Source organism: Marmota monax, unplaced genomic scaffold (assembly GCF_021218885.2).
Source record: "Marmota monax isolate L192 unplaced genomic scaffold, Marmota_monax_Labrador192_F-V1.1 WCK01_AAM20220418_F8-fsc00038, whole genome shotgun sequence".
Taxonomy (NCBI): Eukaryota; Metazoa; Chordata; class Mammalia; order Rodentia; family Sciuridae; genus Marmota; species Marmota monax.
The window spans coordinates 7,337,315-7,408,220 of NW_026692498.1; the positions used below are offsets into that span (position 1 = coordinate 7,337,315).

At 47.2% G+C, this 70,906-nt stretch overlaps 2 protein-coding genes and 1 long non-coding RNA gene across 3 annotated transcripts in view; 1 reads left to right on the plus strand and 2 right to left on the minus strand.

Moving 5' to 3' along the window:
* Window positions 1-2,598: 2,598 nt before the first annotated feature.
* On the minus strand, window positions 2,599-29,757 carry Pola2 (DNA polymerase alpha 2, accessory subunit). The gene is made up of 18 exons (XM_046445274.2): window positions 29,339-29,757; window positions 25,016-25,140; window positions 24,548-24,639; window positions 24,311-24,368; window positions 19,753-19,859; window positions 17,284-17,477; window positions 16,648-16,736; window positions 14,774-14,929; window positions 14,097-14,159; window positions 13,334-13,376; window positions 9,542-9,666; window positions 8,908-8,946; window positions 8,152-8,225; window positions 5,154-5,262; window positions 4,830-4,936; window positions 4,097-4,156; window positions 3,713-3,839; window positions 2,599-3,001 (listed from the first exon to the last, which is right to left on the minus strand). The coding sequence occupies exons 1-18, from the start codon at window positions 29,415-29,417 to the stop codon at window positions 2,852-2,854; spliced, it is 1,797 nt and encodes a 598-aa protein (XP_046301230.1). The 5' UTR covers window positions 29,418-29,757; the 3' UTR covers window positions 2,599-2,851.
* A 28,870-nt stretch (window positions 29,758-58,627) lies between these two features.
* LOC124092646 (solute carrier family 22 member 20) overlaps window positions 58,628-70,906 on the minus strand; it is a 17,081-nt gene continuing 4,802 nt past the window's right edge. The window contains exons 4-10 of the mRNA XM_046444473.1: window positions 70,356-70,524; window positions 69,431-69,554; window positions 67,635-67,750; window positions 65,929-66,143; window positions 64,021-64,129; window positions 63,713-63,919; window positions 58,628-58,973 (exon numbers count right to left, since the gene is read on the minus strand). Coding sequence (XP_046300429.1) covers window positions 58,877-58,973; window positions 63,713-63,919; window positions 64,021-64,129; window positions 65,929-66,143; window positions 67,635-67,750; window positions 69,431-69,554; window positions 70,356-70,524 — 1,037 coding nt within the window. The 3' untranslated portion in view covers window positions 58,628-58,876. The remainder of the gene's footprint in view (window positions 58,974-63,712; window positions 63,920-64,020; window positions 64,130-65,928; window positions 66,144-67,634; window positions 67,751-69,430; window positions 69,555-70,355; window positions 70,525-70,906) is intronic.
* LOC124092647 (uncharacterized) lies at window positions 67,514-69,742 on the plus strand. The gene is made up of 3 exons (XR_009226858.1): window positions 67,514-67,706; window positions 69,228-69,395; window positions 69,491-69,742. It is a non-coding gene; the product is annotated as an uncharacterized LOC124092647 (long non-coding RNA).

Sequence of the window (70,906 nt, forward strand, 5' to 3'; positions counted from 1 at the left end):
GGAAAACAGGTGTTCACACAAAAACATATACAGAGGTGTCTGATATTCACAACAGCCAGCAAGTGGAAACAACCTCAGGGTCTGTCCATGGATGAATGAAAGAGTGAATGAAATACAGTTTGGCCAACAGTAAAGTATCATACAGCCCTGAAAAATGAAAAAAAGTACTATCACATGTTACTTCAAGAATGGACCTTGAAAATATGCTAAATGAAAGAAATCAGAAAGGACCCTGTTTGAGTGATTCCATTTAGATTAAATGCCTGGAGTAGGTGAATCGTTAAAGAAAGTAGATTAGTAGTTGCCAGGGCCTGGGGCAAGGGGAGTGAGGAGTGACTGCTATTGGGTATGGGTTTCTTCTTGGAGTGAGAAAAACATTCTTGAAGAATGTAGTAGAGATATTTGCACAACATTGTGGATAAAGTGAAAAATCACGGAAGTGTACGGTTCTTGTTGTACCTCAATAAAATACCTTTAACTATCAAACCTCCCTCCCCCGCAGTCAGTCAAGTTTTGTGCCAAGTTTGAGGCTCCGGTTGAGAAGGAGGCCACATGTGCACAGGCAGGACTGGCTGTCAGGTGGCTCCGTTGTGAACCAGGCCAAGGGTCAGGCAGAGGAAACAAAGAAGTAAGGAATCAGCCCAAATAGCCACTCCAGCACCAGAGGCAGCTGAGCAGGGCTGGTGACCCTTAGGTCAAGAGAAAGACAACAGCAGGCTGAGTGGCGCAGAAGGCTGGGCAGGATGGAGAGGTCCGAGGACCGCGTCCCGGCCTGGCTGGCCCACCCACCCAGAGCGCCCCTCGGGTGAATTCTCCAGCCTTGTTCCTGGCGCCCAGTTCCCACACACAGGAGCTGGGGGGGCCTTTAGTTCCTTGCCAGAGCCGGGGCCTGACTCCTGAGGGCCGCCCAGGCTCCCTGTGGGAGCGAGGAGGAGACCCCGGGTGGAATGCCAGACATTGCTCTTCAGAGCTATCTACCTTGTCCTGGGCTCGTGTGCCAAGGGCCTGGGGCATGAGCAGACACGGGGAGCTGCCACCAAGGAGGGGTGGAGGCGCAGGGGACCCAGTCAGCCTCCACCCTCCACCACCAATGCCTCCCTCCCAGAGCCTCTGTTCCAAGATCGTGTGCCCCACCACAGGATGGCATGAGCCCTGGGGATGACAGATGCTGCAAGAAACTGGGCACAGCTGGGGTCTAGGGACAGTCAGCTGGCAGACGCCTGGCACTGACTTCCTGATGAGCAAAAAGGAACTGTCTGGTAGCAGAGAGGCCGGAGAGACGCATCTGCGGGGCCTGCCGGCTTCTGGGCCACGTCCTGCCTTCTTTCTGTAGAATCTTACTTGCCTGCTCGGCCCTCCCTCCAACAGCCACGCGACCTGTCTCCAGGCAACGGCTCCCAGCTCTCATTCATGCCTGCGACAGGGAGTTCCAGCTTTCTCTCTCCGTGGCCTCTGGCCCCTCCCTGCCCTGGCCTCCCTCTCTGCCAGCGCCCCAATCCTACCCAGCCTGACTCCCCCTGAGTCTGGAAGAAGTTGGGGGTGCGAGATGTTACCATTCCCCAGAGGCTTCTTCAGGATCAACAGGACAATTGCCAAGTGCTGTGGCCTCTGGTGATAAGGGCCCACCCTCCTTTATCATGGCCAGAGGCTCCCGGTTAATCTTCCCAGGCCTGGTTTCCCCAGGCGGGGAGGGCCGGTTTCTCCCTGGTATTTGGCTTGGTAGAAACCCAAAGGCTCTTGAACTGGGGTAACTGAGTCAGGCTGTGGGGGGAGGGGCCTCGCCTCCTCCAAGGCCACGGGGTGCTCCTGTGTGGGGAGCTGGGGGGGGACTCAGCTCCCCAATTTGGGGCCTATCTCTAAAACCAAGGTGGCTAAAAGACTAGTGAAACGAAGCAGCAGCTCTTCGTGCTGAAAGAGAGCCGTACTGCCCAGGCCCAGCCCATCTGCCTCCAGATTCCCGTCTCCTTCAGGGGAGGCGGGGGCAAGGCTGGCCACTGTTAAGTCACCGATTACCTCTGAGTCAGGGGACCGGCAGCCGCTGCTCCCTCACACACCCCCGGCCCGCCCGCCAGGGGTTTTCCGGACTTGGCTCTGGCAGGCGGAGCAGGACAGCTTCCCGCTCAGGTGGACTTAACCCGTGGCAGGCAGCCTTTCCCCAGAGTAAGGACATGTGGGCAGGGGACGTGTGGGGACCCGGAAGGCCTGCCCTGGCCCGAGGGCTCTGGGTTACAGGCAAGCCCCACGCCCCTTTGGGACTGGGTCGAGTGGCTACCACAAGGGACTTGGGCTTTTGGCTCAGGGAAGCCGCCTCCTGCAGCTAGAGAGGTCAGGATGGGACCCCAGCACGTCCATGTGGGGAGGGCTGGGCCCGCTGCCAGCGCTGGCTCCGCAGCCCAGCTCCAGGGCCAAGCCCAGTGCCCCTCCTCAGCTCGGCAGCCAAGGGGGCCTGGGGAGGATGAGGGTGGGGCCAGAGTCCCAAGGAGCTGGCAGAAACCCAGTGTGACCAGCACTCTGCCTTCCCCGGACACGGGTCAAATAGGCAACATTCTTTGGCTACTACCAGGAAAAAGAAAGTGGAAGAAAGATTAAACGCAGAAGTTACATTCACAATTTATTTTTATTTCTCCAAAAGTTGTTTGTGGGTTTGATTCACGTAGAAAAATCCCAAAGCCTTCCCGCCCTTCCAGAGCACTGTTTCCAGCTGGCTCCCCTCGGACACTGGTGTCCATTCCGGGGTGAGAGCTTCCTTCCAGGGAAGCCTGACCCAGAGCCAGGGCCCCACCACACCCAGGTCCTCAGAGCCCGCTGCTCCCCTGGGTGCTGCACAAGGAGGGTGGCGAGGCCCGAAGACTCAGATCCTGACCACCTGGGCAGCAATACATGGGCTCTGCCTCATCTCTCCGGCCACCAGCAGCCTCCTGAGGTACAGGCGGCCAAAGGTGCCGCCCACCTGCCCTTTGGTGAGGCGCCCGGGATTCACGCAGACGCAGCCGAGGATGTCCTGGGGAAGGAAGGGAGAAGACCGGCTTTAGAGGCCCTCAACTGGGGACTGATGTGGCAGAGTAGCCGGATGCTCAGACCCCAAAGAAGGTTTTGTAAAATGGAAACGGAGGCCATCACATGGTCACTCTGAACTGCTCCTGCATCTCTGAGACTGAACAAAGGAGAGGTGCCCTGGAGGAAGACAGTCGGGGCTCATACTCGGAGACAAACCGATCCAGCTGTTTCTTGTTTTCTGGATGAGAAACAACTTGCCTCCCGAGGCTGGACCGGCTCTGGTCTGGAAAACGGGGACTGCCTGGGGGGTTCCCTGTGACGGACTCAGCCCAGCAGGCAGGGCTCGCGGTACAGGGACCACAGTGGCTCCTGAGCTGCTTCCAAGTGTCCTCAGTGGATCCCGCGGGAAGTCACCAGAGCACCGAGGGGCAAGGCAGGGCCCGTGTGCCGCGCTCCAGGCCACCCTGACACGCCTGGTGGGAGCCACTGTGCCAGGCCTTCCCACTCACCGGTGGCTCCTGCTCCATTCCAGCTACACTTCACCCACGGATTTGTCATGTTGTCCCACCTTCTCCCCCAAAACCACGAGGCCCAGGGCTAGGTCACAGAGGCCACCATGCCCTTCAGCAGACCTACAAAGGGTGAGTGCTGGGTGGCCCGGGGGGGAAAGGCAGAGACCAGCTCTGGAGGTCCAGGAAAGCCAGCGCAGACCTACCTTCACGAAGTACCTCAGCTCCGAGGGGACTATGAGGACGTCTGGGGTGACCGGCAGCTGTGCGTAGGCATAGAAGTTCTCATAGTCGATGGCCATGTCCTCCTGGGGAGGGTACAGTGGGTAGTAGCTGCAGAGATGAGAGAGAGGGTCAGCAGCAGCGGGGACCAGGGACTCTGCCCCAGGCCCCTGCGCTGACTTCCGCGCACTTGTCTTCACCGACCGGCTCTTTCTTTTGTTTGGGGAGACAGAATGCAGGCTTTTGGTGACAGGGTGACGTCCCCTGGTAGTGAGTGGCCTGGTGGAGGCTCTGACAGTCAGAGCTGTCACTGCTCCATGACCCCAAAGTACTCTCTTTGCAGCCAGCTGGCGGCAGCGAGCGCTCACCTCCTCTGGGTCAGGATGTGCTTGAGAATGCGGCTGAGTCGGTCTGAGGTTCCAGAGGAGCTGGGAGCAAGCACAGAAGAGGAGCGACCCAGCTGAGTGGCCAAGACGCAGCAGCAGGACACCTCTGGGGAAGCCTAGCCCTGCCAGGCGCAGAGCACACTGTCCCCACAGGAGGGAGGCAGCACCAGGGGTGAGGGAGAGCAGGGACCCTGGTGATCAAGGCCAACACATGGCCTGGCCAAGAGGACCCAAGGTCTGCACCCCACTGGCAGCCACCAGGAGCACCCACCCACCTTCCCGAACCACCTCATTCCCCCGTCTCCTCCCTGTCGAGGAGGGCGGGAGAGCCAACCGCCAAACCAAAAGGGCAGACTTGGCTGCATCTACCCCTCACCCTGTTCCACCGGGAGAAGACCCTGGAGGGCAAACCCACGGCCCGCCCTCCACAAAGAGGACACCCTCGCCTGCCCAGGTCACAAGCCAGGAGGTGGAGGGAGGGAGGAGTGGGGAAGACCCAGCTAAATGCTGGAGTAGACGGGGCCCCCAGGACTCTCACAGGCTGTTTAGATGAGTGAGGGCAACAGATGTGTCCACTGCTCTCGGCTACGGGGACATGGCACATGGCCAAAGGGCTTGGCATGAAGTGCGGTCCTCAGGACACGCTGGTGAGGACTGTCCAGCACCGCACGGCTCGCCGGCTGCCGCACTTGGCGGCCTGGAGTGTACCTCTTACCTGCTGATCTCCTCGGCCCCCATGTGGAACAGCAGATCCGTGGACGTCAGGCCAAAGACCACCCCGTTTACAGAGAGGCTGCAGGGCTCCGACACAAACTGCACTCGCTGAATCAGAAGGTGGGACACACACATGGCATAGGGCAGCAGGAAACACTTGCCCACGACGGAGACACTGGAGGGGACCCACCCACGTGCAGCACACTCACAACCGTCTTTGCTTGTCACAGAATGTCTAAGAGCCAGGCTGCGTGGGGACCCCAAACAGGCTTCTCCTCCCCCAAGAGCTGCCCCTGTGCCTCGCTGTCATAGGGGGGGCTGGCACCTTTTTGTCCTCCCGAGACAGATCGGAGTAGCTAAAAGGCGGCTGTGGGTACACAGGCTCGTGGTGCACGTCTCTCAAGGACGGGACGAAGACCAGGTGGGAGCCGGAGCTGCTTTGTCAAAACATAAGAAAAGAGAGACAGTGAGAGCCGCTGGGTCCAGGCAGTGGGCCACATGGCCTAGGAGTGAGGGCTGGACACCGCAGACCCTCGGCAGGGTGGCCGTGGAAGGCGCTCTGCCCCAGAGAGGCTGCCACCCTGGACACGCAAGGGAAGTGCCATTTGCCCTCATGTACACACATCCATTTTGACCAGCTTCTGTGGCCCAGGACACACCATCCCTTCCTCTGTGTGGCATCCCACTGGGGGGCAGAGGAAAACTATTATTTGGTAGAAAAAGGAAAAGAAATTGAGATCTAGAAAATCTAGACCGACGAGGATTTGGCCAAAGAATCCCGGGCTCAGAGCAGGCACTGGGCCTGTAGTTCAACCCCTGATCCCTGGACACACACAGCAGAGGCACTGAACTGTCCCCCAGACGCCTGGCCAGGTTCTGCCACAGAAGCTGGGGACTCCTGTCCAGGGAGAAATCAGGCACGCTGGGCAGATCGGAGGCTGCCTTAGTACTTTCAAGATCAAGCTGAAACCCCTCGAGTAGCCACAGGCTGGGCCCTGATAGGACAGTGAAGACGCGCAGGACACGTGCTGGCTTCTCTGTGCCAGCGCCCGGGTTTCAACCTCGGACCGACTGGCTCGCAGGAGTGGAAGACATACTTAACAGCAACAGCAGAAGCAGAGACGGCAGCAGATGTCTGCTCTAACAGAGGCAGAAGGAGAATCTCTAGGGCCACAACATGAGGGAAAGCTGCTAACTCTCTAGGCCAACTGTTTATTTTCCCCGGCTGCACAAAAGAGGAAAGGGGGCAAAGCCGTTTTCCTTGGCTCCTCAGCTTGGTTGGCAGAGGGGCCTTTTGTAAACCAAACAGGCGTAAAGCATTACTTTGGGGCATGTTTAAAACCTGCCAACAGCTCTTGCTTCCAGCTCCTTTTCTTGCTGACAGTGCTATGGCCCTGCAGGCATAGGCACAGGGATTTTCAAGTGTGATCTCAGTGTTGACTGCTATCACCCTATCACTTGTCCGTCATGCCTACTCCCAAGAGTGAACCCAGACTGCGGGCGGCAAAGGAAACCAGGATGTTGAGACCAAGGGCACTCTGCGTATTAATTACAATCCCTTTGGCACTGAAGCCTCATTATATTATTCAAGTCCCCCTCTGGTGCTGGAATCTGGCAAACAGGCCAGTGGGGAGGGGACTGGGGACATCTTGGCTCTAGGTTCCAAGGACTCATAATCTGTGATGCATGCAAAGAATGAGGCACAGCTGGCTGCTGTCAGAGGCTGGAGTTGCTGTCTCAGGGTCGAATTTGGAAGTGAGCTTGTTGAGGAGGAAACAACTTCCTGGCTTTGGGGGAGGGATCAGGAAGAAAATTCCAACTGTCTCAGTATCACACAACCTCACACATCACATTGAGGGGGGGTCTCACAGCCGCTCCCTCACATGGACAGCACAGGAGCTGGTCCTTCCTTGCTGGCTGTCCTCTACTGACAAATGAGCGCAGTGCTTGGCATTCCTGACCTCTGGAATAGAAAGAAGTCCTCGGCCAAGGACCACTTATATACTGTTTCTGGAAGGGTGGGGCAGCTCCCGCCCCGTGGCACACACTGGCTGCAGATGAAAGTGCCTGGTAGTGCTGGGTGCCCGCCTCAGGGTGACAATGCCTGGGCTGTTCCTTGTTTGTATCATTGCTGTCAATACCACATGGGGTGAGGAACCCAAATCAGAACCCAGCCTCAAACTGCAAGTACCAGCCACGCTGGGCCCTGCTGCAGCCCCTATGGATTCCCATGGCTGACAACAGGGACATGTGGCCCCGATCCTGCTGCTGCTTTTTATTTTTGGTGTGGGGGTGGGGGAGGGTGTCTCCTGAGCTCTAAGCATTCTCCAGATCTGATGAACCTGGCTGGCATCATGACAGATCTGAGGAAGTGGGAAGGCACTTGTGTCACTGTCACTGAGGGAGGGAGTGGGGAGGACTTTCAGATGACAGGCCCAGCCTGTCTTCTGGCTCCGGGGTGAATTACTGGGGTGCTCACTCTCAGGTCTGCTGCCCCCTGCACTGGCCCACACTGCCGGTAGGAGAAGGAAGTGTTATGACTAATCACTTTGGGGATCTGTTTTCATGCCCAAAGGTGGAAGATTATGCACCTTGTTTTGAAAACCACCTTTGTTACAGGCTTGTTTTTAAAAGCTCAGCACAGCAATATTTGTTTTTTTTATGAGCTCAGCTACGGGCAGGCAGATCCCACGAGAAGCTCTGTTACTACACCAACTTCTTCAGCCCCTGGCACCTGGGAAAAGGGACAGGACTGGAGAATCAGCTTCCCGCATCATGTCCTGCTTCTAGCATTAGACTCTTCCTGGGACCAACTCTCCTTTCAAATTAGAAACGCACAGCTCTTCCATCACTGCTGTGACTTCTGCAGTCCCTTAAGATCCCCATCCTCGGCAGGTCCCACTGAACACGGGAAGCACCAGCTCAGGGAAGGAACTGGCTCACCCCAAAATGGTCGCCCAAGGAGAAGCCTAGGCCTCATGGGCTCTGCTGCCAGTCATAAGGACCTCTCAAAGCCATCCCAGAACATCCCCATGGACACCAGGGTGCATACAGAATGAGAAATAGAAAGAGAGGAGAAAGAGCAAGGGAAGAGCGAGGGCTGGTGCAGCTTTTCCTTTCAAGTTGGTTTATCTCAGCGCTTCACAAAGCCACCGCATCACTTGGCGCCTGTACACTTGAAGTTCAAGGGTTCTATCTGATCTCATAGTTCAAAAGGACGAAAAGGATGGGAACTAACATTAAGGTTTAAATAGTTCCGGTTTCTTAGTGGGAAGCCCTAGAAGAGGAAGCTTTGGGTTCTGTCCAGCATCTGGAGTGCTGACCTTCTCGTCCCTTCGATGATGGTTCGCAGACACTGCCTAAAGACATCTTCAAATGGGCTTGTCAGCAGACAGTTCTGCAAGGGAAAGGATGGGGATTTAGAGGTGGTCTCTGGTGTCATTCACTTGTCATACTTGCTAGGTGACCCTTGAGTGATGGCTGTCGGGCTTGGAGCTGAAGGATGAAAAGGACGCGCTCTCTGTCCACCGGGAGCTGGATACAGGTGGGTGGGGAGTACGTGAGGAAGAAACAATCTGCTGAACATAGGCTGAGAGAGACTAGCAGGAAGAGGAGGGCTTTGAAATCTTGTCAATGGAAGGTGAAGTAGCCTGAGTCAAGGGCAGGAGGCCCTGGCCTTGGCCACAAGGATGTCCTAGGAAGGGCCATTTGTGTTTTATGGATCTAAGGATAGCCAGATGGTCACCAGCTCAGGGCAGTGGCCGTGTCAGATATGGTCAGAGCACAGCTCCCACCTCAGGGGTGCCTGCACTTCAGCCGCTGCTCTTGTGCCTTAGCACCAAGTGCCACAAAGAAACCAGTGCACTTCACCCCCACCCCGCCAGTTTCCAGATGGCCTTATATCCTAGTGAAATGAGTACCTCAAATTCAAGATATTTATTAATGCCTGGCTACAATATTTTTTGATTAGCCACAGGTTTAATTTAGGTTTGTTATAGATGTGGAAAGTGGAAATAAAAGCAAGGCCTGGACCGAAGGGAAGTGCCCGGTCCCCCTCCTCACCATCCCGAGGCACTTACCTCCACCTGTTCGTGCTTAGCATCCAGGAAAGGACCAAACTGCCCCGAAAGGGAGAAACAAAGACACCAAAAGAACAAGTCAGGACCGCACAAGTCTGCAAACACCTACAGGTGACTTCTTGCCATTCTCTGCCCAGGGTCCCCTGTCCTGCCAAGGCTGCCTGGAGAACTTGGGGACATTCGGCAGGGGGCGCCCTGCTAACTCCACAGGCAGAGACACCTGAGGCCTGTGGAGAGGGCTCCCAGGGCCCACAACCTGTACTGCTGCCCCTCCCCAGGGCACTGGGCTATTTTCTTTCTATATCTAGCAAGGACAACTGACCACCATGCTAACAGCAGGACTTTAGACACAAAAAGATTTGGTTCAAAAGCTGGAAAAAGGAAACAGAGGCAAGAATATTGTAAAATCAATGAAGAGAGGGAAAAAAAAGCTGGGCATTTAGACTTAGCAAAGGCCTCTAGATCACATTCACCTCTCCAAAGATGCAGACGGAGAACTAAAAAGGGTTTAAAAACAACAAGAACTGACGTGTTTCTGAAAGACTTGGAACAGCAGCAAGACCCCTTTCTGAGACCGACTCTGCTGTTCTCCCCCAACCGCCTCCCTGCACAGAGCCATCCTGGGGGCTCCTACCAGGACGCAGACATCCGGCCGGTCGCGGTTGATGACAGTGATCAGGTCCAGCAGGGGCTCGTAGGTGATGCTGTCAGACGTGGTGTAGGGCCCACAGGCAACCATGACCATGGTCTGCTCAAAATCTAAGACAGAAAGGACTGTCAGGTCTTGAGTAGAGGACGGGCACTGGGGTGGTGGGAGCAGGAAGGGCCTCTGGAGGAAAATGCCCTGGGAGTCCCCACACTGCGTTTCCATATGTGTGTGGCCTGGGGACCCAAGAGGAGGAAGACCTCGTCCTTCCTCCAAGGGCACCCCACCAGGTGGAGGACACAGGCAGGTCTGCAAACAACCACAGCCACAGCAGTGCTTCCCAGGAGTGTACCTGAGGGACATGAAGACACGGCCATCAGGAAAGACCTCACCCTCACTGAGACTCAATCGTGCTCAGCATTGGGACCATGCGGGTTCAGAGGGGCTGGAGAGTCCAGAGGCAGGTGGGCTGAAGGCCTGGAAGGGGAGCTGCAGGTGCTGTTTCCTGTCAGACTTTCTAACAGCAGATGCTTTGCTTTTGGAGAGTTGGCCCTCTCCCCACAGGGCAGGCAAGTGGGACTGGAAGTCAGGTGCTCTGTCCTCGGCAAGCCCAGGGCCAGGCACATGACCCAGCTCAGGCCATTCACACCTTCCTGCTGGGGTCTGGAATCTGGAGAGGGCCTGTCCCAGGACAGGAGGAAGGCTGGAGCCCTACTCCAGTCAGGTGTTTGGGTGACAGAGCCGGGGGGTTCCTGTTACCTGGACACAAGAGCTGCTGGGCCTGTGTCCTGGTCCCAAGCCTGGGTCTCCAGCCCCTGTCCAGTCTGTAAGCTGCCTGGATTTCCCTGAACAAATTCTGATATTGATCTGGGTCAGTTTTTGTAGCTTACAATGACAACAAAATCCTAAGAACTTTGACTTTTAAAAAAAAATTTTGGCAGTCCTAGGGATTGAACCCGGAACCTAGCGCAGTCTAGGCAAGTGCTCCACCACTGACCACCCAGAGCCCAGAACTCTGGCTTCCTAACATGCAGTTGTATAGCTTCCGAGCATTGCTGCAACAATTTACCTCAAACTTAGTGGCTTAAAACAAATCTTTCATCTTACATTTCTGGAGATTTAAAAGTTCTAAAATCAAGGTACTGGCAGGGCAGGTGGGCTAGGGGAGAACCCATTTTCCTCGTCTTTTCTAGCTTTCAGAGGCCACCTGGGTTCCCTGGTGAATGGCTCTGCCTTCCATCTTGGAAGCCGGCAGCTTCACATTTCTGACTCTGATCATCCTGCCATCCTCTTTCATAAGGACCAATGTGATGACAGGCAGCCCCCTGGGTAATCCAGTACAATCTCCCCATCTCAGGGTCTTTAACTTAATAACACAGTTCCTTTTGCCATAAAAGGCAACATCTTCACAGGTTCCAGGGACAGGAAGGGCATCACTCAGTCCACCACTGTCACAGCGGCCCCACAAACAAAGACAAAGCATTCCGTTCAATGGGAAAGCAGTTTGTGTGGTGGTGGGCAGGGGACAAAGTCGGGTTGGTTCTGTGTGCCTACCAGAGACGTAAAGGTACCAGAGGACACAGTGAGTGCTGAGAGGGCGAGGTCCACGTCTCATTTGTATCTCTACAACTGTCTGTTTAATTCCTCATCCAAAAGCTCCTGGCCCATGGCTCGGGCTCCTGGTACCTAAGCCATGTTGATTCATCCCTTGAAGTTGATCTGATACCACCATGCCACCCTTTACACACATATTTTCTGATAAACCGTGCAATGTCATAAATTACTAAATTTTGTTCCTGATTCTAGGTCATCTCCAAGAATGACCTCACACGCTGCTGACTGGCACAGGGTAGTGACAATACGCTAGTCTGCCATCCACTACTCATCTTTTTTGGGGGGTGGGTGTGTACTGGGGACTGAATCCAGGAGTGCTCTACCACTGAGCCCACATTCCCAGTTTTTAAATTTTTAAAAATCTGAGTCAGGGTCTTGCTGAGTTGTCCAGGCTGGCCTTGAACTTGTATTCCTCCTGAATAGCTAGGCCTGAGTCTACTCCTTTTTTTTTTTTTTTTTTTAAATCTAGTGGAATATTTTGTATTATTTTCATACTAAGTTGTTTTTTTAGTTCATCTCAATTCTGATACTACACATTTATTGGAAATACCTGACAGTTATTTAGATTTTATGAGATTTACAGTTGAAAAAAAGAAATTGAGCTGGGCATGGTGGCGCACGCCTGTAATTCCAGCGGCTGGGGAGGCTGAGACAGGAGGATCATGAGTTAAAAGTCAGCCTCAGCAACAGTGAGTGCTAAGCAACTGAGGGAGACCCTATCTCTAATAAAAATACAAAATTGGGCTGGGAATGTGGCTCAGTGTTTGAGTGCCCCCTGAGTTCAATAAACAAACAAACAAATAAATAAATTCACGTGTCCAAGTTATCTCCAAGCTAATTACACATTTTCCAATATCTGAACTGAGTATCTTTTAAAATTAAGAATCCAGTTCCTTAGTAGTAGCTTTAGCTATATCTCAGGTGCTCAGCTGACACCTGTGGACAGCACAGGGCCAACACATCTTGGCTCCCACCGTCACAAGAATAACTTCTTATTCCAGCTCCTGGTGGGGCATAAGTCAGGCAGTAAGATGAAGTCATCCCACGGGAGAGCCTGGCGCTGCTTTTCATCTCTAATGGTGTTCCACTTTGCTTAGAAAAATGCCTAGATGTTTTGTCTATTTTTCTACTGGTAAATTATATTTGTGTGCAATGGTAGGATTTGTTGGTATCTATTTGTACATGCACACAATATAAGTATAATCTGGTCAATATCACTCCCCCAGTTCCCCTTTCCGTCCCCTCCTCCCTCCCCATTCCCTTTCCTCTACTCCACTGATCTCTCTCTGATTTTCATGAGATCCTCCCTTTCTCTTCCTCTTTCCTCTTAGTTTCCACATGAGCAACACATAACCCTTGACTTCCTGGATTTGGCTTATTTTGCTTAATATAATGTTCTCAAGTTTGCCTACAAATATTTTGAGGCAAAGTTTGCCTAAGTTTCTTTTTGCATTTCCTTATCTAGATTAGTTCCAAATCAACAACAGGCTTTCTTAGATTTTTTTTTTTAAATATTTATTTTTTAGTTCTCGGCGGACACAACATCTTTGTTTGTATGTGGTGCTGAGGATCGAACCCAGGCCGCACACATGCCAGGCGAGCGCGCTACCTCTTAAGCCACATCCCCAGCCCCTAGATTTTTTTTTTTTAACATAATCTTTTAATTTTGGAATACCTTTAGAAGATAGAGATGGCGCAGGACTCCTGCCTGCCTCTCACCCAGCGCACCCTAACATTTCTGCCTTAGGTAACTATGGCATAAGGAACCTTGGTATGTTAATTACAGTTAACTCTTGGCTTTATCCTGAGCTCCCTAGTTTTCTCACCAGTGCTCTTTTCTCTTCTAGGATCCGATCCAGGATGCCAATAAGTTATTTTTAAAAAATGCACATCTTTTTCCTTTTCAAAGTAACTTCCAAATGCCTGTCAGTGTGGTCTTTAAAGGATGTGCTTCCTGTAGTCAGAAGTGATAACACTACCAGGTCATGAGGCTTGGACCTGGGGCTCCTGGACAAAGGGCCGGGCGTCCACAGATGGGCTATGTCCTCACTGCGCAGCTACATCACCCCTAGAAGCCCTCGGAGCTTCCTGGGCCTGTGCAACGCCCTCCCAAAGCCTGTCTGCCACCCTCACTGTTGGAAAACTGGCTTTTGAACCCAAACTTACCTCCGTCCTCTTCAGTGGGCTGATAAAACGGAAGCGGCACACCCTTAAAACAGGAGAAAAGCTCAGCTGAGGTCTCGCTCCACCCTCACTCTGGTAAGGAAGGTGAGTGGGCTGTCTGTGGGTGTGTCGTGGGAGAACAGAGGGCGGTGTGAGGGGAGGGCCCACCTCTCTCTGTTGCTCCTTGGAGCTAACAGCCCAGGGGCAAGAGGACCTGTCATTTTTCTAAATGGCTCTGAGTGCAAAGCAGCCCAGGCAATGGGAGGTCACTGATAAAACTCTCACAAAATGCCTGGCAGCCAGTGGCAGCAAAGCAGGTGCCTGGAACATCAGTCTACTTCCAGGCAAGGATGGGAGAGAGGGGTCCTGTGCTTTCCCTGGCATCCTATGAGAGTCTCTGGAGGGCTGTCACCTGGAGCAGTGACAGGTGAACTGTAGCCTGGAGCCAAATCTGGGGGCTTCCCATTTTTATAAATAAAGTTTTATTAGAACTCAGCCACATTCATTGGTGGGTTGTCTGGGGTTGTTTCTATCCTTAATGGCAGAGCTGAGTGACTGACAGGAGCCTATGGCCCGCCCAGCCTGAAATATTTGCTATCCGGTCCTTTACAGAATGGCTTGCTGACCTGTGGCCTAGAGGTGGGTCCACTCTATAGAAAGAACTGACTGTTAAGCAGGTTGTTAAGAAGGACCCTTTCCTAGGACCCAGGACTGCATGTCCTGTGCCTGGAGCCGACAGAGAGGGAGGAGGGGCGCTACCCTGTACCTCGTAGAGTTTGGTGGCAATAAGTTTTCTGCCAGTGGTGTTAATTCCTTCCATAATCACAACCTGAAAGAGAAACAACACAGGACTGCTAAACAGTTAGACAAATAGGAGGTTTGAATAGATTACTTTAAAAAGTATTTTGCAACTGTAAACTTAGCAGATTCTTTTTCTTTTTGTGGTATTGAGGATTGAACCAAGGAGTGCTCTACATTGAGCCACAACTCTGGCCCTTTTAATTTTTATTTTGAGGCAGGGTCTTGCTGAGTTGCTAAGGCTAGTCTTGAACTGTAATCCTCCGGTCCCAGCCTCCCAAATTGCTGGGATTACAGGGGTGCACCACCATGCCTGGCTCTTGAAAACAAATCAAGGGGGCTTTAGAGTAATAATAATTATGCTCCACATAAATGACCTAATTCTCACAACCATCCCATGGGTAAGAATTATCATTACCACTTTTCAGATGAAGACACTGTGGGCTCAGAAAGGTAAGTGCCCTACCCACAGTCACACACCTTGGGTTCTCCCATCAGGGAGAACCGAATCCTTACAATGGTGCCTCAGGCCCAGCAGCCACATCTCACAGCATCGGAGACAGAAATCCAGAAGCAGCTGCCCAAGATGCAGCACTCATATGTGCAAGTGGCCTCTTGCACCCCAGGCAGGCCCTCCTATCTCACCTGTCCAGGAAACAGAGAGTACTCTTTGAGCTCAGTCAAGTCCACTGGAATCTGAGCACCTGAGGAGTGCTCCCGGTCTCCCTCCAGAATCACTGACTTGCTGTTCAGTTTCCCGTTGCTGTCACAGCCTATCTGGCCCAGCAGGGTGACAGGCTCCTAGGGAAAAAATGGAATAATGTAAGTATGACAGTCTTTGGGACAGCAGCGCCACATCCAAAGGCAACAGGGCAAAGGCAAAACAAACCCCACACAACACTCGCTTTTCTGGCTGAGTATCCCCTTGACTCTGAATTGACCACATCACCACCAGAGGTGGGGCACCGAGTCCACCCACCATGTGAGCCCCTCCAAGAGGCTGCCTGAATCTCCAGTGAAGGGGCGCTTGTCCACACCCATCATAACCTTGGCATCCACGAGTAGTGGGCTTCGTAATAGCTCCCACCTATGGAGCCTGGTTCCCAGGCTCTGTTCTCAGGGCTGACGTGTATTAACTCATTTAATTCTCACAACATGTCCATTTTAAGACGAGGAAAACAAGAGCAGAGAGTTAGATAACTCGGTCAAGGTCAAACCCAGGTGAAGCCTAGGTTTCAAGTGCAGGACTCTGGCTCCAGAGCCACATCCCTAGTCACACACCATGCTGCTTCTGAACAGGAAGTTCTTCGTTAGATTGAACAAAATCTTTCCCCCAATGGCTTCCTCTGTCATGTTCCCACTCTTAAGAACAAACGGAGGAAGTCTAATCTTTCCTCCATGATTGTGCATCCCTGCCCCTACCCATACTTCCTCCTGATTCCTCCAAAACTCCTGAGTAGGGCAGTTTTGCATATCTTTTTCCTAACGGATCATTCCTCCCTGGATGCAAACACATGACAAAGACACTGTAGACTCTTGCATGCTAGGTATGGTGGCACAGGTACTTCTTGGGAGACTGAGGCTGGAGGATTACAAGTTTGAGGCCAGCCTTACTTAGCAACTTAGTGAGATCATACCTTAAAAAAGGGTTGTGGGGGCTGAGGGTGTGGCTCAGCGATAAAGCACTCGCCTAGCACGTGCAAGGTGCAGGGTTCGATCCTCAGCACCACATAAAAATAAAAATAAAGGTATTGTGTCCAGCTACAACTAAAACAGTTTTTTTTTTTTTTTTTTTTTTAAAGGGCTGTGAGTGCCAGGCATGTGGGTGTGGTGGTACGCGCCTGAAATCCCAGCAGCATGGGGGGATGAGGAAGGAGGATCATGAGTTCAAAGCTAGCTTTAGCAAAGGTGAGGCACTAAGTAACTCGGTGAGACCCTGTCTCTAAATAAAATACAAAATAGGCCTGAGGATGGGGCTCAGTGGTTGAGTGCCCCTGAGTTCAATCCACGGTACCCAAAATTAAAAAAAAAATGGGCTGGGGGTGTAGCTCAGTTGTACAATGCCCGAATGAAATCCCCAGCATCGCACTCACACAAAGAGAATCTTGCAGGAGGTCTCTCCTTAGATGAAGAGAGAAAGCACCAGCACATATGCCAGATTTTAACCCTGATGCAAAGATACTACCGGCTGTCACTGGACCAAAACAGGGGAGTCACTGCAAATACAGAGGCGGAACCAGGGGAGTCACACCATTGAGGTAATGAGACTCTGGAAATCCCATTCTCGCTGCCACCTTATCCTGGACTCCTGAATGCTTCTACCTGTGGAACTCTCCTGGGCTTTCTGCCTCACCTCCAAGGGGAACAAAGCCTTCAGCCTTTGCTTAGGGCAAGACCCCGATCCAAGTGGGAACACTCATAAGGCTTCTTCGGAAGGACCCATTCTGCCCAATTTAACCAAGACAGAAGTCTGTCTGCCACCGTGAGACTAATTAGCGAGAACTCTCAGAACAACTTACTTGGGCTGGGACCAGAAGAGGAGTAAAGGCCTCGATCCTGTAGTGTTCCTTGAGTTCACTGCCAAGTTCTTCTATCTTACAGGTCAGAACTGTAACCCCAGAGGTCAAAACGCGTTATGCTTAAGACATTTCACTTGCCAAGAAAAGAAAACACGGCACATTGTGAAATATTAGTCAGTCATTTTACAGAGGCAGGGAGGTGCCTGGACATCCAAAGCCCCAGCCCATTGGTTGCTGAATATAGGGGTCACATGGCCCAGTCCCAGGGAGTTAGTGTGAATCACCACCCTTCCTCAGGTTCTACTGAAGTTTTGGGCAAGTCGAGGCAACCTGGAGAGGGCTCCCAAGGAAGAAGCCATAAACGTCCTTAACTTTAAACGGAATTTCTTTCGTAGCTCCTGTTTTCAATACTGGATGTGGGTATGTTTCTTCCTTGGCAAAGTGATGGACTTGGGAGAGTTACTGACAGTACCGCCAGCACCCCTCCTCTAACAGGCACCCGAGGACTCTGCCAGCTTGGGTATTCAAAGGCTGCCTTGGAGCTTATTCTGCAGCCCAGCCCAGCCTTTGTTACTTCTCTAAACCCCTCCTGGGGGTTTTACACCCATCAGAATTTCAAAGGGAAACACCGATCACCTTCTCGAATGTCTGGGAGCTTCTGGAACATGGATTTGTAGCTCCCAGTCAGTGGCTCTGGATACCCCAGGACCTTCAGGCTGATGCTTCCAGCTCCTCCTCTCCCAGACCACGACACGCCCTGTGCAGAGCCAAAGGTGGTGACCACTTCTCCTCGGTTATTTCTTGAGTTGTATTTCTGGGAGGGAGTAGCACTAAGGGGAACAAAACAGACAGTGTTCACAGCTAACAGGAGGGAGGAATAAACAGGGTTACATTTGGGAAATGGGCACTAGAGAAAAACCAAGATGGTCTTTAATCAGCGTAATGGGATTGGACATACTGGGACCTTTCAGGAATCTCAGGAATGAGAGGCTGAGGAATACCAGATCGAGGAGGAATACCAAACGTGTTTAGAGAAGTTTAAAGACAGAAACATCATTTTAAAAGGTTGTCATCCTGGTATTAACTAAACAAAGACACAACTCAAACTCTGAATCGAATGAAAAGCAAGTTTCAGGTATCATTTTTCTTTCTTCTTATGAATTGTCAGGATTTATCAGGACATTCTGAGCCTGGAACTGTGCATAAGCCAAAAGTTGTCGAGAATATATAAAAATTCACAATGCAGTCCAAGGTAGGGGGAAAAAAAAACAATAAAATGAAGTTAGCAAAATTACCAATTTCCCTGGTGTCTAAGGAGGTGCAGAGGTCATGAATTAACAGTCACTGGTGAGCAAACATTCCCATGCTCCAAGGCCAACTGCTAAGCTCTCATATTTCTACTCCCTGGCTGGAGAATCACACCAGAACACACAGACACTGCTGATCTGCTCTAATCCTTCAGTTGTGAACATCACGTACCTCCAGACGGGTCTACTTAAAACAGACTTCATTTACTGCACCAAAACTCTTCAGGAACTAATCTTACATGGGGCACTACTGCCTCTGGGGCCACCGTTCCTTCTCTCCAGATGGACGCTATAGAAAATGAGCTCAACTAATTATCTCCATCTCCAATGCTGCCTCTACCTGAATAATTTACAAGTTACTTTCATAAATTACAAAGCCAGCTTCTGATGTCAGCTTTATTAGCGTGTATTAAAAACTGACGAGGCAGGGGCTGGGGATGTGGCTCAAGTGGTAGCGCGCTCGCCTGGCGTGCGTGCGGCCCGGGTTCGATCCTCAGCACCACATACAAACAAAGATGTTGTGCCTGCCGATAACTAAAAAATAAATATTAAAAAAAATTAAAAAAAAAAAAAAAACTGACGAGGCAGCACATCCCTGACTTCTCTGAGTTCCTCCCTATGAGACTCCACGGCCCTTTCATGCAACCAGGTGCGCGGGTTTCAAAGGACTGCAGCTTGGAGAACTAAGCTCCCGTAAGGGGCTGGGACATCCACGAGAACCATTGCCACACACTGGGTTTCAAAGATGTTCTTAGTTAAGCTTGTTTTCAAAAGCAGTCTGAGGCAGGCATGGTAGTGTATGCCTGTAATCCCAGCAGCTTGGGAGTTCAAAGCCAGCCTCAGCAATTTAGAAAGGCACTTAGCAAATCAGTGAGAGCTTGTCTCTAAATAAAATATAAAAAAAGGCCAAGGATGTGGCTCACTGGTTAAGCACCCGTAGGTTCAATCCTCAGTAAAAAGAATAAAAAATAAAAAGCAGTCTAAGATCTCTCCCAAGCTGTACTGGACCACGGTGAAATCAAATTGTCCTTCAAAGTTCGTGACCATTAATCCTGAAAGCCTGCAGAGCTTCTGTCTCTGCCTTTCCAAGGTATTCTGGATGGTCTAAAAGTATGCATCTGGGGTGGTGACTCTTGGTGGTTGGGATTTCCCTAAATGGTTAACGTCACGGTTCCCAAGCGTCCTCTAAAGTACCTGTAAACACTTCTACTCAGCAAAGCACGTACCTATAGGATTCCCTAACATAAGACATATCATTTACGGATTTCAAAAAGTCACATATGATCTCTGTGGGTTTAGGTGCAGTGGTGGCAGCAGGGAAAAAATATCAATTAAGTCCGTGTAGAGTCTCGGTGACAAGGAAACTCTCAGAAACTAGTTGTAACCTGAGTGAGGAACAACAAACAGGTTATGCAACATTATGAACAAAGATGTGTGTTATGCTTTTTAGAAAATAAACACTTTAGATTACAAAAAGAAGAAACAAACTGACAAAAGCAGGCAAAAATGTTTGTTTCTACTGGCAAGACTCTGGGCTTCTGAGCAGATGGGCTGCCTCCAATCAGGCCTCAGTTCCTGACCTAGGAAACAAGCCCTGGAGACGTGGGCGGAAAGTGGGTCTCCTCGGCTACTATAAGACACGGGAATTTTCCACCAGGGAAGAGAGAGCCGGGCGGCCGAGCCAGAGCTGCACACCCATCCACGGCGAATAAGCTACTCTGCAGTCAGCCTCTGCCAGGCAGCCAGAGAAAGGGGAGGAGGGCTTCCTTCCGGGCACCTGAATTAGTAGGATCCATACCTTGGAGAGAAACTCGATGGAGAGAGGAGCTGATGTGGGCTACGAGTAGACACGCTCCTTTTTGTTATGGGGGTTTCTGGCATGGTGATAGCTCGCTTCTGAGGACCCTGGAAACAAACAAGATCCTAGTCACCCTGGACCCAAGTTGCTGATTATGTGTAGAACTCCTGAGGAAGAAAAGGGCCACCAGTGCCCTAATGAAGGGCACAGGATAGGACACAAACGGTTGGTCCCTCAAGGTCCCATCTTCCAAGTATAATTCCAGAAAGAAATCTTCAACAACATTGGCCCCATTTTGAAGGAAATTACAGAAAACACAAGCAATGTTTTCTTTTTTAAAAAAAAACAACAAAACAAAAAAAAAACTTTTTTTTTTTTGGTCCTGGCAATCTAATCCAAAGGTGCTCTACCACTGAGTTATATCCCCAACCCCTTTCAAAATTTTATTGAGACAGGGTCTAATTTGCCCAGTCTGGCCTCTAAGTAGTGATTCTCCTGCCTCAGCCTCCTGAGTTGCTGGGATTCCAGGCATGCACCATCCCACCCACCATAAAAAGGATCACCAGGAGGGCAATCTGTCCTGTCAAATCTTTGGTGTGTTCACTTTCTGTCCCTGTCTCTTTGCTTTAGAACAGATCTGAGTTTGGCAATGCAATTTTTTTTAAAATTGAGATTAATTTTATTTCATTTGTAGATGGACACAATACCTTTATTTTATTTATTTATTTTTATGTGGTGCTGAGGATTGAACCCAGTGCCTCAAATGTGCCAGGCAAACACTCTACCACCGAGCCACAACCCCAGCCTGGCAATGCAGTTTTTTTTTTTTTTTTTTTTTTTAATTTTTTATTGTGGGTTGTTCAAAACATTACAAATTTCTTGACATATCATATTCCACACTTTGATTCTAGTGGGTTATGAACTCCCACCTGGCAATGCAGTTTTGATGTGCCTGCACACATTTTCCTGAGAAGGGGTGGAACCGTGTTACACTCACTCTGGCCAAATATACCACACATTTTCCAAATTAAAGATGGGACTGACTCCAGCAGATAACGTGGCTGAGCTCATACTTGGAGAATAGTTAACAAACACCTCATCCATGGTCACTTCTGGGTTTGGTGCTTTTTTTTTTTTCTTTTTCTTTTGGCTCATCAACAAGAATCCAAAGATAAGCTCAGAATGGAGGATAAAATCCAGCCAGAGACCCAGAGCTCCTATAATAACTAGAATAACTTGAATTCAACAGGAAAGACAAATCTTTGCCCAGCCCACAACCAGAAGGCTGCCTCATCTGCAGCTTTTCCTGCCCAAGAGCTCCTCCTGCTGGTGTATTTAAGTCATGCCACCCAGCTGTGGTTCCATGGTGGCTGCAAGAGATAGAAGCCAAGAACAGATTCAAAATCATTAAGTAGCTGCATGGTAACCAGATCAACAAACCCTCCACGCTACTTTCCTCATACAAGAACAATGTCTGAATATGCCTTGATACTTAATACTTTTCCAGTTTTAGATATATGAAAATTAGGACTGGAGATGTAGCTCAGAGGTAGAGTAGTTGCCTAGAATGTGCAAGGCCCTGGATTCACTCCCCAGTACTGGGGGGAATATAAACACACACACAGACACACACACACACTTATAATCTTAGTCTAAATGTAAACTTTAAGTACCTACACTGATTTTTTAAAAACAATTTATTTGTTTATTTTTGGTGGTGCTGGGGATTGAACCCAGGGCCTCGTGCATGCAAGGCAAGCACTCTTCCAACAGAGCTATGCCCCCAGCCCCTACAATGTTTATTTATTTATTTATTTATTTTTAGTTGTAGACACAATACCTTTATTTTATTTATCTTTTTTTTTTTTTTTAAATGTGGTGCTGAGGATCAAACCCAGGGCCTCACATGTGCTAGGCAAGCACTCTACCACTGAGCCACAACCCCAGTCCCTCATTACAATCTTTATCCTTTTGAGTAGCTGTGCTATTTGAATTTCTGTATGAAAATTTACACAACTAACTGTCTTTTGTTGAATGATGGGTTGTTTCTAATTTCTGGTGATTACAAATAATGCTGAGAGGCATATCTTCATGGATACAGATTTTTGCATATTTGGATTATTTCCTCAGGAGATATACCTTTGGTGCTGGGGATGGAACCCAGGGCCTTGAACATGCCAAGCAAGCGCTAACCACCGAGCCCTACGCACCCCCGCAGCCTACCTCGGAAGATTTTTTTGCAAGAAAGAAATACTGAGACGGGGTAAAAAAGATTTAATGGAGGCTGGGACTGTAGCTCATTGGTAGAGCATGTGTGAGGCACTGGGTTCCATCCTCAGCACCACATAAAAATAAAGATACTATGTCCATCTACAACTAAAAATAATAATAATAATAATAAAAGATTTTATGGTTTTGACACATTTTCTCAAACTACTTCCCCTAAAGATTCTTCTACAATTCAACAACCATCATGGGCCAGGCATTAGGGAAAAGCAGATGAACCAGTGTCCATCCTCAGAACCTTCCACGCTGACGGAGGCACTCACTTTGGGGGTACCAAGCCCCGTGGAGATACACAAAGCAAGAAAATAAGCCATGGCAGGGATGAGGTGGGGTCTGCCATTTGAGGCAGGTTTGAGCTGGACACGTTTTTTATTCTTGTCATGTTTGAAGACCAGAAAGGAGAGCGGTGTGGAGGACCCGAGGAGAGGGCAGGGCAGGGCAGGGTGGGGCCAGCTCGTCACTGGGTCACAGCCTGGGTCAGGCTGTAAATGTCAGCAGGGAGGACAGGAAGCACGGGGAGTGGTGAGCATGAGAATCCTGGCCAGGCTTTCTTCTGAAAGGAACACTGGCTGCTGCAGGGAGAATCGGTTAGAGGAGGCCAAGGAAGAAAGAGCCAGGGGACTGGAGAGGAGGCTGTCCAGTTGCTCAGGGGACAGAGAGGCTGTGGGCCCTTTGTCTCCTGACAGAGGTGACGGGAGGTGGCCAGATCCTGGAAGGAAGGCAGATGGGATTGGAAGCTAGTTGGATGGGGTGTGAGAAAAAGAGGATTTGAGGTCTGCAGGGTTCTTGGCCTGAGCAAAGTAAGAATGGAGGTGTCCTTCACTGGGATATGGACTCTGAAAATCATCTCTGGGCGAGTTGGGAGTTGAGTTATATACAGTCTCTCAATCTTAACAAACTCGAAGGGAAATATTTCCTGTAGGTTGGGGAGTGGGCTTGGGACTCAATCAAACCCATAGCCTTGTACATGCTAGGCAAGCACTCTACCACCGAGCCACACCCACCCCAGTTTCCCATATTATTTTATGCATCTGGTTTGTGTACGAAAATTTACAGGGCATGTTTTTGGTTTCTCTGTTCTTCAATCAGGTTACCAAAACAACTTAGCTTCTTAGGACGTGATTTGCTTTGTAAAATTTAGGCTTACTCCATGTTTATGGATTCCCACAAATTCAATTAATATAAAGGGTGTGGTGGTGCACACCTGTAATCCCAGTGGTCCCTAGATTGAGGTGGCAGGATCCTAAGTACAAAGCCAGCCTTGGCAACTTAGCAAGACCCTGTCTCAAAATAAAAACTAAATAAAGGGCTGGGGATGTAGCTCAGTGGTAGAGTGTACTGGGTTCAATCCCTGGTAATGGCTATTGCTGAATACACTGCCAAGGGGGGCCTTGTTCTTTATTTATTCATTTTATCTTCAAGCCATCCAAGGTGGGGGCTGCTTCTCAAGGGCAGCACCCATCAGTGCCTTTTTCTTTTTTGAAACAGGGTCTTTCTATGTTGTCCAGGCTGGTCTGAACTCCTGAGCTCAAGCGATCCTCCCACCTCAGCCTCCCAAGGGCTGAGACAACAGGCACACTCCACTGCGCCTGCCTCAAGCCAGTTTCATTGATTGCCCATTCCTAGTGTCTAGGACAATGCTTGGCATACAGTAGCTGCTCAATAACTGAACAAGTAAATCCTGATTTTATAGGTAAGGAAACTGTAGCTCAGTGACAAAACAACACACTAAGTTGTTCATTAACTGACTCAGACTCTGAAGGCAATACTTTATCATTTCTCTACTGAGCCTCTCACACTGGGGTCCAACACCACAGAATGGATTATTCAATTACAGTATCTCCACTTGGTATAAGGTTCTGCAACCATTAAAAAAGGGGCAGTTGGGGCTGGGATTGTGGCTCAGCAGTAGAGTGCTTGTCTAGCACGTGCGAGGCCCTGGGCTTGATCCTCAGCACCACATAAAAATAAAATAAAGATATTGTGCCCAACTACAACTAAAAAATAAATATTAAAAAATGGGGGCAATTAGGGAGAAATTGTATTTACAGAAATACTTATAATATGCTTGCTGAAAAAAGCTGGATAACTGTATGTTCACAATTATTATTACGTAAAATATTTATGTATCTAGTTGGAAGGAAGATGCAAAGTAGAAATATAGTAGGAACTATAGGGGAGTGATTGCTTTTCCCCCTCAGATCTATATAGGTTGTGATAATATTAAGAACTGCTACTTATAGAATGCAATTTGTACACAACATATATTCACCTTAGAGGGTGTGGTGTAAGAATTCAAAAGGGTCTCCTCTTCTTCTTCCACTTCGATTCTAAAAACATTGGTTAAGGAAAACAATAATGAACTTCCACTTAAGGCAAGGGCTGATTAAATAGAAATCTAAATATTAGGTAACTTTTATTATTTGTTTCTAAGTTCCACCTACTACCACAGGCAAATTGTAAAGTAGAATATGTGACTTGATGGAAAACTTTTGGCAGGAAAGGATACAGCTCTTGTATAGAAATGATGTCTCTAGCGCCCGCATGCCCACTGTCCTTGGAGCTACTGTGCCAGGTCTTAGATAATCTTTTGCTCAGAATCTGAGGAAGAAAGACAGTTCACTATTAACCTGTAGTCTCACAATGGGGGAAGCATTTCCCACAGCCTTGAGATAATAATAGGCATTCAAATATAATCAAAGATAACAATTCTAATAACACCATCTTCTGAGTAATTTTAGGGATTCTACATCCATTCTCATTTAATTCTGACAGTAACCACAAAAATACAGATTATTAGAATCCTTGATGGAAGAGAAATCTAAGGCTCAGAGATACTAAGTAGCCTGCCCAAGCTCACAGTAGGCCTGGAATCCAGGCCTGATTCCAAAGCCCTCACTCTCCTGCCTACACTGCACACACCCCTACGGAGCAGGGGCAGGAGGACATCGTCAGTTTGCCCACATTTTGTTCTTACCTCATGTTCAAAAGTGCTCAGGACCTCAGGGGTGAGGTGAGCTTTCTTGGTGCTGGTGCAGAAGGCTATGAGCTCGCCCACCATCCCCTCCTCGTTCTGTCCGTACAGAACACACAGCTCTGCCACTATGGGGGGAAAAGGGGACAGGTAAGAATTTGGTTCATTCTTCATTTTCATCTTGCAAAGTGAAAATAATCCTCTATTTATTTGGTTGATATTTATTCAGCATCTACTAGTGTAGCCCCATGCTAGGCACTGGGAACACAGCAGCAAACAGGACAGAGAAGAACCTTGTTCTCATAAAGTTTATCAAACAAATAAATAAAATAGGCCATATGTTAGAAGGTTAAATGTGTTATGCAGAAAAATAAAGCTGGGAAGGTTTCAGGAAGCTGGGGAAGGGGTTGGCAAATTCAAATACGGTGATTAGGGAAGGTCTCTGTGAGAAGGTGACATTTGAGTAAAGACTTGGAGGAAGTGAAAGAGCATGTCAGGCAGTGTTTAGGGGAAGAGATTTCAGTAGAGGAAGCCACAAGTGCAAAGATCCTGAGGTAGAAGCAGGATCAGTAAAGTCACATGGCTAGGGAGCAAGGAGAGGGAAGAGGAGTTGAAAGGGCACAGGGATCCAAATTGCTGGTCCTGTAATTACCCTGTAATCAGAGTGCTCTGAGCAAGTAGGAAATCACTGGAGTGTTTTGAACAGAACAGTGACATGATCTGACTTCCGTTTAACAGGATCTCTGGATGCTGTGTTAAGCATGGACTGAAGGGAAAAAGGACAGGAGCTGGGGGGACAATTAAAAAATCCTGGAGGCTGGGGTTATGGCTCAGTGGTAGAGCGCTTGCTTAGCATGTGTGAGGCACTGGGTTTGATCCCCGGCACCACATAAAAATAAACAAATAAAAGAAAAGTATTGTGTCCATCTACAACTAAAAATATGTATATTAAAAAAAAAAATCCTGGGGGGCTGGGGATGTGGCTCAAGCAGTAGCGTGCGGCCTGGGTTCGATCCTCAGCACCACATCGTTTCCGCTGAAAACTAAAAAATAAATAAATATTAAAAAAAAATCTCTCTCTCTCTCTCTCTTTCTTTAAAAAAAAAAAGAAAAAAGAAATCCTGGGGGCTGGGGATGCAGCTCAGTAGAACACTTGCCTAGCATGAGCTGGGTTTGACCTCCAGATCTTTTTTTTTTTTTTTTTTAAATATTTATTTATTTTTTTAGTTTTTCAGTGGACACAACATCTTTGTTTATATGTGGTGCTGAGGATCGAACCCGGGCCACACGCATGCCAGGCAAGCACGTTACCACTTGAGCCACATCCTCAGCCCTGACCTCCAGATCTTAAAAAAAAAGGGGGTTGGGGGGCGAGAAAGAAAGAGAATCATGGCAAAATCCAAGTGAGAGGAAAGAGATGATGGTGGCTTGGATCAAAGTGGAGGCAGTGGAGGTGGTGACAAGTGGTGACTCTTGGTAAAGTACAGCCTGAAAAAACAGGAGAATAAGTCAGGCATCACCCTCCTGTGTTCATATGTATACCCGACCGGTGAAACTCCACATCACGCGCAACACAAGAACGGGATCCTAACTGGAATGTTATACTCCATGTACATACAAGTCAAAATGCACTCTACTAAGAAGGATAAAAGAAAAAAGCTGAGGAAAAAGTACACCCTGAAGATAAAGCCAGTGGGATCTGCTGACCAGATGTGAGGTGTAAGAAACAAAGAAGCCAAGGAGGACGTTCATTTTTTAGCCTGGGCAAGTAGAAAAAGGGAGTGATTATGACCTGCGATGGGGGAGAGAGCAGGAGAAGTGCTCCTGGGAGAGGGAGGAGGTACCAGGAGCTTAGTTTTAGACTTGGAGTTGGAGATGCCAATTAGACATCCAACAGGACACATCAAGTAGGCAGGACAGACCACCTGCAGTCAGGTGAGAGGTGCAGCTGAGACATGAATTTGAGAATCAGCAGCAATTAAATAAGATATAAATCCATGGGACCAGGTGAGACCACAACAGCTAACACATCTAGAAAGCAGCGGTCCCAGATCTGAGCCCTGGATGCTCCAACACTAAAATGAGGATGAATCTGCAAAGCCTGTAAGTGGTGATGAGCAAGGCTAAAGAAAAACCAGGAGCAAGGACAGAGAAGCTGAGAGAAAAATGCATACTAAGGAAGAGAAATGAGCCAGGCGCCACGGGGCACACCTGTAACCCCAGGTATCTAGGAGGCTGAGGCAGGAGGGGATCTAGAGTTTGAGGCCAGCCTGGGCAACATGGTGTGACTCCACTGCTAAATAAATAAATGATTAAATAGGAGATGATGAACAGTGTCAAATCTGCTGGTAATTTAGATGAGAACTGAGAATTCATCCCTGGCTTTGGTAGGCTGAAGGTCAATAGGAACTTTGGTAACAGCAGTTTCAGTGAAATGGTGAGACGAGGGAGCGCTTATTGACAGGAAGAGAAATGTGAAGAGCAAGTACACACAGCCCTTTTGAGGTTTGCTGTAGAAGAAAACTCCAGTTGAAAGAGGAGTCAACAGGATACTTTACAGACAGAGGTAAGAACAACATTTCTATGCTATTTAGGAAAAAAAAATCTTGGAGAGAGAAAAACAGAAATATGTGCCAGGCACAGCAGTACACACCTGTAATCTCAGTGACTTGAGAGGCTTACGCAGGAGGCTAGCCTCAGCAACTTAGCAAGAACCTGTCTCAAATTAAAAAACAAAACAAAAGAAAAAGAAAAAGGACTGGGATGTAGCTCAGTGGTAAAGCATCCTGGGTTCAATCCACAGTACTCTCCCCCAATAAATCCCCCCCAAATATGTAAGAGTGGAGAATTACTGGAATGATGTCCTTAAGGAAATAAGAAGAAATGGAATTTAGGACTCAAGTGGGTAGTTTGGCTTTTGCAAGGAACATGTTTATTCACTGTAACAGAAGTCTAGGTATATGCCACACACACAGGTAGGGGAAAAGTAATGGTAGCAGCTGATGGAAGTTTTCTAATGCATCTATTTTCTCAGCAACACAGGAAGCAAGTTCATCAGTTGTGAGTAAGGATGGGACAGAAGACATTAAAGGAGAAGGGTAAAAAATTAGTCATTAGTAGACTTGGAATAGACCAGGGAAATACGGTATGACTCTCAAGCAATTATGGTCTTGTTGAGGCTAACCATTATGAATGCAAAGTCTAGAATTCCAGCACCTGTGCCCAGATGGGCCTATGTGAGTTGCAGCAGCAGGTATTTTGGTCTGCTGGTACAAATTTGGTTCCCTATTGTTTTGATTTCATGTTTGCCAAACAAGTTTCTGACTAGTTTCTTATTCAAGTCTCCTTTTAAGAAAAGAGAGTCTCCTTTTTAAAATATATATATATTTTTAGATATTGATGGACCTTTATTTTATTCATTTATTTATATGTGGTGCTGAGGATTGAACCCAGTGCCTCACACGTGCTAGGCAAGTGCTCTACCACTGAGCCACAACCCCAGCCTGAGAGTCTCCTTTTAATTCTCCTTAGGGACTTGAAATATTCTGGTGTCTATGAAAGGAATTTCTCGTCAGAAAATAATATGCTTGCATTCTGGTTTTATCTCTAAAATAAGTTTAAAGTGTGGATGAAGGGCTGGGGGTGTAGCTCAGGAGCACAACACCTGCCTAGCACCCACCGGATGCTGGGGATCCCATCCCCAGGACTGCAAAACAGCAACAAGCAAGTTGATGAGTGGTAGGGCAGGTGCACATCCCTCCCAGTTTTAAAACAGAACTTCACATCTCCTGAGATTTTACTTCAAATAATTCCTTACCATCGGTCCACCTGCTGGAGCCCTGGACTGGGGTTCACACATAACTTTAGCAATAAACTCTCCTTTTCTGTGTTCCTCCATCTAGACACAGAGGGAGCTGACAGGCTCCCCGAAGTTCCTTCCAAAGCTAAAATTCAAATGTAGGAACCCACCACAAGGGGTTCATATTTGTCCAGACCACCAATAGGTTGACAAGAGAAGGGCTGGGTCAGTATTAGAGTTTCCGTGGACTGGACATGGAGGAGCCAAGAACAGAAAGCTACATTCTAAAACCTCTCTTCCTTCAGCAACCTCTAGCCTCGGGGATGCCCTCGGGTCCAGTCTGAACTTGGCAGGTCCCAATTCCACCTTCCGACATTCCGTGTAGATTTAAAATGGTGCTCTCGGTTCTTTTTTTTTTTTTCCGGACCCCAGGGGTATCCCGGGCACATTCCGAAGCCCCCACATCCTAATCTCAAAATTTTCTCCCCTAATTCCTCCCGCCGCGCGGCGGACTCCGCGGGACTCACGTTTCTCAATCTGGGCGTCCTCGCAGTCCAGGCCGAAGATCTGCAGCTCCTCCGCCAGCTGCTGGGTGGACACCGGCATGGCGACTCAGCAGGGGCCGGGGGCCCGGCCAGCCCAGCTCCGACCTGAGCCCTAGACGCCCGCGGGCGAGCGGGGCGACGAGCAGGGCAAGGTTCTCTAGTCCTTTCAGTCCCTGGGCCCGAGACCGGACGTCACCAAGCGACCCACGACCTAGAGCCCAGGCGTCAATCACACCGAAATACTTTTTATTTTTACTGTGGGGGTAGCCCCCCAGAGCTCCGAAGGGAAGGCGCGGAAACCCCGAGACGGAGGAGGTCCTGCTCGGGGAAAAGGTACCTCCGAGCTACTCAGCTGGGGAAGCAGAACCCAGCAGCCGGGAAAACCCGCCAAATGGTTTGCGCCGCGCGCGCATGCGCGGAGCCCGGGCCCGCCCCACTGCGGCTGCGCAGTTTTCTCCCGCCGCGCGTCTGACGTCCAGCAACCGAGCTCCGCGCGCACCTGTTTTCCCAGCGTCGCCGGTTCTGCGAGCCTTCGCGATGTTGTTTGTCCCCCTTTTTGTCCTGTACCTGGGCTCACAGGCGTGAGGTGTACACGTCCCCGAATATCCGGAACTTGCTGTGCCCGCGACGGGGAGGAAGGTCGCGTGGACCCTGCAGAACCCCTTGCTGCCCTCCCATCCCGCCCTGATGTGCCCCTGGTCATCCTAAACGGCGGCATCCGTAGCAAATCTGGCTGTCGTGGCTGTTGTCGTGCTTGTCATCCAGCCGCGGGGATGGGTCTCCCTTCTGAACCTGAGACACTTTGGTGGATACGGGGCGGAAAATGACTCGTGATGTAGTCGGGGGCTTTTAGATTTCCAGGCAGAGGTTCCCAGTGCGGGGTTGGGCGGTTGCGAGGGAGGGTGGTCACCCAGAGAGAAGAGTTCAGGGGTAAGGTGGTAAGACGGTTCTGGAATATTTCCGAACTGTTTGAGCCAGAGTTTTCATTGACTCAGTCCGGATCAGGTGACCTTAAGACATCATACTCTGGATAGAATGGAAGACTGATGGGGCCTTTCAAGACAGCAGTTTGGCTCTATAAAGAGCCTTTTAAAAGGTGTCCCTCCCTTTGTCTTTGTGGTACCAATTATTGGAATCCAGGAACACTCTAACGCTGAGCTACATACCCAGCCCCATACTGGGGTCCCCCACCCCTGTCTTTTTTTTTTCTTTTCTTTTTCCTCTCCTCTCTGAAACAGTGTTGGGCTGAATTGCTGAAGCTGGACTCCAACTTGCCATTCTCCTGCCTCATCCTTCCAAGTGCCTGAGATTACAGGCGTGAGCCCCTGGACCTGGCTAAAAAATGTCCCTCCCTCCTGACAGCAGATCCTACCTTAGGAAACAACCCCAAATACAGGCTAAGTTCTTTATACTTAGCATGTTCTCTGCAGCCTCATTTACCATATTAAAAGCTGGAAGATGTGTGAGCATCTAGTTAGGGGGTTGCTGATTAAGGGATGGCTGGGGTTTTACCAGAGCAGGGATTCTTAAATCTATGCATCAAAGTGACCAATGACCTCTACTAAGTCCTAGGAATGAGATGAGGGAAGGGGCCAATTCCCTGACCCACTGGAGCACATTTTGTCCTCAATCAGGATGGAGCAGGATGTGGTCAGGTCAGAGAGAGAACTTCATTACTCTCCCTGAGGCTTCTTACTGATAGGTACCCACCCAGGAGGGCAGGAGCTGCCCGTATACAGGAAATAAGGGGTATATTGGTATTCTGTCACTACCCAGTTATCACAAACTTAGTGAATTAAAACAACATGCATTTATTAACTCCCAGATCTATCTGTGGATGAGAAGTCTGGGCACAGCATAGCTAGGTTTGCTGCTTGGTGTCTTAGAAGACTTAAAATGAATGTGTTGGGGTCAAGCTGCTTTTTTTTTTTTTTTTTTTTTTTTTAAGTTCTTGAACCAGCCAGAGAAACTGCTTTTAGAGGGCCCATGTTATTAGGCTCAACCAGATAATGGCTCTTGCCTTATTATAAAGGTCAACTGATTTGGGACTGTAATTACATCTGAAAAGCCCCTTTACAGCAGTCCCTAGATTAGTGTAAGGTGGGCACTGTCCCAGCACAACAAAGAAAAATAAAAAGCAAAAGAGGAGGTTATGGAGACAAAGGCTGAATCTGCTTTAAAATATGTAATGCCTTCAACGCCAGGCTTGGTTTTATTTCACAGTGATTACTAAAAATAATGTTGCAGAGGGAAGGAAGATGATCTGCTCTGGGTGCTGAGTAGCTAGGTATGACATGGCCCTCACTCCCTCTTTTCAGTCACATTCTGAGTTACTAGTTTCATCAGGCACTTGATGGTCAACGACTGGTTCTGGTCTCTTAGGGAAAGCTTCCAGAGACTATTTGTCATTATTGTACTCACTCAACAGGAAACACTCCACATACCCATACAAATGCTTATTGGCCACTTGATTTCTTCTTCTGCAACTCCCCTGTGTCTTTTGCCTTTTCTTGCCAAGTTGCAGGAGCTCTTTGTATATCAAAGGCCACTGGTTGCAAACTACAGCTCCCAGGACAAATTCATCCAGTCGCTTGTTGAGGCAAGTCCTACAAGTTGAAAATCTTTTTTTTTTTTTTTTTAGAGTTTTAAATGGTTGGAAAACAAGGAAGAAGAATACTATTTTGTGATGTGTGAAAATAATATAAAATCCAAACTTTAGTATTCATAAGTTTTTACTGGAACATAACCCCACTTATTTTCTTATGTATAGTCTACAGTTTATTTATTTTTATTTTTAAGCTGTAGTTGGACACAATACCTTTATTTTGTTTATTTAGTGTTTTTTCTTTCCCATGTGGTGCTGGGGAAAGCGTTATACCATGAGCCCAGCCCCAGCCCTACTGTTGCTTTTTGTCACACTGACAGGCTTGAGTAGTTTCAACAAAGACCTTACAGTGCTGAGGTCCCAAATGTTTAGTAACTGGCCCGTTACAGAGAATATTTGTAGACCCCGGCCACAGCTGACCACTGTCTATCAAGAATATAGCACACTTATTTCCACCAACCTGTCTTTTAACGTTGCTTTTGGTTTCTTCTACAACAGATTTTTTTTTTTGACTTTTCGTTCATGGCTTTAGTTTTCCTGCTTTGCTTAAAATGGTTCCTAACCTCAGTTTATGCAAGTATTCTTCCAATTTTTCTTTTATTAATTTTAATTAATTACTTTACATTTTCTGATCCACTTGGAACTAATTTATGATATGTGGAAAGATTTATTTTTGTTTTCTTTCCAACAACCAGTATGTCAGTTACACTTGGTAGATAAATAAAACATTCTTCTCCAACTGACTTGAACTGTGATATTTTCATTTATCAAGTCCTCATAAGTCCTTGGATCTATTTCTGGATTTTCTTGTTTTTTATTTATTTATTTTTTCTGAGTCAACATAACATTTTGATGATAGTAGTATATCAAGTAGATTTTGGACTAGTAACACATAATAGCCAAATCTTAAAATCATAGTGGCTTGGACAAAACATAAGTTTATTTCTCTGTCAGATAAAAGAATTCTAAATAGGTAGCCAGAGCTAACATGGTGGTTTTACAATCATCGGAGTCTTTCCATCTTTCTGTGCCATAGTCCTTGAATTCATCTCCATCATTGAAAAAGTTCACCTCACAATCCAACAAGGCTTCTGGAGTTCCAGCCATTTGTATTGACATTCCATTGCAGGTAGCAGAAAGAAGGAGGAAAAGTGGGGGAGGACTTTTCCAAACTTCTATTTATCGCTTTTTTCTGGGGGGGAGATAATGGGAATTGAAACTCAGGGAACTCCCTAGCCCTGTTTTGCACTTTATTTAGAAACAGAGTCTCAATGAGTTGCTTGAATTTTTTTCATATATATATATATATATATATATATATATATATATATTTGTTGATAACTCTTTATTTTATTTATTTATATGTGGTACCAAGAATCGAACCTAGTGCCTCATACATGCAGGGCAAGTGCATTACTGCTGAGCCACAGCCTCAGCCCTGAACTTTTTTTTTTTTTAACATTTTCTTGTTGTGGATGGGACACAATACCTTTATTTATTTTTATGTGGTGCTGAGGATTGAACCCATGCCTCACACGTGCGTGCAAGGTAAGCGCTTTACCTTTGAGCTACAGCCCCAGCCCTGGCTTTGAACTTTCAGCCTCCTCATCTGCTGGGATCATGGGTGTGCACCACTCCACCTGGCTATTTATCGCTTCTTGAAGACGTCTTTCTGGAAGTCCTTTGCAACAACAGTTGCTCAGATTTTAGCCACAAAGTCCTATCTTTAAGGGAGGCTGGAATAAGTCCATAAGTTATAAAGTAATGTTGGGGAGACATTGCTAGCCCTATTAATATACAGATGTTAGTGAGGAAGAAATATAAGCATTTAGCAGTATTTGCCCCAAGTAGCTTCATAGGAACTTTTAAAAGACACTGCAGTCAAGCCCAGTGGCACACACCTGTAATCCCAGCTACTCAGGAGGCTGAGGTAGGAGGATGGCAAGTTCAAGGCCAACCTTGGCAACTTAAGGATATCCTGTCTCAAAAAAAAAAAGAAGGGGGTGCTGGAGGTAGATAGGCCCTGGGCTTGATCCCCAGTAAGGCAAAAAAGAAACGATCATTTTACATAGTCCATCTCACCTCATTCTGAGAGGAAGTACTTAAAATCTTAATGCACTTGGGAAGAGTGGATACTTTTAAGCTATAAGCATTGCAAACAGGACCCTGGTGTATCTTCTGTTTTCCAGACCTGTGCTTTTGTCTGGCAATACAACTTTACAGACTTTTCCATATAGATCCTGCTTTGTTTAATTTGTTGGTTTAACATTTTGGTTACTTTTATGAATGGAACATATCCCCACACCCCATACTGTCCCCTGTTGGGTAACTGCCAGTTTAAAGAAAAGCCATTCATTTCAGTCATGTTTCTTACAACCAGACATTTCTACCAAATCCTCTTATTTATGGTTTTGGAACCTCTCAGATTCTCCAGATCATAATAATGTTTACAAATAAAGATATTCCCCCTTCTATTTAAATATTGATGCTAGTCGATTTATTTCCTGCCTCAGTGCATTGAACCAAATTGTGACATCATCGGTGGGAATGATGAATCAGGATGAGTTTCCACGCCACCTTCCTCTTTGAGGGCAGTGGCTTCAGCCTGGCCTCTTTTGGTGTGATGCTGGCTGCTGGTTTGTGTTTAGAGTGCACAATGAGGAGCGGCTCTAGCTCAGTGGTTCCTTCCACAGGGCATCTACAACAAGAATGCATGATGGGACTCGGCACAATGGTGCCCACCTGTAATCCCAGTGGCTCCAGAGGCTGAGGCAGGAGGATTGGGAGTTCAAAGCCAGCCTCAGCAACTTAGTGAGGCCCTAAGCAACTTAGCAACTTAGTGATACCCTGTCTCTAAATTAAATATAAAAAAGTCTGGGGATTTTGCTCAGTGGTTAGCACCCCTGAATTCAATCCTAGTACCCCCCCCCCAAAAAAAAAAGCATGATGAAGTTTTGCTTGTTTTCTTCTAGCGGTTTTACTCAGGAAGCTTCTTAGAAATGGTGTCTGAGTTGTGCCCAACATCACAAGGGAACAGTTTTCTGCCCTTGTGACTGTAATAAAATGTGTCACTTTTACAATGAAAACTATTTTATTTTAAAACATCATATATTAAAAACTGTTATGCACCAGAGGACACAAAGTGAAAAGATAATCCACAAAATGGGAGGAATATTTACAAAGCATGTGTCTCAGAAGAGTCCAGTAGCCAGAATAAATAAAGAGCTCCTTTCACTCAACAACAAAAAGACATTCTAATTAAAAAAAAAAAAAAGGTCAGAGAATCAAAATAGACACTTGTCCAAAGAAGGTGTGCGACAGAGAAAGTCTCGGGGTTCATTTTCAAAATCTAGTCTTCAGCCTTAATTGAATTCAACTGTAGCCCTTCCCTTTTGCCCGCCCTAATTTTAAAATTTTAGCTAATCAGTAGATTGTACCCTGGAGCTCTTCCAAAAGGAGCGAGGGGTGGTACCTCGTTAGGGGGGCAAATATTAGTAGACTGCCGCCCAGCTCAATGCCCTTTGGGAGTGCACCCTTCTGCAGAAGTACATCTGCCTTGCCCACTCCCTCCTGAGTGTTTTAGTGCTTGGGACACCTCGTTATACCTAACAGAGGTATGCATGTGGCCAATGAGCACATGAAAAGATGCTCAATGTCATCTGTTTTAGGGAAATGCAATCATATCACTTGACATGTCCTGGGGGGCTGTCATAGAAACATGCACCATTGTAAGTGCTATAACAGGTGGAGAAATCGGGACCCTGGAACCTGCTGATGGGGATGCAGAACAGGGTAGCCGCATGGGGAAAACAGTCAGATGGTTCCTCAAGAGAACACAGAGTTACTATCTGCCCAGTGATTCCACTGCTAAGTGTAAACCCAAGAGAACTGAAAGCACAAAGCGCTCTCCAAGAAGGCTCACGGCAGTGCTATTCATAATAGCCAAAGGGTGGAAATAACCCAAATATCCATCAAGTGATGAATGGATAAATAAGTGCGGCATAGCCACACAATGGGATCTTATTCCATCGCGGACACATGCTACTGCGTAGAGAAACTTTGAAAACAGTATGCAAGTGAAAGAAGCCACACACAAAGGCCACCTCTTGAAGAATTCCATTTACGTTAAATGCAAATCCATAAGGACAGAAATTGGATTGAGGTTGCAGGAGTGGGGGAGAGGAATGGGGAGTGCCTGCCGATGTGGGTTGGGGTTCTGATCTCCAGTGATGGAAACGTCCTGGAATCTGACAGCAGGGATGTTGCACAACACTGTGAATTCCCTAAACATAGCTGAGTTGCCGCTTTGAAAGGGTCCACTGTGTCCATGGAGTCGTTATTGTAAAAAGGATTGTGTAGCTGTGTCTTGTAAGCAGTATGGTTCTAGGTAAATGCTCATTATTTTTCTTTAATGTGAGATCCTATATTATTAACATAATTCCTGCTAAACTGTGAATAAACCTTGTTTCCCTGAAGGGGTCGGGAGAGGTTGCGTCATTTGCTAGCGTGGCTCGTCAGCCTGCAGGAGTAGTTTGTCAGGGAATCATTCAGAGGCTGCTGCTCTTCCACCTGAACCAAAGTGCCTGGGTGGAAACCCAGCCTGCCACTCTGGGGGAGGGGCAGCACCAGGTCAAAGTGCTGGTTGGAGAACGGCCACCCCAACTCCCAGGTAGGCTTCTGAATTAGTCTGCATTGGGAGAGAGCTCTCGGCTCTGATGCCATGCACTGTGCCCCTGCCTGGGACAGCCTTTGACCTTACTATGTCATGTAACCATAGCAGCAATCTGTGCATTACTGATACTGTTTCCTGTTTCCACATGTGAACATGGAAGCCCAGAGCAGGCTGTTACATAGCCACGAGTTCTCCACTAAACAGCACGGCACAGTCTAGTCCAGGTCCCCATCCACAAACACATGTTTTTTTGGTTTTTGGTTTTTGGTACTGAGGATTGAACCCAGGGGCGCTTTACCCCTGAGCCACATCCCCAGTAATTTTTAAAAATTTTACTTTGAGACAAGGCCTTGCTAAATTGCTGAGGCTAGCTTTGAACTTGTGATTCTCCTTCCTCGGCCTCCTGAGCCACTGGGATTACAGGAAAGCTCTACCACCCCCACACCCACCCATGCTTTTTTTTTTTTTTTAATATTTTTTAGTTATAGTTGGGCACAATACCTTTATTTTATTTGTTTATTTTTATGTGGTGCTGAGGATAGAACCCAGCTCCTCGCACTTGCTAGGTGATCGCTCTACCGCTGAGCCACAGCCACAGCCCCCCCACCCATGTTTTAATTGCAATCCCCACTCCCCAATCCAATAGACTATGAGATTTGCATAGTGGTTTGCAATTTATAATGCTTTTACTACATATTGTCATCTGCTTTTTACCAGATTCCTATGAAAAAAGACATCATTCATCCCACTTTACAGATGGGCATTCCATAACCTCAGAGAGTTTCAGTCATTTCCTGGAGATCACACAGCTGGCAAGTAAAGTATACCATGGACCAGTTATTTGGTAGTGGAGCTGAGTGGGCGTACAGAAACTACTGTGGGGAACTCCCCAAGAGCAAATCTCAATAAGATTTACAAGCAGGTCCTGTTTCCAATTTCCTGGACTTTGATTGCACATGGGGACCTCATGGACCTTGCCTTTGTAGTGTGCATAACAGAAGGGGTCAATGCCAGGGTCCTATCGTACACTGCCACTACTGTAGGCACACGGGGTGGGAAGGCCACGTGTGTCCTGGCCCAGCAGGAGCAGCCAGGCACTTATAGTGGACATTAGAACAGCGGGTGAGAGTTTATATGCTTGGAAACTGCAAAGAAGTATGTAAAGTAGTAACATAGGACACTTTATATAATAGAAGATATAACTAACATTACACATAGTATATAACAGCATATAATTACACACACCAAAAATGCCAAAGGGAAATTTTAAAATGCTTGGAGGGAAGTTCAGAGATAGGACAGGGACACTTTGAACATTGAGCTTTAAGGTGAATTTTGAGGGTGCTGCCACAAAATCCCAAGGTAAGCAACAGTATATCTGAAGTCAGGCAAGGGGGGATTTATTTTAGACTCACACTTTTGTTTTACCTTTTTTTGCTTATTTGTTTTGATACTGGGAATTGAACTCAGGGGCACTCAACCGCTGAGCCGCATCCCCAGCCCTATTTTGTATTTTATTTAGAGACAGGGTCTCACTGAGTTGCTTAGTGCCTTGCCTTTGCTGAGGTTGGCTTTGAACTCCTGATCCTCCTGCCTCAGCCTCCCAAGCCACTGGGATCACAGGCGTGCGCCACTGCGCCCTGTTTACTTATTTCCATTGGAGTACAGAAGGTAATATAAACCAGGCGTGGTGGTGCACACCTTTAATCCCAGCAGCTCAGGAGGCTGAGGCAGGAGGATCGTGAATTCAAAGCCATCCTCATAAATTTAGTACGGCTCTAAGCAATTCAGTGAGACCCTGTATCTAGACAAAGTATTGGAAAAAAAAATGGGGATGTCGCTCAGTGATTAAGCACCCCTGAGTTCAATCCCTGATACCAAAAAAAAAAAAAAAAAAAAGGTAATATAAGAGTCATCATCCTCAGTTTGGAGCGGGTGCAGAGGCAGGACAATCACAACTTGGAGGTCACCCTGGGCAATTTAGCTAGACCCTGCCTCAAAATAAAAAGGCCTGGGATGTAGCTCAGGATTCAATCCGCAGTACCCCCGCCAAAATTTTAATCATTTTTAAGTACACCCAGCTCCTTGAGAGTCTAAAGCAGGGAATTCAGAGTTTGAGGCCAGACATAGCCAAACCCTGTTTCAAACACAAACAAAAAAAAATCTATATTTTTGACGCTGTTACCGGGAGGCACCGCTCTGCGCTGCAGGCGTCTTGCCACCAGGTGGCGGCAGTGTAGCACGGCTCAGGGCGGGTCTGCCGGCTCCAGGGTGGTTCTCAGCCGCCGTCCTTCCCTCCCCTATTCCCCACCGTCTTGATATCTGAAATTAAGGCTCTGGAGAGTGGGAGTGAGATTTTTAAAAACAGCAGATATGAGATCATTCTGACCTTCATGACATTTCTTTCTTTTCTTCCTCTTTTCTGCAGCGTTGGGCGGAGCAGGGGGCTTCCCGCATGCCAAGCCCTCGGACCACCCTTGAGCTCACAGGCCAGAGACCCAGCTGCCCGGGCGAGCTGTCCTTCCTGAACATCTTGTCATGAAGGGCAAGGGGTTGGCATGGAGAGATTCTGGGCAGACCTTTAGGAAACATCTTTCAGCCTCTCCATGTAGCCTTTGACTAGTCTTTGGGCCTCCGTTTCCTTATGAAGGCTGCTAGGCCACAGAAATCCTATCCAAGAGATCTGTGAGCTTTGCTTCTGTTAGCCTGACTGTGTCACTTAATTCTCATGCTCAGCAGGGACCTCAAGAGAATGGAGGCGATTTTGCCACCCTTAAAGTATATTACAAGTTATGTGATTTTTAGTTATGGAAGACTGATCTGGTGGCCTTCCCAAGAGATGCCCAGTGGTTGGGGGTGTGGTAGTGGTGGGGCGCTGGCCCAGAACGCAGGAGGCCCACACACAAACACAGAATGAAATGCCAGGCTTAATAGCAGGTGTTGTGACCAAGTCAGGGAAGTCGGTGGAAAACGTCCACTTCCCCAGAATGCAGAAGGCCACCGAGAAACCTAGAGGTGGAAGCTGTGTCATGTCAAAGAGTTTGAATATGTAATTTGAGTGTAGTAGGTTAAAATATGTCCCCAGAGTCTTTGATGGTCTTTCCTTCAAAAGAAGAGCCTAAAGGGCTGGGGATGTGGCTCAAGCGCATGCGTGCGGCCCGGGTTCGAGCCTCAGAACCACATACAAACAAAGATGTTGTGTCCGCTGAAAACTGAAAAATAAATATTAAAAAAATTCTCTCTCTCTCTCTCTCTCAAAAAAAAAAAAAAAAGAAGAAGAAGAAGAGCCTAAGGCCTGGAGGTAGAGCACCTGCCTAGCACACCTGAGGCCCAGGTTTCAATCTCCAGTACAGCAAAAAGAGAAAAAAAGAAGAATCTTAGCCAGGTGTGATGGCACGTGCCTATAATCCTAGTCACTTGGGAGACTGAGGCAGGAGGATTGCATGTTCAAGGACAGCCTGGGCAATTTAGCAAGACCCAGTATCAAAATAAAATAAAAGGAGCAGAGTGTGGTGGTGCACGCCTGTAATCCCAGTGGCTCAGGAGGCTGAGACAGGAGGATTGTGTGTTCAAAGTCAGCCTAAGCAACTTAGCAAGGCCCTAAGTAACTTCGTTAACTAAGTAACCTCGTCTCAAAAGAAAAAATAAAAAGGGCTGAGGATGTGGCTCAGTGGCTAATTGGTTCAATCCAACAAATAAAATAAAAGGGCTGTGGATGTTGCTGGGTGGTAGAGTGCTTGCTCTGCATGAGCAAGGCACTGGGTTCAAACCCCAGTACTGCAAGAAAATTAAAAAATAAATAAATAAATAAAACAGGGTTGGGGTTGTGGCTCAGTGGCAGAGCGCTTGCCTTGCATGTGTGAGGCACTGGGTTCGATTCTCAGCACGGCATATGAATGAATATATTAAAAAAATAAAGGTCCATTGACAACTAAAAAATAAAAAGCAGAGCCTAACTCCTTTCCCTTACACATGAGCTGGTCTTAGTGACTCATTTTTAGTGACTAGAATTTGGTGCAAGTGACCATGGGTGACATCTGAAATTGGCAGATACAAGCCTTTGTAGCTTCAGACTTTCTCTGGGATCCCTCACTCTGAGAGAAGTCGGCGCCCCGTCATGAGGACGCTCCAGAGTTCCAGGGGCAGGTAGGTCCACATGGAGAGGAACGTGGTCTCCTGTCAACAGCCATTGAGTGAGCCACCCTGGACCAGGATCCTTCCGCCCAGACGATGCCCTGGCTGCCGTCACATGAGAGACCTTGAACCAGAACACCCAGCTGAGCCGCTCCTGGACCCTGGTCCACAGGAGCCGTGAGACGATACATGCTTGCTGTCCTGCCCTGCTGGGGAAGGGACCCAGGACCTCGTGCACACCAAGCGAGTGCCCTGCCACGGAGCTGCACCCCAGCCCCATGTCTGTTGTTTTCGGCTGCTAAACTTTGGAGTCACTTGTTATATGCAGCGGTGGGTGCCTGATACAGTCAGGTCTCGGGGTTTCCTGGACAGGAGCTCCTCCTGAGCTATGTTCTTCATGGCTGGGTGACTTCTTGCCATACTTTCAGAGATAAAATGATCTTTAGGAATAGAGTCGAGTTGAAAGTACTTACCTGATGACTTGAATACAGAATGAGACCATACATCAGGTGCACAATTATACAATTGCGTTGGGAGTCACAGAGGACCGGCGATGAGTTGAGGCAGCCTTAGCCACATCGCTGCTTCAAGGGTTCCCCCTACATGGGTGGCTCGTGGGCTTTGTCTCTAGCCCACACCTTCCCTCTGAGGCTGGAGGTGGGGGTCCACCTGCTTTCTTGGTACCTCTTTAGAAGGGGAAGCATCTCAGCATCTTCCCTGACCTAAACTGGGGTCTTTCCTCACAACCAGGTTCTCTTCCAACTTGGCCCTTTGCCCTGGTTTGGAGAAATGTCTCCCGTAAGCCCGTGTGTTGGAGGCTTGGTCCCCAGGGCAGCACCTGGGTGGTGGTGGAAACTTTAAGCAGCGGGGTCTGGTGGGAGGTCCATAGGTCACTGGGAGCAGATCCTCAAAGGAGGTTGTGAGACACTCACTCCTCCTTCCTCTCTCCCTATGTTGCTTCCTGCCATGAGGTGAGAGGTTTTACTCTGCCACACGCTCCCACCATGATGTGCTGCCTCTCCACAGGCCTAAAGCAACAGGGTAAATCAATCCTGTGCTGGAAGCTCCAAAACTGTGGGCCAAAATTTTTTCTTTATAAGTTGATTACCTCAGGTACTGTGTTATGGCAATGCAAAGCTAACACATCTATTCCAGTGAATGGTGCCAATGTCCTCTAGAAACACACACCAGAAGTCTAGGAGTCACCTGGGTAAGCTCTCCTCTCCTCCTGCCCATTCCCTTTCCTGTTCATTTCCCTGAGTGTCCCCATCACTTCTCTCTCCATTACCATTGTCCTGGTCCAGGCTCCCATCCTGTCTCACCTGGATTACTTCCCTCCTGCTCTTCCCCCTGACTTCTCTACTCCAGTCCTAGTGGCCTCACTTCAGTCCTATGAAGATCCAAGCTTCCTTCTGCCCCAGGACCTTCAGACTCGCTCTTCTGTCTTCTTGGGTCTCTCCTTTTCCTTCCCATTGCCCGATAGCACCTACTCCTTCAAGTCTCCCACCAATGAGAACCATCCCCACCGGGCCAGGTCAGTTGCCCTCCCAGCCTCTCCTAACTTCATCCCAATGGATATTTTGATCCATTTCCACCTCTCCGTATGTTCACAGCTGCGTCTCAGTGCCTGGCATGGAGGAGGGGCTCAGTCCTGGGGAGTGAACAGGTAAGTAAATGTCACCCCCTTGGATCTTCAGAACACCCCCGTGAGGTTGGGGAAAACCTGAATAAACCCTCTAGCTTCACTTACGCTATTCTGTTGTCACCTCAGTAACTTGCTTTGACCACCTACTTTAGAGGTCCCACGGCTGGTGCGCTCCCACAGCACCCTGACGGAGGGCCCCGTGGACAGGCTGCCTGAGTGGTTTTTCAGGAACCTGGAGGGAGCTCAAACTGGTTGAACCACCAGCCCCCACTTGGGCCTGTGCAAGTGTCCTTGGGTGCACTCGGGAGCCCCACACCGTTTGCTGAACACGTATCCTGTGCGATGGCTTCCTTCACTGCCCCTGCCTGCAGCGACCTCCCCGCTTGGCTTCCTTATCCCAGGAATACCCCTAAACCCCTCCTGGGAGGCGGGTTGGAGACTCAGGTCTCGGGTCTCCTCCCCCTCCACTCTCGGTGAATCCACTCTTCCTCTTTTGCCAAACTTATTTCAGTGACCGGCAGCTGGGGAAACTCAAGCTGACCACTACCAAGGTCACCTAGACAGAATCTGAACATCCCTCCTGCTGACTCAGAGGCGACCCCACCTATCCCTTTGTAGTGTTGCTCAAGAACCTTTCTCTTATCTAAATTGATTTTTTTTAAATTTTTTAGTTGTAGTTGGACACAATATTTTTATTTTATTTATTGTTATGTGGTGCTGAGGATCAAACCCAGGGCCTTACACAATCTAGGCGAGTGCTCTGCCGCTGAGCCACAACCCCAGCCCCCAAATTGCTTTTTTTTTTTAACTTCCTTTTTTAAAAATATTTATTTTTCTTTTTAGTTGTAGTTGGACACAATATCTTTGTTTTTATTTATTTATTTTTATGTGGTGCTGAGTTTTGAACCCAAGGGGCTCGCACACGCTAGCAAGCGCTCTACCACTGAGCCACAACCCTAGCCCCTTAACTTCCTTTTATATAATCTGAAACCTTCCTGAGATTCTCAAATTAAGAGAAGAGGATTTGTGTGTGTGTGCATGTGTGTGTGTGTGTGTTTGTATATGTGTGTTGCTGGGGATCAAACCTGTGTGCTGTCTAAATGTCCTACCACTGAGCGACCTCTTCAGCCCTTATATTTTATTTTGAGACAGGTTATCTCTAAATTGCCCAGGCTGACCTTGAATTTTTGATCTTCTTGCCTTGGACTCTCAAGAAGCTGGAATTACAGGGGTGCTTCCGTGTCTGGTTGGTTGACCACTGGATATTTTAAGAATTATCAGTAAATTGCATGTGATCTGATTAGGCCAGGGAAAATTGTTTTTGTCATATTGTCGAGGGGATTAATGTTCAATGAGTACACAGAACATTTGCACAGGCTGTTCACTGAGCAAGGACTCCTGGCCAAGCCGGTGGGGGTTGGGAGTAGAAATGAAGCCCATGTTCTGCAGGTCAAACTGCACCGTGCTGTGAAGCCATTTTTCTCCAGAGGTGGGAGTCTTTCCAACCTGTACCAAGGCACCATTCACTCATCCAGCTGGGTGCCCAGAGGAGGTGGGCTGCATCTGCCCTGAGAAGCTGTATTTTTCAAGTTCATACAGGGTGGTGTATGGGCCATGAGGTCCTGGATTATGGCCAGCCTACCTGTGCTGGGCTCAGGGGTCATTCCAGGTAAACTGAGCTAACTGGGCTGCACAAAATAACCACACAAGAGACACAAATACCTTTTTTATATAAAAAAATTAGTTACAGATGGACACAATATCTTTATTTTATTTATTTATTTTTATGTGATGCTGAGGATCAAACCCAGCACCTCACGCTTATGAGGCAAGTGCTCTACCACGGAGCTACAACCCCAACCCCACAAATACTTTTTTCACTGGGGTCGCTGTGACAGCTCCTCTGACCTTAAGGGTCCACAGAAAGTGAGAGAGTGAGAGCAGCGCTGACCCCTTTTATTGAGGAGAAGCTATTCAAATGAGGCAAGGGGTCAGGTTTCAGGGGGCTGAGTCTATTTTCATGATGTCCACCGTCAGCAGGTTGACTGACACCTGGGTAGGCCACACTCAAGGGCACAGTAAGAGGAGGCGACACACACAAAGCACTTCCATGGAAGATTCTATCCTAAACAGGGCAAGGGGTTATGAAGGAACAGGTGAGCATAGCTTCACCCATGGGGCTGTAGCAAGACACACCCATGCACGAGACACCGACCTTCAGACCCAAGAAGGGTGGGGAAAGCTCTGCCACATTTCTGTGACTGAGCACCTCAGCACCCAGCCGGGGAGTGTGACTCAGTCACGTGCAAGATTGGTGTCCCACATATTCCCCCTTTCTTAATATATATATATAAAAATGCAACTGGGAAATTCTATCTTTCAGTCACTTGACTCTTGGTCCAAGGTCATCACCATCTGCTATTGAAACACAAAAGGAATTAGTAGAAAACATATCATCTTCATAACACAATCAACTTGGAAGATCCAGGTTATTATTACTTCATCAAACACTCATCAGAAGATTCTTAATCTTTTCCCAATTTTATTGGGAGGCATTGCGTTTGGCCGTAGTAACAGATATTTTCATTGGCATGGCATTTAGGCCTCTCCATAAACCACAGAGCAAAGGGCTCACTCACATTATTCATTACATTGTCTTCTAGAGCATCATTTCTTAGTTCTCATCCTTCCATCAGCACTTATCTGACCATGAAGGATTTTTGGAAGTAATTTAAGTCAAACATTAAGAAAATCCATACATTGTAAGTTTTAAGACATAGCCACAAAGGATATAATTGAAAAAGCAATGAATAAAGTAGTCACTTTAGGGATTATGAGATCAGCAGTTTGCCTAGGTCCGGTTAATTGACATACACCTGTTTTAAAGCCTGAATATTAACTTTAGCATATTATAGCTCTGAAATATTAGCTGGCAATAACTAATGATACAATAAGTTATATTCTTACAGGCCACAGGATATTTATCATCCTTTCTCTTAACTCTCACATTTAAGGAGTTTATTAGGTCTGTCAGTAATATAAACACTCTTGGAAAAATCTATTTTAATAATCTTTCCAACAATTGTCCATACAGGTAAATGTAGTCTTAGTTATTAAAGTCCAGCATAATTGGCTGGCTTAGGTTCCTCATCTGCGGTCTTGCATACATTCCTGTCACTGATGTGGTCAATAAGTTGTTCGGCTACCTCAGTCGTGGGGGGTAGAGACGTGGAATCAACACACAGACTCTGGGAGCTGGTGAGAACTGGCTGGTGACAAACCTCAAGTGGACATCCAGTAGCTCAGTTCATTTTTGGAATGCACACAACAGTTATAGGGTTTAAGTGAGGCGTGCCCGTCAATCATACATAAGGAAGACAAGATCCATCAACCAATCATCTTCTGCCTAATGTAACCTCACTGTGAGGAAACTCTAAATATTGCTGTCGTGGTGGAAAACAATCTGGAAGGGTCTTTGTCCCTAAGGGAAGGTGCTTACTGAGTCTGGGATTTCATGCCCTGAAGCCCCTAAAGCTGAGACACACAGATAGATGAAGAGGAGAGCAGTGCTATAAGACTCAGGGCAGATCCCTCACAGAGAACTGGCCCTTAGTTGGTGCTACTCACACCTGGTCCATAGCCGCCATCCACACAGATGCAGAAGAGTCCATTATTTCAACACTGTCTTTTTCTCAAAAGATACTTCCAGACAGCCTGTTTACCATAGAGTCAATATATAGGTATAACTGACCATTACAGCCAGGACAATTAATCTAGTTTCATGGGTGGACTTTCCAGTCCACACTGCAAGACACATTAAAGGTAGATCTGAGAAATGGGTCCGTACAAGGCTTTTCATAATCTGTACTTACCTGACAAGCTCGTGAAGCTGCATGGCTGTAAACTCTGTAGCTGGAAATTGACCTTCCTGTGCCAGGTTTCTCATGATGACTGGTTTAAACTCTCCTTTGATATCTGATTTAGTTCACTGAGTCGTGTTCAGTAACATTAAGACTGTCAATATGACAATTTAAGAAAAAAATTTAAAATATTTTGTAAAATCTAGTGTGTTTCTCTGAGGTCCTGTATTCCCCCTTTTGTTTATTTAATAAAATTGAGGGGGCTGGGGATGTGGCTCGAGCGGTAGCACGCTCGCCTGGCATGTGTGCGGCCGGGGTTCGATCCTCAGCTCCACATACAAACAAAGATGTTGTGTCCGCCGAAAACTAAAAAATAAATATAAAAAAAATTCTAAAAAAAAAATTGAGTAAAGGCTTGGCACAAGTCATAGCATCATTAGTTTAAGTTATAGATAATAGTACAAGTATTTAAATGATAAGAATAGATTTATCTTTTATTGATTATTATATATTTTTTAATACAGACTAGTTGATCCATCCAAACAATTTAGAAAGAACTCTTAATCTCTTTTTTGAGAGGAGGTCTCAAAATATCTTTATATTTTAGAATATTATCTTTTAAATAGGTATCTGTTAATTGTCTTTAAAAAATAGAATTAAGGGGCTGGAGATGTGGCTTAAGTGGTAACGTGCTTGCCTGGCATGCGCGGGGCGCTGGGTTTGATCCTCAGCACCACATAAAAATAAATTAAAGATGTTGTGTCTGCCGAAAACTGAAAAATAAATATTAAAAATTCTCTCTCTCTCTTTAAATAAAAAATAATATATATATATTTATGATTAAGGTTATTTCCTAGCATAGGGAGCACTATATAAATCTTACTGTATTTTTTATGGTCAATAGGTTCAGCCAGAGAACTTATATAATATGAATGAATTTTTAAAGTTTGTAACCTTTATTGCTCAAAAGTAACATACAACTTTAATTTGAAGAGCCTCAGTTCTAATAATTTTTTTTTTCAAATCCCATATTATCTAACAAACAAAATGTAAGAATCAACAGTGTCTCAGTGTCTTAGAATCAATCAAATTTAGTCTCAAAGGACAATTGTCAAAATTGGGATCTAAGATAGCAGTTTAATATACTTAGTGTTTAATCAACGATGTGAATTTATTTACCAAAATGAATCTTTGTCTTAAACAGCAAGAATCATTAGGCAATAAAGACCTTTCTTTAAGGAAATGAACTTAACATTTTAATAGGTTTTTATCATGTCAAAATATGGACAAAATCTTGGCTCACATCAGTATAGTAAAATCAGAAAAATAGCCTGAAATACCTTTTAATTAATCAGTTAAAATTTTTATATTCAGTCCAGTATATATAAATCTCTTTTTTAATTTGTTCTAACTTTTTATATCATCTGTTTAGATAATAACTTAAAAATCTTTTTATTTAGGAAAATACTTTTATCATTGAAATCTAGAATATAAAGACCTTGTTTTACCCAAAGATGATTTCTTTTTTCTTTTTCTTTTTCTTTTTTTAGGATCCAATGTGTGCTTTCTCTCTGTTGAAGCATCTTTTTCTTCTAGAATTTTTTTAGTTATACTTTGGAACAATTTCTGAAAACCTTAGAATCTATAAATAAATTATTGTACTTTGATAAGAAATATCAATGAAAATATAGTTAAAATTTTTAGATATCTCTGCAGACAAAATTAGTTTTGTTTATCATCTTATAAGTTTGAACAGTAACTTGAGAATTAGAAACTACTTGAAGATTGTATTTTTTCTTAAAAGCATTTATAGTAAACACATTTATCTCAAATATCTGTAACTAAAAGGCAGAGTATTAGATAAATGTATGTTTAAAACATATAAATTATGAGTTTTCTGTTGAAGAAAAACAATTAGACAAATATATATTAACTAAACAATTAGACATAGGTGCTAATTATTTTAGATTAACAACTATAGGTTATCTAAATATATAGAAAAATATATATTGAGAATAAGGACATAACTTATAATTGTATTAACTTTACGTAACCACATGATTCTTAAAATACTTGGATCCATTTCAATTTATTTTTACTTAGGAGTGCACTCTTATATGTGACGTCACTTGATGTAACTGAAATAAGATCCTTGTGCATATATATTTATTTTTTATAGTCAGGGATGAGAATAAGGATTTTTGGGTCATCACAGGAACATTGCCGGCTTTTGTTCCTGTGGCGAGCAAATGCAGCCACACAACCTCCAGAATTAAAAGTAAAATACAAAGAAGCATGTTTAGTATCTTTCATCAATAGAACATTATTTAGTAACACCACTATAAAGAAAAGTCAGGTTATTTAACTCAAAACTAACTTAAATTTAGAGCTTGAGGCAGGACGATCGAAGGTTCAAGGCCAGGTTGGGCAACTTAACAAGGTCTTGTATCAAAATAAAAAATAAAAAGGTTATAGCTCATTGGTAAAGCACTTCTGGGTTCAATCCCTGGTACCCAGAAAACAACAACAACAAATAGATAATGTAGCAAAGTCTCTGAATTATAAGTTTCTTAAAATATCATCTCTCTCTTTGCTTACTCTATTGCATGAGCGAATTCACAGTGTACAATATAATTTTCATAAGTGAATAGATTTGCAGTAACTCTAATACTTACAGATTTCTCAGGAATTTGGAAGTGACGGGCCTGAAAAGGCAGGAGGAACTTTAGATTAAAATTGTATTTCCTTGTCTTTTCTTTCCTCTCCCTCTTACTCATCTTTTCATTTCTCCTTCCTCGCTAGGAGCAGCCCTGGCGGGCTTCCCTCTCCAGGGCTGGGTCTGGGTGAGGATTCTGTGACAGCTGACCTTGGCTTGCCCTTGAGTAAGTGCTTGCTGGAGAGCTGGGGCCCTGGGAGCCCTGAAGGGCTGCCTTGTGGAGACGACAACAGAATCATTGTTCCAACTTGCACCATCATCCTCCCTCGCACAAACCGCTCTTGAAACTCCCATTAGAAGACGTGGGAAGTCACCCAGAACATCTATTCTTCTTGCACTTTTGGTTAAAAGCAATTAGGATGCCTGGGGCGATGGTGCCTGCCTGTGACCCCAGTGGCTAGAGAAGCTTAGTGACACCCTGTCTCTAAATTAAAAATAGAAAGGGCTGAGGATATGGCTCAATGGTTAAGTGCCCTGAGTTCAATCCCTGGTACAAAAAGGAAAAAAAAAGAATTACGACTCATGAGGAGAGGACCCCGCTTGTAAAGGAAGGAGACATCAGGCCCGGATTGTAACGTCCAAGTGTGATGACCTGACTGTGTTCTCGGGATGGCTGGAGAGGAAGTATCCAGAGCGAGGCCATGGAAAATTCTAGATCTGTGCAGGCTCCCAAGTCCACTGAGCACTTGTGATAAGAAACAGGAACAGCAGAAATGAAAACTGGGCCAAGGGACACTGAGCACACAGGTGACAATTTAATGAGGGGGGGGGTTAACCTCCAGGGAGGGGAGATTGCGGAGAGAGAGCAGGCCAGCTCTGTTGGCTCCCGGGTGAGTGAGCCGGCAGCATGGGCGAGAGTTTAGGGGTTTTCCTTGGCTTCAGGTACATCCGAAAGGTGTTGTCCTTTTCCTGGGTGAGAGGTTCATCCTTGAGGGAGGAGCCCAAAGTCACCTCTCCCCTTGGATGGCCTCTGAGCAGGAGTCGCTGCAGCTGCTGAGAATGACAGGTGTGTGTGTGGGGGGGGGCGTCTTTAGTCCCTTGCAATGACCCTGCAAGAGTGTCACCCTCTTCCTAGTCCGTCCTTTGTGATACTAAAGGCGCTTTGGCAATGCGCCTGGGTTTTGAGGTCAATAAGACTGTTTGAGAGAACGAGGGGCGAGGGGTGGGGAAGACCACTCGCCACACTTTTAATGGTCCCAGGCTAGCGTTCAGCGTTGAACTGCGGGAGAAGCACACGCCACGCTTTTAATGGCTGACAGGCTGAGGCAAGTTCGGGGAGAGGGGGGCTGTCTCACTGCCACCAAGCTATATCCCAGTCCCTGTTTTACAGTATATGGCCCCCCCAAAATTTGTAAAAATGTGATTTGAGCCGGGAATCCTGGTGGTTTGGGAGGCTGAGGCAGGAGGATTGTGGTTCAAAGCCAGCCTCAGCAATGGCAAGGTGCTAAGCAACTCCGTGAGACCCTGTCTCTAAAATACAAAATAGGGCTGGGGATGTGGCTCAGTGGCCAAGTTCCCCTAAATTCAATCCCCAGTATCAAAACAAAACATGGTTTGGCAACATGTCAGAAAATGGTGCAGCTCAGGAAGGGCCCTGGTGCCGGCACAGTGCAGTGTGGAGAAGACCCTGGGAGGCTGCAGAGTGTCCCACCCATTCCTGTTTCCCTAGTTTGCCTTGGTGAGGAGTCATGATGGATTTGTCTGCTCTTGGACTTACCATATGAGTGGACTCATACAGCATTTGCTTTTTTGTGACGGGTGATTTCACTTAGCATGACGCTTCAGGTTGATTTACATTGCAGCATGTGTCAAAATTTTCCTTTCTTAAAGCTGTGTAATATTCTGTTGCATGGATAAGTCACAGTTTTGTTTATTGGGTCATCTGTGGGTGAATACTTGGGTTGCTGCCACCTTTTAACTATTGTGAAGAATATGCTATAAACATAGAGTACAAAAATCTGTTCAAGTCCCCACTTTCAGTTCTTTTGAGTATATACCCAAAATGGAATGGCTGGGATCACATGGTGATTCTTTCTATAACTTTTTGAGGGGTCTCCGTACTGTCTTCCACAGTGGCTGCACATCTCACATCTTCACCTGCAGTGCACAACGGCATCAATTTCTCCACATCCTTGCCAACATTTGTTATTTTTTGCTCCATCTTTGTGTGTATGAGCACATATGTGTTCTAGGGACTTAGCCCAGGGCCTCTCACATGCTAGGCAAGTGCTCTATCACTGATCTACATCTCCAGTCCCTTAATTTTTTTTTGAAACTATATAAGCAACCAGGTATGGTAGCTCATGCCTGTAATCCCAGAAACTTGAGAGGCTGAGGCAGGAGGATCCCAAGTTTGAGGCCAGCCTTAGCAACTTAGCAAGACTCTGTCTCAAAATAAAAAATAAAAAGTACTAAGGATGAATCTCCAGGGTAGCTTGCCCTTAGGTTCCAGCCCTAGTACTGCAAAAGAGGAAAAGAAGAAAAACTTAAAGGGCTGGGGTCGTGGCTCAGTGGTAGAGTGCTTATCTAGCATGTGCGTGGCACTGGGTTCGATTCTCAGCACCACATATAAATAAGTAAATAAAAATAAAGGTCCATGAACAACTAATAAGAATATTTTTAAAAAACTTAAGTAGGGAAAAATATACATTTGCACATCTAAGAACCTTCATGATGACAAATTGTGACAGAGAGATGTCAAGGAAACTCAGGAGGTTGTTCTCTATGCAGCCATGAGGAAGACTCTCTGGTCACAGTGCCAGCCATGTGCATCAAAATGATAACTTCAGCTTTATCCTTAACTACTAAGGGGAGCTGTATCAATAGCATCCAAATAGACATGTCGGGCACACCTGTGGCCTGTCTACCCCTCTCCCCGACTGTTGGCAACTGCTTAGTTCTTGGCCCTTTCCAGCCTCAGCTTTGCCCAGTGGTCTGGCTGTGTGCTCAGCCTTGGCCGGATGGTCCACAGGCAGCTGGGCTGGGGCTTCGTGGGATGTGGTCATCCTGTGACCACTAAAGGCTGAAGTAGAGGCCACATGGTCTGACGAGGGCCACTGCAGAGTGGCCCAGGGAGGCAGTCTGGGTCACTTTGGGAAGGCAAGGCATCATTCTAGAATAATCTTGGCAAAAAGCCACTTCTATCAAGAAAATTTCCACCAGATTCAAAAGTAGAAAGTACATGGATCCCTGATTCAAACCTTTGCATTGTTTCAGGTTGCAAATGCCAACATTTCATGTTATTCCTAAATACTTCAATTTACATCTCTTTGTAAAAGGACATTTAAGGGCTGGGTGTGGTGGTGCAGGCCTGTAATCCCAGCTACTAGAGAGGCTGAGGCAGGAGGATGGCAAGTTGGGGCCCCATCGGGGCAACAAAGTAGCGAGACCCCATCTCAATGGATTCTGTAATATGTATTTAAAACATCCTTCATCTTGGAATGCCTTCTACCACACTGTAAATTTCTTTCGCAGTTGGTTTATAGGCCAAATAATTTGTTTGCCTTTTTGTGTATGTGCTGGGGATCAGGTCAGGGCCTCACAATTTTCAAGAATACAAGTAACAATAAATGTCAGCAAGCTCATACATGGCTTGTGGGACTGCAAATTGCTGCAACCGCTCAGGAGAGCAGTGTGGAGATGTCTCAGAAAACTTGGAATGGGCCGGGTGTGGTGGCACACACCTGTAATCCCAGTGACTCAGGAGGCTGGGGCAGGAGGATCGCAAGTTCAAAGCCAGCCTCGGCAATGGCAAGGCTCTAAGCAACTCCCTGTCTCTAAATAAAATACAAAAAAGGGCTGGGGATGTGGCTCAGTGGTTGAGTGCACCTGAGTTCAATCCCAGTACCTAAATAAATAAATAAATAAATAACTTGGAATGGAACCACCATGTGACCCCGCTATCCCACTCCTCAGCATATACCCAAAGGACTTAAAATCAGCACACATTCTACTGTTGTGTGTAAATAAGATCTAATGAAAAAAGATGAGCCCAGGGACTCGGACACTCTAGGCAAGTGCTCTACCAACCAGCTGCACCTCCAGCCTTCATCTTCCTTTCAAGGGTTCCATAAAACAGTCCCACCGTTGCCTTTTCCATCGGAAGAACCTGCCAGGCTTACTCGGGGCCTGCAGGTGCCACAGCAGCTCCTAGCTGTTTGCCTAGCATGGCCTAGGCCCTGGGTTTGATACATATATAAACATATACATATATTATATCTATTCTCTGGCTTCATTCTTCTACTGAGTTCTTGGGAAAGAGCCCATGGGCATCTTACTTGCTTTCCATCAGGAAGTAAGCTGTCCTCTATCTATGAATATTTTGGGGGGGGGACTAAACTTTTCACATGAACTATTTCAATGGAAGCTTTCAAGGTATATTCCTTGAGTCTTAATTTCGTAAGTCAGTAACCAATTAAATATCGAGATTCCATGAATCTGCCATCATTCCCAGGTTACAGGCACCCTTCAAGTTGTATAAGCAAGCCAAAATTAGAAAATTCCAGCTTCTCTGGCTCATCCTTGGTTCGAAGGGGAGGTGAAATCGTAGGTCTCTGTCAAATTCACATATAAGACAAGGGCAGGTCAAGGTCAAAGCTTGACTGATTTGACTTGTGGAGACACAATGAGCCACTTTTAGGTTTAGGGTTTATTATCTACATAGGGGAACAAAAAAGAAGAAGAAGAAGAAGAAGAAGAAGCCAAAGACCCAGCCTTCTGAGGTCCTTGCTCCACATACCAAAAAGGGAGGGGGCCTGATGATCACAGAAGAGAAGCCCACTCTAGATGCAGCTGAGCACCTTCATAATCCATCCTGAGGAGGGGGCAGAAAGCCTCAGGCTTCATCAGAACCCAGAGCCAGTGAGCAACCCGCTCTGGACAGCCTCTGGGGAGAAAGGGGGGTGAGTGGGAGCCGGCCCGCAGTCGCCATGGGCTTCCCTTCCTGTGGAGGTTGTCCCAGGGACATAGCAGGGTCCTACCAAGGCTCAGATGAGCTGTGGCTCAAGACTTCACCTACGTGGCCCATGTGGCCTGTGTGGATACATGCCAGGTCACCAGGTGCCATGGGGACACATCCCCTAAAGCCCCATCCCCCGATGTTTTCCTGTTTCCAGCTGAGGGGTCTCAGCTACCCCCTCAGTGCCCTGGTCACTCATACTGATAGGAACTTGCACCAAATCTAGATAACATCAGGTGATAATGGCCATAACTGACTTCTAGGAGGCGGATCAAGCCCATGCAGATGGGTTCCCTCTCCAGAGCCAAGCCAGTGAGGCTATTATCAAACCATGCGACAAGAGGTGTCAGCAGCCGTGCACACTGTTCTGGGAAAATCCAGTGTAAAAGAACCAACTTCAAGATGCCAAAAGACTGAAGAAAGAGACAGATCCAGGATGACACAGAATGCCATTTGTGTCAGAATGCCATGGGTGGCAGCAAGACGGGTGGATTCCTGTGATTTGGGTCAGAGGGACAGGGCTTATACATTAATCAGGACAAAAGTGACTTCATCCAAGTTGGAATGTACCTGTTTTACCCCAAGCCAACACCCAAGACATCAGGCACATTCCTGTGTTGACCAGAAAACAGGGTCCGTCATGGTGGCTGCAATTCCAGATGGCTGCGTCAGGTCAAGCTGAATCCATACATGTCCCCCACCCTGACTGACCTGATGGGAGTCCAGGCATTGTGACTGTCCATCACGACCTGAGCTGCAGTGTTGAGAACAATCAGCCTGTAGAAAAAGACAAAACCCAACAACAGTAGGGTGACACCAAAGGGACAGAACCTACGTCTTGAACGTGAACCTTGTGCTGTCATCTCGTAGGGAGGCCACCCTGCCACTGAGCTCACTTCTAGTAGACCACAAGTCTATGACAAAAGTGGGCCACACCAAAAACTGGCCGCTGGGCAGTTTCTGATGAAGAGTCTTCACTGGTTCACGGTCAGGATGAGGGTGCCGGTGGTCTGTCACACTCACCAGGTGCCCTGTGGACAAGACCTGAGAGAGGAGAGGGGTCCCTTCTCCCAGGATGCCAATGGCCAGTTCCTGACCCCACGGCTGCGCCTTTTCCCCATGTCTTGTCCACCCTGTCTGCCAGTCTTGTCCCTAGGAGGCTCAGCAGTCTGAAGCATCTTCCCTGCCTGAAGCATGGACCGCGCCAGGTTCACCTCAGGGGCAGTCAAATGTCATGATCATCATCCTCAATACCCGTAATCTCCCAGGTCCAGCAAGCAGGGCCACAGCCACAGAAGCACCAGGTTCAGGTCCTCCACTGCCTCCCCCGCCGTCTGCTACTTGCAAAGTCCAGCAGCCGAGGATTCCAGGGTGGGCATGGGAAGAAAAAAAGAGACAGTGACAAGGGTTGACGATGTGGTTGGACTCTGACAGCCTGTCTGGGCCTCCTTGCGCCTCCCCAACCTCATTATTAACAACCCACTTAAGTGGAGTCACTTGCTGCATTTAAAGCTCAAAGCGGGGTGCAGAGCCCTAGCGTTCAGTTTTCAGTTTCTCCTTTAGAGTCCATCTCTTGATGGCGCCTCACACCAGGCAGCACAGGTCTGGTGTATTCTGGGCAATGTTTTCCAGGGCAAAGCTCCACAGCCCACGTGAAATGGAGTACACTTTCCCGTGCGTGGTTGTGGGCCACTTCTTTGGGGCCTCGAGCAGCAATGACCCAGGACGCCATCAGCTTTGAATTTTAGCTGAACTGCTCATGAACCAGACCCGGGCAATCATTGATATATCGGAACACACCAGTCACCGTGGTGAGCCCGCTCCCTACAGCCACCAGGCCCGATCGTTCTCAGAAACTTAGAGATGCCTAGAAGATTATGGTCACAAGGGCTTTTAAAGACAACTCACAGTAGCCTCTCAGGGCCTTCTTATGTAAAAGTAAAGAATTCTGGAAGCCATCTGCCAGTTACTGTCAGGTTACTGTAAGGACCAACAGCTGAGCGGAGTCCTGTTCTCACACACGGAGCTGTGAGAAAGTCATCACTGGTGCTTTCTGGCCTGTGTTTTTTGCTAAGAAGGACAAGAGTAGTCAAAGGCTTTATGGTTTTATCCCATGGCCTGCAACCTCTAACCCTGAGACCATTTATGCTTGTCGTAGGAAACGTTGTGGGCAGATTATTTGTTAAAGGAGACTGCATTCGTTCCCTTAGAGCTGCGTTATCACCCCAACCTAGAAAACTGCTCTGGTTTGAAAATGAGGTATCTCCCCCAACGTTCCTGTGTTAATACAGAAATGTCTGCAGGTGAAATGATGAGATTGTAAGAATCGTGACCTGATCCGTCCGTCCTAGTCTGACTGTGGTGACTGTGTGGTGACTGTAGGCAGATGGGGCATGGCTTGATGAGGTGCATGTGTCCCTGGGGGCATGCCCAGACAGGGTTCACCCCTTCTGCAGTCCCTTGCCCTCCCTCTCTGCTTCCTGGCTGCCATGAACTGAGCAGAGCTCCTCGCCATGCCTGTCCGGATGTTCTGTCTCACCTTGGGCTCAGAGCAATGGAGCCTGCCCACCAGGGACTAAACCTCTGATACCATGAGTCAAAATAAACTCTTTTCCTCCTAGTTGTCCTTATTAGGTATTTTGGTCCCAGTAACAAAAGACAGGCTAACACAGAAATTAAATTTGCTTTCTAACCTCACAGTAACTGACCCATTAACTAGGAGTTTCAGTCATGTTATAGTTATCCTTATCTGCTGGGCTGTTGCCTCCTCTCGCTGGTTAGGAAAGCTGTTTCTAGACCAGGGCTTCTCATCCTGAGTCCCAGCCCCAGCAAAGAATATCAGAATCCCAAAGAGTGGGATTGCTTTAAAAGCTCACAGGTGATTCCAGGATTGAGAACTACTCTTCCAGATGTCTTTTTTTTAATACCTTTATTTTATTTATTTGTTTATTTTTATGTGGTGCTGAGGATTGAACCCAGGGCCTTGCACGTGCTAGGCGAGTGCTCTACTGCTAAGCCACAACCCCAGCCCTCTTCCAGATGTCTTTACAAGTAAAAATAAAGTGGTGTTTATGACAGATTTCCTTCCTTCCTTCCTTCCTTCCTTCATTCATTCATTCCTTCCTTCCATTCTTTCTTTCTTTGCAATTGGGATTGAACCCAGGGACACTCTACCACTGAGCTGCAACCTCAGCACTTTTTGTATTTTGGGGATAGGGTCTTAGTAAGTTGCCCAGGCTGGCCTCCAACTCGCGATCCCCCTGCCTCAGCTCCTAGGTAGCTAGGATGACAGGTGTGCACCACTGTACCTGGCAACAGACTTGTTTTAAACACGAGCAGATCCTGCTACCTGGGCTTCTGTCTAGTTTTTCTGTCTCCTCCCTCAGTATTTGGCAGTTACAAGTCTCCCCCAACTCATGACTGTTACATCTGCTACTGCAACGTGAACTGAGCACCTACTGTGTGCAGGTCAAGCAAAGATTATTTCCTGCCTTGAGGAGCCACATGTAAATGGGTCCATTACAACAAAGTAGGAATAGAGCATCCAGGAGACTGTTCAGAGGGCATGATGGGAACCCAGAGGCAGGCAGGGGAGGGACAGCTGTCCGGAAGGGGTGATCCCTGAGGTGAATCCCACACTATGGCCAGGGAGAGCAGCCCTCTGCCTCTTTTAATTTACTGATTTGCTCAAAGTTAAGAACAACTCAAATAGGAAAACTGAGACACTGATTATTGACAGATGTTCCCTGACATTTCCAGAGGAGGTTAGATCCATGGGAGGGAGTGAGGATTTGGTACATCAGTGCCAGGGGCTTGGGACAATTTGGTGGGGAGTCTTATTCAAATTCTCTTGCAAGATCTAACCTGCTGGGCTGGGGATATAGCTCAGTTGGTAGAGTGCTTGCCTTGCATGCACAAGGCCCTGGGTTCAATCCCCAGCACCACACACACACACACACACACACACACACAAACAGAAGATCTAACTTGCTGAGGGACTGATCCTGGTGAAGTAGCGGGTTGTAATGGCTCTTGCCCAAACTGTGGCATTCCTGCTTCTTTCCTACACTGTGTATGTCCTTGGGCTGTGGGAGTCTGAACACTGATCCCATTTGATCCTATGGCAATTCCAGGAGGAAAGGATAAGACAAGAAATTTTGGCCCAGGCCACCCTATGGGCCAAGATAGGAATCTCCTTTGAAGCTCTTCTGAATTCCAGTGAAGGTCAAGGCCGGGGATACAGACACCCGTCCAACATATGGACCGGAAATGGATCTGAGGTCAGGAGGATGCTGGCCATACCCAGGATTCTACCCTCTGTAAGAAGAACCAGATCCCATGACTGCAGGGTGGTATTGCTAGGGATGCAGAGGAGCAGCGGAGTCTGCTTCAACATTTACTCCACTATTCATTGTGCCATCTGCAGGGCACACTGGGAAGGGCTCTTGGGGACACAAAGGTAGCATGAAGATCCAAGTCTGCCGTGGAGACATCGCCGTAGTAATCCCATCAGGTGGGCGGGAGTGTTTCTCCAAATGAGTGGAGCAGAGTTCTGGACAATTCTCTGGGTTACGCGGGGCTATTCCAGGAACAACCCCGTGACAGGAATGTCACACTAACTCTGCAATAAACACTGCATTCTCAGGTAGGACCATAGTAAACAGAGACACAGAAGGGGCAGATTTGGGAATGGCAAAGGAAAATAGGTCTTTTATTGCTACAGAGAACAATCTCTCTTTTGGTCCTTGGGAAGTGGAGTCCCTGTATATATGTAAAGCCAATTACTGGGTGGCTGTGTGCCAGGGCCATGCTGACCTCTGGTAGACCTTGCCTGGAGTCGGCACCACAACCCCTGGTGCCCCCAAGAGAAGCCCCAGGGCGGGTCTGGACAGGGGTGAGCTGTTGCCAGCCCACGCCAGGCTCCGGGCAGCCTAGATGGTTTCTTTGAGAGGAGAAGTTCCCAGCTGCTGAAGGGCGATTTCCTCGCTTTTCTCTTCTGCCTCCTTCTTGGAAGGGGCTTCTTTCATTCTGTTCAAAGATAAATGGAAACTCCTGTCATCTCGTTTGAATCCTTTGCCTGCCTCGCCCATTTCTCTTGTCTACTTTTAGCAAGTTCTGTGTTGAGAACTTTTTCAGTGGCCCGACCATTTCATCCCAGTTTTTATTCTTAACTTTGAACTCTCCTATTTCTAATCGTTTGGTTCAGGAGTTTAAATTCATTATCGTTTACTATTTGGTTTTGATTTAATTTATCATGATGATTTCTTCACGTAGCAGGCTCCCTTCCTCTCTTCCTACTACCCCATGTTTCTAGTCCTGCCATTGGAACCTTCTAGTGCTTTTTCTCTGTCCTTGGGCTGATTCTTCTCCACAGAGGTAATTTGGAGGTCATTTTTAAAACTTTTTTTTTCTGGGGATGTGGCTCAGTGGTAGCTTTTGACTAGCAAGCAGGAGGCCCTGGGTTCCATCCCCAGCACCACAAAAACAAAACCAAACAACAACAAAAACCCTAACTTTTAAAACATAAACCATCACCCTTACGTTGAGGCAATTTCTACAACAATGTCAACATATTTCTTCTCCCTTCCAAGTCTATTTCATGAGATAATTAAGAAAATATAAATAAATATGCTGCTTATCCGTATTTGTAACTATCCCCGTGGCAGTACATTTTTTTTGCAGTACTGGGGATGGCACATGGGGGCGCTCTACCACAAGCTGCATCTCCAGCCCTTTTTATTTTTTATTTTGAGACAAGATCTAACTAAGTTGCCTGGGCTGGCCTCCTCCTCCCAATCCTCCTACTTCAGTCTCCCAAGTCATTGGGATTACAGGTGTAAGTCACCTTGTCAATTGCTCATGCCATTTAAAACTTTTTTTTTTCCAGTAATGGGGATGGAACCAAGGGTCTCGCACATGCTAGACATGTGCTCTACCACTGAACCACATCCCCAGTCTACCACTTCAGACTCTTTATAACATAACTCTCTGTATGATGTACTAGAACTTTAAGTTATTGGGTGTTTTGGAAATTTATATATATTTTTTATATGCAGTGCTGAGACTCAACCCCAGTGCCTTACACATGCTAGGCAAGCACTCCACCACTGAGCCACAACTCCAGCTCTGGATATGTTTTATATATAAACTGTGATCACATGTCAGCTTATTTCCTTAGGACAAATTCCTTGAAATGTCACTGCTACTTAGAAGAATGCAAAAATGTTTACAGCTCATGATCAGTTGTGTCAAAGAAGTTTCCAGAAAGATCCCTTGCCCACACAGGCTCCTGCATTAAATATCACCATTGGGCTTTAAAATCTTTCCTTACTGAATATTTAAAAACTATTACACCCCCTTCTTCTCCTTTTCCTTCTAGTACTGAGGCTGGAACCCTGGGGCTCACATTTACCAGGCAAGTGCTGACCCACTGAGCTGCACCCCAATAGCTTCCCCAGTAGCTTTAAAATTTGCATTTCTTTGATTCTGACTGAGATGCATATTTTCATTCCATTCACTTCCTATTTGCATTTCCTCCTTTGTGAATGTTCAAGTTTTACATGAAAGAACTTCTAAAACATGGTCAGTCAGCTGTTCTTTGGTTGTGCTTGCTCCAACATGAGGAGTCATGACCCTAATGAATCACCTGAAAAAAGTTGAGCAACACTGTTCTGCAGCAATGGCCAGATATGCCTAGAGCCGAGACTGAGACCCTGTTTGGACTGAGAATGATAATGCCAACCTGACAGAAAGCTCTTTTAAAAATATAGCTCCTTGCCTCGCCTGTGTGATGCCTCCAGTTGGATTCCCAGCATAACAAAAAAGAAAAACAAAAAACTGTCACTCAGACATACAGATTCCTTCCTCCAAGCCCTGCCCCACAGCAGTTTCTCCAGTTTAAGCAGTTTAGCTTAAAAGCCTAAATTCTCAACATGTCCTCTAAGGTTGGCTCTGCCACCACCTCCTGCCCCACCTTGCAAGCCAGGCACTCTGGGACTCAGGGGGATTTCATAGGCTGTTCCTTCCTCCAAGGACATACTTCCCTTCTCAGCCTGGCTGACCCCTCCTCCTTCTCCACCGCATGGTCTCTCTTACTACCACATGTATTTGTGTGTGTTTATTTGTGTGTATTTGCCCTCTCTGTCTCCCTTGCTCTGTGAGCTCCAAGAGGGTAGAGATGGCATCTGTTTTCTCCCTCTTCAGTCCGTACTTAGCTTTGTGTCTGACACATGGCAGGAACTCATTGGCTAATAATCAAATAAGATTTCAAAAAGCCTGAATCAAATCCCAGGTACAATCCTCAGCCTGCAGAGCTCTTCAGAGACTTCCTGGCTTTGGTCACTAATCTTCCTGGGGTGCAGCTCCATCTGGACATGCTTCTGCCAGTATCTACCCAGGGGCAGGGCTTGGCTTCCTTGAGACGTCAGCCCATTTGTGTGTTCTGATTGCTCAATAAGCCCTGTGCCTATTTCCACTTCAATAGACTTCTGATTTAAATTTTTTCTGCAGAAGCTCACATGCAAACAGGTGCTGGGTGTGGCTAATTTACTGTGGGCACAGTGGTACCTGGCCTAATCCCAAGGAAAAGCTGTGAGGACAAGGGGACTAAAGAAGTGCATGATTTGGGGGAATGGCAGAAGAAAGGGGATTGTCCCTCAGTTCTTTACGAGAATGACAACCTGTATCATCAAAAATATATTCAAATACTGGGTTGGGGTTGTGGCTCAGTGGTAGAGCACTCACCTAGGGTATGGAGGCACTGGGTTCAATCCTCAGCACCACATAAAAAAATAAACAAAATAAAGATAATGTATTCATCTACAACTAAATTTTTTTTTTAAAAAATAAACAAATACTGATTATATTGAATTTGTGTGTGTGTGTGTGTGTGTGTTTGTATCTGCAAAGCATTTCTTCTTCCCATTTTTTCCTGAACAAAACCAAAACTATGACAAGGGGTAAAACAAGGTGGTATCCACATGCAGGGGTGGCCTGGCCTCAGGTGTCAGAGCCTAGAAAGGACAGTGTCCTGGTATGGAGAATCAGAGATTAAGCAGTTCATGGGTTGACAAGGTGAGGGGTGTGACCAGGAACAGGCATCAGGCCTGGGGCAAGATGAGGAGGATGTCTACACATATAGGTGGCCTGGCCTGGGGTGTCAGAAACCGAGTGGCAGAGAAGGATGTTCCCATAAGGGACAGCTCCATATGGAGAGGAGTCAGAGTCTGTGGCTGGGCAGAGGGCATCTGTGGAGGGAGAGGGCATCACTATTAGGTGCTCCTACCTGAAATGAATACAGGGTAACCTGTAAGATCAGCAAACCCCAACCAAAGGGAACCCCAGGAAAGAACTGATCTGTGATCTTCAAAGCTGTGGTGCATCTGAGCTCATCTCTAAAGATGGATCCATGACCTTGACCATCTGTCAAGACAGGGGTGAGGTAACAGTACTGGCTAGTAATTTATAATATGTGGTCAGGGCCTGATTCTCCCCTGGAGGAATGCCTTTACCAGCTGTCTACATCTTTTGTTAGAATCACACCTATGGTTTCTACCTGGCTTGCCTGGTTATGTAGACTGGCTTTGGTTATGACCAGTGAGATTATATATATATATATATATCAGCAAACCTGTGCCTTGGCTTCTCTGAGATGCAGAATTTGTCTTGATGGCTTGAGATACAGAAACAAGCCATTCAGGGGCTAAAGTGAGGACCCTGGGAGGTGCACCTGTGCCCCCACCATGCTGGCCTGTGCTCTCCTGCTGTATTGTGAGGCACTATATTGGGTGTACTTTTGGTTGCACTGGTTCTTTCAATGATTAAAAAGCCCTGTAGAACTGTGGAAGTCATGAAAATCAAAGAACACCAAGAACCTACTACAGCCTGAGGAAAATGAGACAACTAAAAGCTCTGTGACTGGGATCTGAATCCTTTTGCTGGATCCAGACATCAGACATTGTTGCGGAAACAGGCTGGAAGCCTAAAGATGAAACAGTGGTCACATGGCAATACTGATTTTCTGATTTTGATGGTGGTTTGTGGTTACGTAAGAGAATATCCTTGTTTGGAGGAATACACATCGAAGTACTTGGAAGGAATGCCAGCAACTTTCTCGCAAGTGGTTCAGGAAAAAGTGATATGTCTTGCACCCCTGTCCCTGCTCTTCAAAATTAAGGGTCTTCGTTGAGCATGCTGTGACTAGGAAATGCCTCACTCAGAACAGCCAGATCAGATCCCCTCTTGCACTTTTTGTGCAGGACAATGCTGTCACCTAGCTCAGTAACCTCTCTAAGGAGGCCCAGGAGAGGCATTTCCTCCAGCCTAATCAGTGAGGGAAGCTTTACTTACCCTGGGGAGCTGGTATTCTCTTCCCCCCAGCAGGGTCTCCCTTTCTGTTGTTCAGAAACTCAGGGCCCAGTTCAAAACCCTGCAACGATCTGACTTTGCTTCAAATTGCACTTGCCTCTCTCTCCTCTCCCCATTTCTCTACCAGGCTTCATTTCCAACCGAGTCTCCGGGTCTTTGGTCTATTTCTTTCTCCTTTTTGCGGGGCTAGATAGGGAACTCGGGGCGGCGGCAGGCGCGGCTCTTTGCTGAGCTACCCTCAGCCCCCTTCTTTCTCTCTTATGGTCGTCGTCGTTGGGCCCGCTCCTGTCGAAAGCGAAGCCACGGAAGACCAAGGCAGGGAGGTCTGCGTCTGCTCCCCGGCTGGTTCCGGGTGACCACAGCCTGCTTGGCCTCGCACCCGCCGTGCCCCGGCCGCTCACCTCCTCTCCATCGCAGCGATGGTCTCCACCAGGGGCACGTTGCGGGTCTCGGTCAGGAAGCAGAGGACAACCAGGCCTGCTAGAATCGAGGTGGCGCCAAAACCCAAGGGCGGCAGGACCGGGCTGATCTCCCCGAGCGTGGTGACCAGGGGCGCAGCCAAGCCCCCGAGGCGGGCGTTGACCGAGGTGAAGCCCATCCCCATCTGCCTGTGGGAGGGAGGACTCAGCACACAGCCTGCACTCTCCGGGCTGGGCCCTGGGTGTCTGGGCAGAGAGCTCTCCGCCGGGCCTCTCCTCCCAACACCCACCTGATCTCGGTGGGGTACAGCTCTCCCGTGAACAGGTACACGCAGATGAAGGAGCTGGCCAGGCAGCCCTTGCCCAGAGCTGCCTGGGCGGTGCGCAGGGTCTGCATGTCTAAGGGGGGGGAAAGGGAAGCTGAGGGTGGGAACAGGGGGTGGCAGGGGAATGTGGTGGGAGGCTGGAGGGATGCCAAGAGTAGGGGAAAGAGGCAGAGGGTGACAGGCCCCTGAACTAAGCAGGGATGAGGGGGACACAGCCATTGAGGGAGGTGCATCAAGGCAGGGAGCCTGTATTTCTATCACCTCAGTGCCCAACTGGAAGTCCCCAAACTGCCCTTCTCTGACTTCTGCGCCCCACCCCCACCCCATGTGTCTTTCTCTATTTTGTACTGGGGATTGAACCCAGGGGTGCTTAAACACTGAGCCACATCCCCAGACCCTTTTTATATTTTTATTTAGAGATAGGGTCTGGCTGAGCTGCTTAGGTCCTTGCTAATTTGCTGAGGCTGGCTTTGAACTCACAATCCTCCTGCCTCAGCCTCTGGAGCTACAGGGATTACAGGCATGTGCCACTGCACCCTGGCTCTCCTTCCTCTCTTGTTTGTATCTGTCACCAAGATCTACTGGAGATAAGCTTTGGAGTCAGGCCTGAGTTTAGTCCACAGCCCTGACCCAATTGAGTGACTTGGTCACTGTTATCATCTCCTAGCCTCCCTGTCCTCAACTGTTGTATATATATTGCAAAACCCCAATTTGAATGTCCTGTATGAGGGTAATGGTCAAAGAAATTAAGGTACTGCCTTTGGATTGGTGGCAGCCCAGGCTGCACACTGGAATTCCGTGGGGACATTCCATAAAACACCCACGCCTGGGCCCTGCCCCACATCCATTATATCAAAGCCTCAAGTTTGGATATTTTTAAAATATCTAATTCTAATATGCAGCCAGAGTTGAAAAACACCAATCTCAATAAAATATAAACTAATAAAAAAAAAATCAAGCCCATGAAATGTTGTACTAACATGGAAAAGGATGTTTTTAATATATAATAGAAAAGGATATTTTATATATATATATATAATATATATATATCCTTTATCAATGCACATGTATACATATAGATAATCCTACTTGCATTATTGCATTACATATATATGTATATATAAATGATGTCTCAATTATGTAGAATACAAAATCTATAAATAGGAAAAATGATTGGATGAAAATGTCCCAAAATACTAACGATAACACCTGTCCATTTTATAGGTGAGGAACCAGAGCCCAGAGAAGTTAGACGACCTGCCCCAGGCCATGGTGGCAAAGCTGTGGTCACACCTGGGCACATAGTTTGGCACATGTTCTAGGTCCCAGATAGTCAATCCTGGCTTCTTGCTGAAGTCACTGAACAGCTTTTTAAGTACTGAGGGTTTGAGAGTCCCTTTGCGTGGTGTGGAGCACCTGGGCTTTGGGATTTTTCTCTGGGTGAAGGTAATTTTAGCCAGCTGTGTGAACCATTGTTCCAGACCAGGCTGGCTGAGATTCAAGTCCTAACTTTTCAACCCATGGACAGGCTGCCTGCTCCGAGTGGACACACACATAACTGGCATAAGGAAGTCACCACGTTGGCTCTCCAGTGGCTTTATATGCATTTGCCTGGTCTTGCTGTCAAGATTGTCCTTGATTCAAGGGCAGACTCATGACCTTGGTGGATCTTCTTCCTGCACTGACACTAGGCACTAAGTGCTTAACAAACTCTATTAATCCTTAGTCACATTTCCCCCAGATCCAAAAAATACCTCTCAGCCTTGTTCTCTCATGGTACGTGTTGCCCACAAGACCCCAGGGGCTCCCAGTTCTCCAGGAACCTGTGTGGCAGTATCCCAGAGGGCAGCACAGGCACAAGCAATGGCTTACCTTCAGGCACAAACATGTTGGCAATGACCATGAGCCCAGCCAGGATGAGGAAGGAGGCCACTGTGGCCCGGCGGCCCACATAAATCATGGTGGTGGTGGCCACCAGCATGGCTGGGATGTCGATGATACCAAACAGAGCCTGTACCAGGTAGATGCTGAGCCCGAACTTCTGCAAGTCCATTGCCAGGCCGTAGTAAGCCACAGAGTTGGAGAACCTGGCAAAGGTGGCAGAATGATCCTGTTCCACCATTTCACTGTCCTGGGCCCAGGACAGGGAACACAGGATGGTTAACATAGGACTCCTCTCCTGGGAGAGTTAGAATCCCCTCCTGGTCTCATAAGTCTCTGACTTTGGTCTTGGAGCCTAGACTTCGCCCATCATCTCTTCCTAACACCCACTCCCCTGAGTCCCATCCATGGACCCTGGAGTGCATTTGGTTTCCTGTCAGCACCACTTGGCACTGAAGTTAAAGCAGTGCTAAAAGAATAAAGACAGAAGGAGATGGAGGTAAGTGAAGGACATAGGAGCCTATGACAACAAGCTCCCCGTGGCCAAAGCCAGAACAGAGAAGGAGAGTAAATAATATAGCATTCATTAAACAAAATAAGTAATGTTACTAAATTAGAACCCAAGGTATAAATGACACATATATGAATCTATTTAAGTAAATGATTGAACAAATCTGGACGGGGGATATGGCTCACTGGTAGCATGCTTGCCTAACACACACCGGGTCCTGGGTTTGATCCCAGTGCTGCACAATCAAACAAACAAACAAATAAATAAAAGTTAAAACAGGGCTGGGGCTGGGGCTCAGCGGTAGTGGCACTTGCCTGGCATGTGTGAGGCACTGGGTTCGATTCTCAGCACCACATAAAAATAAATAAAATAAAAGTCTATCAACAACTAAAAAAAATTTTAAAAAAGAATGATTTAAAAAAGTTAAAATAATTTTTAGAAACCCCTATTTTACAGAAAAGATGCAAACATGCTACCCTTCAGGAGGTAGAACTTAATGCCCTTCCTTTGAGTATGGAAGGGACTATATTTCAAATAATAGATGTGGATTTTTTGTTTTGTTTTGTGATGGTCCTGGGGATTAAAGACAGGGGCATACTTACCGTTGAGCTACTCCCCAGCCCATCTTTATATTCTTATCCATTTCTCATCTTCATGGCAACGTAGCTATTGGAATTTCTTTTTGCCCACCTGGCAAACTTGATTAACCACCACTCGAATGCCACCTGCTGGGTGAAGCCCTCTGCAGCCATGAGAAGAACTGCTGTTTGGATACTTGTCATATTGCATGGACATCATGGTTTCTCTAGCTGTTCCCTCCTGGACTTGGAAGTGTTTTTTCAGAATGGACTCTCCCCAGAATCCCCTAGAATCCTCCCAGAATCTCCCTAGAGAGCCCAAAGGGATAGTGCGAGGTCCATTCTGGAAAAGCTGCCTGTGAGATTCCAGTGGCACTCACCCCTACCCTCAGAGGAGACCTGCCCCCTTCCACCAACACAATGTCTCATCTACACTCTATCTTAGCACCCAGCAGAGAGCTCCATCAGAAAGGCGTGTGGGATGAGACTGGCTTTGCAAAGCTCACCTGCTCTTTGTGTTGGGAATATTTCAGAACAGAGTTTGTCAGTGGGAGAAAAAGGCACGTTCCTGCCTCAGGTCAAAGTCTTGGAATGAGCCCCTCACCTACCAGACCACCATGAGACAGCATGTGACCTTGCGGATGGCCGGAGTTCGGAAGAGATCCAGGATAGAGTTGGAGGTGCGGACGCTTGCAAACTCGCTCTGGATGTAGGAGCTCACCACCTGGGTGAGGAATGTGTGATCAGTGGCAGCAAAGGATCCAGGGCCTCCTGTCCCTGCTGGGAACACCTTCATTTTGTGTGTGTGTGTGTGGGGGGGGCGGTTATCAGAGATTGAACCCAGGGGCACTTAGCCACTGAGCCACATCCCAAATTAATTTTATTTTTTATTTTGAGAGAAGGTCTTGTTTAGTTGCTTAGGCCCTCACTAAATTGGTGAGGCTGGCTTTGAACTTGTGATCCTCCTGCCTCAGCCTCCTGAGCTGCTAGGATTACAGGTGTGCTCCCACCACACACCTGTTGGGACCCCTGGCAAGATAGTGGCTCCAGGGCTTTGAGATGAGGCACAGGTTTCAACATGTGCCCCACCCTCCTGGCTCTGGGATCTGGGAGTCTGTCTATACCTTTCCTGGTATAGATAGTGTTGTTAGGTAGAAGCTAGCAATGAGCAGTCAAGTGTAGGCAAGGTCCTAAGTGGTCTTTAAATTACTTTAGGGGTCCTTCTTTAAGCTACTTCCAAAGTAGACAAGAAAGCAAAGGTGGTAGTTAATTTGTAGAAAAGAACCAGAAGCAAAAGGAGCTAATCGGGAAATATGTCAAAAGAAAAGGATTCATGGGACTGACTCTTGACAGGGTCCTCTGATGTTGACATGAAGCTAGGAATTATGGCTAAAGGTGTCTCCATGTGTCTGGGGAGGAAGAGTCCTTTAGTAATGCAGGCGCAATAAGGTAACTTCTGACAGCTATTGACCCCAGTGTCCCCATTAACATGGGATTGACTTGCGGACGAAGTCGCCCCAAAAGGATGGCCACTGTGATAGTTCCAGAGAGGACCGACTAAGGTCAAAAACTCCACCACCCGACGGGAAGGGGGAGTTGAATACCTGATTAGCAGAGAGTACAGAAGGTGGTCCCCACTTTTCCTGCTAAACATCAAAGAGTAATAAAATTGGGGACACCTTTGTCTCCTTTGCCATTCTCTGTTTGGAGACGGCCCATCTCTCCCTCGAGAGTGCTTTTTGCTGAAGCCTCACTTTTCCTTTACTTTATTTCCGCCTCACTTCACCTATCATGAAGTTCTCTTGCATGGCTTTTGCTGAGCTGAGGTTTGGAGTTTCAGCTCCCCACTTTCCTGGGACAGTATCAGGCGGTGGTTGAAAGCAGAGGTTCTGAGTCACTTCCTGCTGTGTGTCTTAGGCAGATTACCTGACCCACAAGCTTCAGTTCCTCATTGGCACCAATGAGGCCTTAAGTGAGATGACGTATGAGAAGCTGTTAGCATAGTTCCTCACACAGGGCTTAATAAACAGCCAGTATTGTTAATGAATGATAACTATCTTATAAAGAATGGAATGTGTAATAAATGGTGCTCTTGATATCGATTCTCCAACAATTTTATTTTATGATTGCTATCTTAAGTTGTTTGCTTTTATTAAATTTTGACTGGAGGTCAACGTGAAGGTTATTTCCTTACTGCACAGGTGGATAGACCAATGAGAGAAGCAGCTAAATCATTCGCCCCAGATCACACAGCCGTTCAGTGCTTAAAGGACATCTTTCCTACACCAGAACTCTCCGCCTGGGTGGCAGCCGAGTCCTGGGAAGGTGGCAGAGCTTGTGGAACCCCGAGGTGGCCCTCAAGTTGGAAGGTCATTCCCAGCCCTGCTCCCTCCTCCCCACTCACCTCTTTGGTCAGCCTTTCCCCTTCGGCCCTTCTCCCATTCATGGCGGCCACCTTCTGCAGGTTCCGCAGGGCTTGTTGGGACTTGCCGTGAAGGAGGAGCCATCGAGATGACTCTGGCAGCCACCTGGGAGGGAGAGAAGGATGCAGAAGGACCAGGGCTGGGTGGAGCTCATTCCATTTCCCAAACCCAGTTACACCCACATCCACCTTCTCTCAGATCCTAAAAAAAGGGTGCAAGGTCCCTTGTCTCAGAACCAAGAAGACGGCAGGACACGTCACCTTCCCTTTTTTGTAATAAAGAGAGTCACTGAAGGGTCCTTAGAGACTACAGTGGACTCAGTATTCAATCTCTCTCTGTCTTTTTTTTTTTTTTTGGGGGGGGGGAGCCTCAGAGATTGAACCCAGGGGTGCTTAGCCACTGAGCCACATCACAAATTCATTTTATTTTTTATTTTGAGAAGGTCTTGCTAAATTGCTTAGGTCTTCGCTAAGTTAGTGAGGCTGGCTTTGAACTTGTGATCCTCCTGCCTCAGCTTCCTGAGCTGTGACCACCACACCTGACTCTGAATCTGTTTCTGATCCCTAGCTGTGTGGCCTTTACTAAATCATGATCCCTCTCTGGGCTGTGCTTTAGCCTCCCTCTTATAAAATGTCATGGGGCTGTTGTGAGGCACAGAGGAGTTGAAAGACAAAATGATTGACATGTCCCAGAGCCTCATGCTAACAGAAGGGGTTTTACTGGACCTTCTGAAAGCCGCCTGAGAGTACTCAGGAGTGTGTGGTCCCCCTGAGCACTTTCTGTCCCTTGTGTCCCCACCAGGTCCAGCAAATCCCAGCCTCTCCCATCCCGACCTCTTGCGGGGCCAGGTGAGTGTCCCGTCCCCCGGGCGCACTCTCCCCTCCTCCTCACTGCTGCCGGACATACCAAGAATACAGGAGGAAGATCAGGAAGGGAGCTGAGACCGCAAACTGTAGCCACCGCCAGGGGCGGATCAGGTAGGCCACGCCAGCCAGGATGAGCTGACCCACGGTGAAGGAGAAGCCCAGCAAGATGCCCGCCACAGTCCGGCCCCGGGTGGGCATCCACTCCACAACTGCAGAGGAAATGGCAGTACGCTCAGCGAGCCTGCCTTCCCACGGAGCTGCTTAACTCCCCGGCCTCTTGATGGCGATTTAAACTCATGCGGAGACCCATTGAGACTCAGGCCAAAGTGTCCCGACTGGTGGGATCAAATTACTAAATGTAAACTATAAAACCACAAGAATGCTAGAACTCATGGTTAGATTTTTTATATATAAAATCTCAAAATTCTGAGAAACTCACAATCAGAAGGAATCAAATGAAGGCTAAGGTTAAACAAATCTGAATTCATAAAAAAAGAAATGTCTAAATAGAAATAAACAACATAAAACACAATAAGCAAAGTCATAGCATTGGCAAAAAAAAAAAAAAGTCAAAAATATTTGCAACTCAAC

Coding starts and splice junctions, on each gene's coding strand:
- Pola2 (XM_046445274.2), bottom strand. CDS start 29,417: ATGCCGGTGTCCACCCAGCAGCTGGCGGAGGAGCTGCAGATCTTCGGC. Junction 24,640..25,015: donor TGAGCACTTTTGAACATGAG/GTAAGAACAAAA, acceptor TTTCTTCCTCAG/ATTCTGAGCAAAAGATTATC. Junction 8,947..9,541: donor GGCCGGATGTCTGCGTCCTG/GTAGGAGCCCCC, acceptor CTTTCGGGGCAG/TTTGGTCCTTTCCTGGATGC.